General features: G+C 41.3%; 1 protein-coding gene across 1 annotated transcript; it reads right to left on the bottom strand.

The window, feature by feature from the left end:
- Positions 1-43,257: 43,257 nt before the first annotated feature.
- On the bottom strand, positions 43,258-64,882 carry TXLNG (taxilin gamma). The gene is given in 11 exon segments (XM_058825227.1): positions 43,258-43,782; positions 44,782-44,877; positions 45,393-45,485; positions 48,018-48,092; positions 49,099-49,218; positions 50,618-50,812; positions 51,562-51,732; positions 54,916-55,007; positions 55,715-56,027; positions 64,579-64,809; positions 64,811-64,882. Coding segments are annotated over 11 exon segments (1,779 nt in total). The 3' UTR covers positions 43,258-43,461.
- Positions 64,883-65,616: the final 734 nt, after the last annotated feature.

The following is a 65,616-nucleotide window of genomic DNA, read 5'->3' as shown; positions in this document are numbered from 1 at the left end:
GAAGGGCAAAGAGCCCCTTGTTCATGGAGACGAGATTCCTCCTTATTACTCCTTTGTCAGCAGTGGCACTGTAAATGTTCCGTTTACAAGTCGAGCAACACCTCAAAAGTCAGGCAGGTCACCAGCGAGGTGGGAGGGCTGGGGAGATTGTTCCTCAGCCAGGAGGTTGGTTGTGTATCTCATACTGGTTTTTGCAGCCTTTCTTCCCAGCAGTTCTTTAGGGAATTTCAAGGCATAAGCTAATCACAGATATTTACAAGGTGATCCTTATAAATATCTCTGACTGATCCTTGTAAATATCTGTGACCCACAGAGGAGTCAACAAATTCTTTTCACAGCAGCTTTGGTGCATCGACGTGGCCTGGTCCAGGAGAAATCAGACTACCTCTTGTTTGTTTCCATCCTGTACCATTAGCAATGTCAGGCCAACATTGTTACCTGTGTTCCTGAATGCAAAACATTTGGGAAGTCAATGTGGCTTAATTTTTATATGCTTCTTTACTATTAATTCAGAAAAAAAAAAATCAAAATTTAATTATCTTACAGAACAATTTTACTAAAAAATAGTTCAATTTATGATCTGTAAAGTCAAAAATAAAATTACTAGCTCATCACTTCTGTTCTTGTAAACCAAACATTGTTACTTCTTTTTAAAATCTTTTTTAAGCTACTTCTATCGTCTTCACACCACATATGTGTGCCTCCTTCTCACTTGCACAAAACATGCAAACTCTTAATTCCTCTAATCCAAACTGAAGATCTGTTCCTGCCTTCTCGACGTGTGGAAAGCTGAATGGGTTGTTAGATACAGCTGTTAGCAGGTGAATAATTGATACATGTGTTTAAGGATAGAGTTTTATGGAGAAATCTTTTTTCTTTTAGGGACAGAGATTGTCATGGTATTTTCTCATTTTAAAACATATTGTTATGCAGGAGGGCAAGATTATTTCAGCAATTGAATCTTGTAGCCCAACTTAAAGTGGCAAATATCTGTAGTAGCACAAAAAAAAAAAAAAAAAAAAAGCAAGTCCTCTTGAGAAGGCTCTGCAGAGCAGAGAGTGAATGACCCCCTGACTGCAAGAAACATCACCTGGAGAGTCCTGAGATGTCACTGGCCTTTTCCTGTATCTCTAGCCAGGTACAAGGTGCTGCTCTGAGGAAATGGTGCCAGCCATGTGGAGAGGATGTAGGACCATACCTAGCTATTGCCATATTTAACTGTATGACTCATGATAAAATATCTTTCAACCCAGCTTATGGAAGAACAGCTGGCTTCCACGTGAACTTGAACAGGAGAGATGTTATCCTGAGAAGCAAAAGAAAACACTGTCAATAGTTTGTACTAATTGTGCAATTTTCTGTGCCTGAAAATGCTCCTTTGTAACTGACCAGCTCAATACTTGTGATGTCTCATCACAACGAGCACACCCTTTGCCAACACTCCAGCAGACACCATTTGATCTTGGTTGATGTATTAGCCAATTCTTCAAAGTTTTTCTAAGGTGGAACCTGGCAGGAGGATTTTGGAAACACACACTGTCCAGAACACAATAGTCTGTTTCACCAACCACACCTCTTACTGCCAACACACACAGCTGCTTTTTTTTTTTCTCCTTTGGACATTTTTCTCTTCTTCCTTGACCTTTAAAACTTGCATTCCTCTCTTCACACAGCCCACTCTCATCAGAAGTTACACAGTGGCTGTGTTCACAACCAGCCTGCCCCAGTGTTGTTATCTCCAACATGTTGTGTCCAGGACACGAAAGAGGTGAACCACCCTAAGCTGAGGGGGGAGGCAGGGAGCTCCATGCACACACACACCATGCAAGGTGTGTGTGAGCCGAGAGGTGCCCCTGGTGTGTGAGCTGACCACCCCTGTTCTCCTTTGGGGAATACAGGGGATGGGTGCTCAGGTGTCTGCCTGCTCCCTGCAGGTGTCCTGCACTCAGCAGTGCCAACCACACCGATTTACTCACTGCACCCACTGCTTATGGGGAGTTCCAACCCACCCCATGTGCCAGAGCCACTTTCTGTACAGTCCAGTGAGCCCTGTGCAATGACATTTGTGGCCTTTGTGTGCCTTAAAGTTCTTGTGAGGGTACGTTAGCTCAGACTAAGAGGCACTTAATGATAACAAAAGCCATACAAATATCATAGGAAGAGATACTCAGCCTTCCTGTTTACATGGAAATTGTGACATCACTACAGGTTACAAAGCTTCCCTACAACTAAGAAATGCTGCATGTCAGTATCAGACTCCAAACAATCCAAGTATTTCTTTTTTGCTGGAAAAAATAGTAATATAAACTGAATTGAAATCTGATTTATCAAACTATGGCTTAGATCTGTGTGTGGTCCTCCTTCCCTCCCTCCCCACCCAACTAGTAATGCAATTACTTACTCTGAAGTCAGCCAGCAGCAGTCCTGCAGACAATTCTGTGATCACATGTGGGAGGGAGACAGAGGTTGCAGTAAAAAAAAAACCAACCTAAACAAATACTACTTCCAAGGATGTGCTAATGGAAATAACAGTAATATGGATGATAGGTATATTTTTGTTCAGGATATAAATTGGTATAAATTGCCATGACATAAAACACAACCTCCATTAAATAATTCTCTCAATATTTTAGTATTTAGGAGATTCTGGGAATTTTTATGTGAGCAGTATAACCAAACACTAGTCACTCAAATTAATGTGTTATTTCACAAGTCTTAGGATTGAGATCATGTCAGACTTGTCCTGGCCCAAAAGGCACGAGATCTGCATTCCAGCTGACAATGGAAACACTCCATATGTCGCCAAGTAAAGCTTTGGAAACTCATGCAAATGGTTGGCTGGAAAACTGTGATTTAGCGTTTCCCAAACCAGCTCAAGTGAATCTCACCCACTATTCCTCATAACAATTCTTTTTATTTACTTTATTTGCAAAATCAAAGAAGACTTTGATGGCAAGCAACTGGTGGGGCATGTTTCCTGACCTTGGTATCAGACATGCTTGGAATATACTTGACAGGCCTGCTGTTTAGTGTATAGATTCAGCATGCAAATGCTCATATTCTTCTTTGTATTGTTGCTTACATGAAGAGATCCTGTTTCTAAGAAAAACAGGAGAAATGCTTAATGAACTGTACAATTTGATTCCCTATTCTCCAGCTTGTTAACACCTTTAATGCATGAAAAAGACTAAGAAATAGTAACTGTTTTCTACTCTGACCAATTCACTGTTTTCAAAAATTAGATAGCATCATAATTTTCACATTGTGGAAGATGCAATTCCTGGCAGGTTGTTTGTTTTGTGTAAGCAACTGAGTACATAATGGAGAATTAGGGTTTGTGTCACAAAATATTTTATAAATATCCATATATTAATTAGCTGGGAGGAGAGGAGGGAAGGAGGGGAGGAGGACCACACACAGATCTAAGCCATACTTTCATAAGTCAAATTTCAATCCAGTTTACATAACTGACATAATTTTTTCTAGCAAACAATAAATACTTGAATTGTTTTGATTTACTGGTTGTAAAGTTTCTTGGTTCCAGGAAAATTTTGTAGCTTAAAATGATATTACAACTAGTTGTGTTTAGAGAGTCTTTTTATAAAGTCCTTTTATGAAGATTAATGCATATGGTATGAGCTTTAGTTGCAGAAGGCAAAGCCCATGCACACATCTTTGTAAGAGCAAGGAAAAAAAAGTACAGTGCTTTTCAGGAAAGCACAGCTATATTTCCATTGATTTCCACCACAGTGCCTCCATTTTACTTCTTTTAAAATAATGGCTTCATGTGAAATTGAAAAACAATTAAGGTGCATGTTTGTTTTTAGTTTAGTTTAAGTTTTGAAATATCCACTTACTTTTGTATTCTGCAGAAGCAAAAGGTCACTCAACAAACCAAGCACTAAAACATGTTGTTCCTCTATCATTTGTCCTTCAGCTTAGGAAATTCACAAAGCCTTCAGCCACGATTCAAACACCAGGTTTAACCAAGAACACACCAAACCTTACTTTGCAGGGAGATCATCCCCAAAGGTCCTATCATCAGACACTTGAATGCCTGAACCAAGAAATGCTGCCAGGGGAAAGTCTATGTAATCTCAGAAGTCCCATGCAGAAAAAAAAAAAAAAAAAAAAAGAAAAAAAAAAAAAAAGAAAAAAAAAAGTAAATAAATAAAGTAAAATAACTTATTAATGTCTTCTCCCGTACAGCTTGCAATATATTCTGAAAGTTAACTCTATTTTCATGGACAAGGAGAGCAACACATGTTAGGCAGAAGGGGCTATTATAAGAACACAGGTGATAATTAAAGAAAATCTCTTAGTGCTTTGTGTGGCAGCTCATGTACCATTGCTTGTTTCTTTTAACTACCTGTTACTGGTAACCACACTCCTAAGTGAAAAATAATCACAGAAATGAACAGAGACATTAATCAATGCAATGTCATTAATCAATGCAATGAAGCCATGAAGCCATTAATGCAAAGCAAAATGCATATTTTCCATTTGAAGAAATAGCAAGTAAAAAAAAAAAGTCACTGTACATTTACTCATCTGTGTGTCCTACAGCTACCCAAATTTCACCTTCAGACTTGGAAACAAACTCTAGTAATTGTTCCGTTGTCAAATCACCTATTGACCCTAAAGGGTTTTCAGTGCTGCTACTGCAGTCTCAAGTTTCCTATGTAGTTTTGACCTAAATATGTTCCCTTTTGGGCAAATAATATATGCCCTTATGCCATTTTCCTGGTTACATTTTAGCATAGCAAGTGGTCCACCTTGTCCTTCGGTTAATTCATGAACTCAATATAAACCACAAACAAATCAGCTGCAATTCACCCTGGCTTCTGCTGTTAGTACAGACAGTGGAGATAAACCAACAATAAATTCTATTTATGACTAATTTTGCCAGACCAAAACCAGCTACAACAGACCCGTTGCAGCTGCAGAAAGTATCCAGGGAGGCCCTTTCAGCAGGAGTGTGCACTGTGCTGCAGAGCTTGTAACCTGCACATGGCAAAGCTTTTCATTCAGCATCAGCCTGGGAAGGGCTGCACTGTCACTGCATGGCCCTTCACGCCAAAGGCACGGTGACAGCAGCCAGTGCTGCAATGTGATAGCAGCTCCAGCTCCCAGATCCCACGTGCCAAGATGGAGAAAGCCGCAGTGGCTCATGTTCCCTAGCAGCCAGAGCTGCATCTCCCTCACCCACAGCACCGTGGCCCGGCCTCACTCCTCCTCAGAAGCACTCACAAGTGGGGTTTGTGGGAGCTGGGCAGCTGTGCCTGGTGCAGGGCAGTGGGCAGGGCTCAGGGGCATGGATGGGATGGTGGAACAGCTCTGAGACGTGCCAGCCACAGCCCAGCTGCAGAACCACTCTGACACCGTCATGTAGGAACCTCCTTTCCCTTCTCCCTCCCCTCTAAGTTCACAACAGATACTTGGGATATTGTTTTCAAAGATAAGAAACCTGAGAGACCTGAGTGGTGCTAGTTTGGATCAGGCTTTTTTTCTCAGCAGCACAGGAGAAGATCTTGTTTTCTAGTAAAGCCCTCCCATAGCAGGGACAGTCAGAGCCCCTGAGGCCTGGGAGTTACAAAGGAAAAATAGCACAGAGCATAGCTCAGTGTCACTGCCAGCCCAAACACCACCAGCCCGGTCATGGTCAGCAGCCAGCCAGCAGGGGAAGGTAGCACACAGGAACTCAGTGCCTCTCTCCCATGTGGAAGGCTGCGCTGCAGAGTTGAACACAAGAGGTCCCACATGGGTTACACAGCTTGGCCTGGGCCACAATGAAGAGAGAACACAAATGGTTTATGGCAGGGTCACAGGAACAGCTTTCCCCTGGGATTCACTGGCAGAATAAAGCATGATGGTCTCCCCAAATCCCTCTTCAAACTGTGTCTCCTGCTCACAGACTCCAGGAAGGAGTAAGGGTGGCTGACCCACTCTTCACAGGGTACTGCCAGCTTGCTTCTTAGCTCTGGACCAACTTCACTGAAGGTATTCTTAATTTCCAGCAATGTGAGAAAAGAAATGTCTTCTATTCTTTGCAATATATATAAAGTCTTTCATAGATTTGATATTGAGGCATCTAAAGCCACAATTTAAAATAGGAATAGAATCAGGCCTGAAATAAAGGCTAGTCTGTGCATATACACTTTTTGTGCTATTGAGCCAATATCATGTCAGCTATTATAAAAATCATATATTTTTCGGTACATGTGTTCATACTGCCAGTATTTGATTGGCAAAGACTAAATATTGTTAGAGTACTATTTGCTTTGTCACACATCATTTTTTCAGTGTAAAAATTCCAGGCAGTTGACAGCTGACATATTATTATTCAGTACAGAGATGAGATATTGAATCTCATCATGGTAACGAAAGGTGTGTGCAAGAAAGAGAAATTAGTCTTGTGACTGAGGAGTGTATCTCAGTAGTAGTAAAAGGAAACATTCTCCAATCATATTGCAGTCTTGTGAGGTACAGGCAATCTCCTGTGAGATATAGGCAATCTCTTGTGAGATTATTGGGCATTGAGATGTTCTGAGAGGGTGAAGGGGATCAAATATATAAAAAAAAAAAAAAAAAAAAAAAAAAAAAAAAAAAGAAAAAAAAAGATATCTCTGCATAGGCAGAGTTTAAGCTCTATTCACTGGTTCAACCTGCCTCCTGCTGCCTCCTGTCTGAGCATTGGCACTGAAGAGCTCAGATTTGCATGCATGGATTCTCCTGGACATATCCTGTGTCTCCCTTTGTCATGAAGTGCTGCAGGACAAAGCAATAGATGCAGCCTTTCCTGTTTACTACTCTGGGTGTGGTACATCAACTGCTCCTGGCCCTAATATTAGAAAAACAATTGGAATTGGGCCACAGGATGTGTAGCTACCCTCTCGTGCTTGGTCAGTTAGATGTTTACAAATATTTCCTACAATACCATTCCAATTCTGCCCATAACTAATATTTCAATCCCTTCTGTTCAGGTGCAGGAACAGTGCAGTGAAATTCAGGATTAGTTCTGTCCTGAAAAAGCACAGCAAGAGACAAAAGGTTTTACAAAAGATTGCCATTCTACATGAAAACTTCCACAGATGCCTGGTGGTTTTGCTTTATCAGGCTATTAAAAATGTCCATGTCTTGTAGCCTTGCAGAAACCTCAAAGGGATCTGCTGAAGCCACAGGTGAAGCATTTCCAACTAGGATGGCTCAAAAGCAAAGCCCTTGCTCCTGGAATCCCTGGGTTTGTAGTGAATACGTACTAGCAAGCAGACAAGCATTTTTGAACAGTTGTATTTCCGAACACTGTTGTACTTTGCACTTAGTTTAAAGAATAAACATTTGGCAAGACTTGCCTTCTCTGTGCATATTTAAAGGGAGGAATATTTCTCATGTGTTGGTTATAATTTAATGAACATGCCATGTAGTTAATTTGAGGGAGTAAGAATTGTTCAGATATCCTAATTTGAGTTTTTTGGGTTTTGGGTTTTGGGGGTTTGGTTTTTTGATTGGTTGGTATTTTGGTGGGAGAGTTGCGGGGGGTTTTTGCTAAGTTTTGGTTTTGGGGCTTTTTTGTGGGGTGTTTTTTGTTTGTTTGTTTGGGGTTTTTTTGTCTTTCAAGGTAAATAAAATACAGTTTTATTAAATGTATGTTCTTATATAGTTAAAGAAGAGTCTACTTATTTCTAGAAAAGAGTAGCTGTCAATGTTATATTTACACTGTCAGTATTATACTTATTAACTAGCAATATTGGAATAAACCAATATGAATAATTTCATAAAGTATGAATATTTACAGTCAAAACAGAATATGGGATGGGGGGAATTGAAGGGGAGGGAAATTTTACTGTGCTTTGTAGCATAACTGAGTGTTTCTGGTGCTAACTCTTGGTGTCTAAACACAGTCAGGTAATCCTGTACCCTGAGAGCAAGATCTTTTTTGTACATGCTTACCTCTAAAATCCGTGAAAGAATACTGAATTTGCACAGGACTGGACACAGCTGCTAAATTAAGCATGTGCTGGTTAATGGCCTAAAAATTTACTGTAAGATAGATATCACTGCAATAGATTTGTAATAAATGACCATGCCAGATGAGGCCTGACCTCAGTAGGATTTTCTATTTTAGTGAATTGTCATCGAGGCTTTCATGGGACAGTGCATCCTGAGCAGGCACATAAATTAAAGTCATCATCTAAAAAGTCAAACAACTTTTCCAGTTAAAAGAAATGCCATGGAAAGAAAATTAAATACAAACAAAATGGAAAGCTAAAAGGAATAGCTAAGCAGAGTTCTGCAAACCCTTCAATATTTAAAAAATGTGTAGGAATTAAAAAAACATATAGGCAATTATCAGCTTTCAGACAAGTATATTTCTTCTAAAATATCCACATTTAAAGCATTTCAGCAAGGAGAGAAAAGATTATGGTATTGCAGGGTAATATCAGAGATGCTTGAAATTCGCAATAGAAAAAAGTCCTTCTGGGACATTCAGTGAACAGATGTTCAGAGAGTCTGCTGCTTGCAGTAGTTACAAATCAAAACCCTGTGACAAATATTATAGATGCTGAAGTCTGCAAGAAGGACAGATTCTCCTTTCTGGATTTTTTTTATGTCAGCTCTAGTAATCTTTGATCCTATAGATTCAGAAAAATCCAATTATCATGAGAAAACGTTTCAGAGATATGAAAATGGAAGTAATCTAATTATCAGCATTCCTGATGTAAAAAAAAAAAAAAAATCAAGCCAAACCAACCAACTTTTTTAGTTAAAAAGTTCTTCTCTTCTGAAGGCTTGATGATGTCAGCATTACGTTTTATTTGCAGCAGTCACTCAAGCCAGTGCATGGTAATCTCACACCATTATTGAAATATTTTCTAATTCCTTAGTAGAACTTCCAGTGTTTTTTTTTTTTTTCTTGCTTTCTGCAGTTCAGTGGTTACTGATGGCAAAGAATCAGCTTGCTGATCCCTCTTGCCTTTCTTCTCTCCTGGCTAGATGTGTATTGCTCAAATTCCAAAAGCACTTGCTTGTAGCCTCTCTGGATCATCTGTGAAATTCAGCTTTCCATGCTACCTGGAGAGAAAGCATTGTAGCTGCTACAGCAGCTGTTAGCCAAACCCTATATTATCTGCTAAATGAATACTGAGAAAAATCTTCATGCTCAGGAGGAAGAAAGTAGCATACACTTGGCAAGGCAGCTATATTAAACCAGATACCAATCTCAGCAGAACCAAAATTAATTAAGAGTAATTGAAATCTACTTCCACACTGAAGAGAGTAATTTTTAAATGAATATATATATTCTTATCTTTATGTTCAAACCTTTAAGATTATGATCACATTTTTAAATGTTACTTTGGTATGATAACTGAAAATTATATCTGATGATAGATGTCATTGTATTAGGACTGTTCTAGATAAAACATCTTACCAAAAAAAAATTTGAGTTTAAGAAATAAAGTGGCCCATAATTAGGAAATACCACAAGCAAGAAGCCTACACAATGTTATTTTTAGCCTTTTATGGGCACAGAGGCTGAAAAGTAAAAGGTAAAATAAGTTACTTAATTTTCTCCCATACTTGCTAAATAGTGATGGCATTTACCAGATTATCTGCAATGTGGTAGATGTGCCTTACTCTGTACAAATATTCACAGGCACAGATATATGCAGATATATATTACCAAGGAAAAAAAATTATCTTTTCTTTTGCAACACTTTTACACATCTGTGCAAATTTAAGTAACTATGTAGCCAATGAGGCAAGAGTAAGGCCCATGGCTGCTGTAAGGAATTCTACTCTGTAATTGAATGAGCCCGTGTGGATCTCAGCTCTGAAATCAGATGAAATGCAGACTGTTGTGTTTACCTATGGCCCTGCTGACTGTATTGGTTTCCTCAGGAGTAAAGATCCCTATCAGCATACTGCACTAATGACAGGGCTGGTCTGTAACAAAATTCTTCACGGTAAGGAACAGTCATATGTTAAGAGAAAAGGGAACACAGAGGGGGAAAAAAAGCTCAGCTCCTTCCTTTTTTTTCAATACTGCTCAAGATATTAATTGCTGAACATGAAGCACCTAAAATATCTGAATATTGATTTCCTCACAGTGCTGATATTATCAGTTGTGCTCATTTCTCTCCAGTGTCATCTGTTTGCCCAATTCTGTTGGTCTTTTACTTCTGCTACTTAACAGCAAAAGCTGAGGATGTTTCTGCCTCCCAGTAATAGTTGGTAAACAGATGCTTTTCAAAGCAACAGCTGCACTTTCACAAAAAAAACTTTAATTTTCTTTTACAATTTTACAATGAGATGAAGCAGCCGGAATGCTTTGGAGACAAAGGAGCTCATGAATAATTCACTTGACACCTTTATACTGAAGTATGGGTGTCTTCATTAAATAAAATTTGCCTCCTGTCAAGGGCAGTGAGAGGGTCTGGGGAGGAAGGCAATGTTGTTTCCATTTGAGACCCCAGAGAATGATGATTGACAGCAAGGTGGAATTTATTGTCAGTATAATTTTTTTAACTTTTTGTTTATTTTTTACCGTTTAAATAATTTCAATATAAAAATCACTGAGTTCAGTACTCTGGAAAATACTGCAAAGTAAAAAAAATCAGCAGGTTTATAGATTACAAATGCTTGTGGCCAGTGAAAAAGAGCAGATTATGCCTATTTACACATATGGCTCAAATTGCATACTGCAGCATACAAGGTGTTTTTTGCATTTTTTAGCATGAGGCGGTGCTGGACACCCTCCTAAGTGCTCCTGAGAGGTGCCTGAAGTTCCCCCCAGAGCTGGCTCAGCAGGGCCAGTGCCCTGGGGTAGTTCTGCTCCTTATCTGTGGGTTGCAAGCACCTGCTGGAGCATGGTTTTGTTAGGATCTAGCCAGATCCTTGGCATTCTTCCCCCACACACACACGAGGCAGAGAATAAGCTGCAGGCACTTAGCATCCTTGTGCTGTCTCACTGGCAGCATCACAAGAGATGCCACTTTGGTTAATTGCTGCAGAGCAGGAGTGCCAAGCTGGCTCTGGATGTGGATGGAAGCATGGAGTTTTTCTCTGTTGGTAGAGAAGGCTGCAGGGGTCTGAAGCAAGGCTAGAGCCCGCAGCTCTCCTCCAAAATACCTGCCTGCTCAGATCCAGTAACTTCTCAGCTTTCAAGCAAGCCCCTAAACTCACACAGCATGTAAATGTTACTGTTGGCAGGTGTCAGGGAGCAGGCAAATGTCTTAATCAGGTACTAAACATTGCATTTAATAAATTGCACAGACAGAAAAGCTGGGACAGGGCTTACAGCAAAGAAGATCCTGAATTACCAACAGAAGAGGCACAGGCCTTCAGTCAGAGTGTCTCAAGAGAGAGACATGTGGAGGAAGCCATATCAAGGTATTTAAAATGTTTTGGGGAGCTGCTCTAGAAATAACAGTGAACTACCCCCTTCTAACCAGGGAACCTGCAAACAAGACTGGAGTAAAAAAGAGGGAGAATTTACAGGCTAGTTCTGCAGAGGGATTCCATGTGTCCACAACTACTACTACAGAATTAGGAATGTTTGTTCATGTTAGTGTATTACTCACTAGAAAAGTTGAATATACTAATGCAGAAAGAAGCACTGTTATTCCACACATATTTGAGAATAATCTTGTGTCAGTAGAGTGCCTTGGGCAGAGATGTAAAATCCATGTTAAGAAATACTTTCTGATTTCCAGTCACCCCTATGTAGAGAGCTTGACCACTAGAAGTACTGAGGATGTGTCCATACTGCCATCAGTGTGTGACTGCAGCCTGCAGAGACACTCCAGAGTGAACTTATGGGCAGGTGGTTTGGAGAAAGATGCTGCAGCATCTCAGGGTGGCCAGCACACCAAATGTTTACCTGAATTTTTAAATGGGCTTTGGGGCCTTTACTGACCTATGTGTATCATGTCCTATTGTCTCTTTAGCTAGTTCAAGCTACTTTCAGTACATCTACTTAGGTCATACCTCTGTCTTTGCCTTAGGGAAGAGATGCCATGAGATCTGTGACCTGACCATGATCTCACAGCTGGTGAAGGAAAGGTGAATACTCTGAGTATAGCATCACTAAAAATCTCCCAGTAATGTTTTTTTCACATTTCCAAGCTCAACTGTGTGTATTTGTGAACACTGCAAATAGCTGCTGCCTTCTGACAAAACTACTGTATTAAAAAGATAAATTTACTGTCTACCCCAGCTAGATAAAAGAAGCAGAGCTGATCCCACTGGGAAGGTTTTGACCAGCTTTAATGAGAGCTCTTCTACTTGCAGGTACTTTTTGATGACAGTGCATCACTGCTATTTTGAGTCAGCCTGAGTTTGGTGCACTGTGAAGAATTCTGTTCTCAGTGATTCAGCTGCAGTACTGTTAGCAGCATTAGCATGGCCAGTGCTGCCAGCAGAAACCTCAGGAGCAAGGATAACTGGCATGATGCTGAGAGCAATACAAAGCTGTTGACAAATACAGCTCTTAGTACCACTGACTGTGCTAAGCAAGGATGGAAAGCCTCCTGCAGCTTGCTTGGTACAAGCACAAGTGCAAAGTCATTCCTTGGGCTTTCAGATTGTCTGGCTGAAGCAAGGAACACCATGGGAGGCTGCTGAGTGATGCTGTCTGGCTATGATCCCATGCTAAAAATACAGTGAATGATAACTGCTGGTCTTTTCAGAGTTTTCCTCCTCAGTTTTCTGTGGTTTTTATGCTGTGCATAAACAGTGCTGTATGGGAAACAGAGCACCTCATTTTTTCACTGAGCCTCCAAGCTTCTTTAGTCTGGTACCCTTTTTGCTCCTAGCTGCATTTCTGTGAAGATGTTTCATAGTCCTAGCATGCTAGCAATTACAATTTACTAAATTCTAGTGAGAACTTTACACATTCTTTTACCTCTCATTGAGGACAACTGACAATTTAGGGACAAAAACATAACACCTGTTAAATTTTAGAATCAGTGAACTTCTAGCCTTTCATTCTTCATGCAGAATTTCCAATTCAGTATTTTGAAAGCTGCATTTCAAGGCAAAAATCAAATAATATCTCCTTTTTCATATGGTGGAAAAGAGAAACTTTTTAGTAAATTATCTCCTGAGTAACTAATGGCCATACTTCTGGAACTGATGTGAGCATCATCTCTATTCTGAACATCCTTACACCATTTCCAAGGGGTTTGTAAAGGATGGCAGAAAGCTGTGGTACAGAAATTACTGGGATGGAAGATTAGAATTCCAAGGCTTGTGTGCTTTTTCATTTCAGAAGCAGTTGCAGTGATTTAAGAGGCTGCCAATCCTTACTCTCCTCACTGCCCAGACCTGGTTACATTTTCCAAATCTCTTACAAGTAACATTTATGTGATTCTAAGCCAATATCATATGAAATCTAGCAGCTCAGGATCAGCTGCCTCACAGTAATTTGGGTTCTGTTACTAAACTACTAGATTTCACAGTAAAGTGGCTAAAGGATCATTTTGCTCTCCTAATTCCAAAAGGGAGGACATTGAAAATGTGGCTGTGTTCACCTCTGGCAGGAGAACAACAAAGAGTTGGTCAATAACAATTTATATTATTGCAGCTATTTCTTCACTGAATGTGTTTCCAAGACCTAAGCTACAATTCTGCAAAACCAAAGGGAATAAATGCAGAGTTAAACTCTGCAGCTGATCACCAAGTTAGTTACTGCACAAACATTTTCTAAGTGCTGTGTAATTTTAGTGACTCCTAATTGCTTGCAAGCCACTTAAATAAATCTAGTCAAATAAACCAAACCTTTCTAAGAATCATAAAAGAAAAACTACTCTCTTTGGCTCCATAGTCCTCCATAGTCCAGATGCATTTGCTGAGACAGAGCTCCACTAGACTGATTCAAGCCAGGATAACAAATCCCATATTCCAGATGAAAAAATATTTTCCATCAGGTTATCTTTCAGAGGTAAATCTCTTATATTGGCAATTCCTGTCTTGTGACTAAAATTTATTGCAATTTGAACTGAATACTCTTTATTTTCAGAGACAATGAATGCCAGTTTGAAATAGTCAATAACCCATAATACTGAAAAATGTCAAACCCTAGTGTGCCTAATCTTAGGAGAAAATAATGAAGTATCGATTTTAAAAGGTTCTTATCAAAATTTTTTCACGTGCACTAAAAATGGAGAACTTGGGAAAATGTATGAAAGGCTCCATTTTATTCTGCAGCTGACCTGACACAGCACATCTGTACCCCTGAATGTATGCAGCAAGAAGAAACAGCTTGAAATATGTATTTGCAAGGCTTACATTAGTCATCATTAAAATGTTTTTGTACCCTGAGTGACCTGCTGAAAGAACTGAGTTTGAATGCTTGGTTTGAGGGGAGGGGGAGTTTCAGTTTTGACAATAAAAAGTTTAATTTCTTCATACAAGCTTTGCATTTTTATATAAGCTGTGAGACACTCACCCACCATTTTCTTTGGGATATTAGGAGGAATACTGGTTAGAAAGCAGGAGTAGTAGCCTGGGGTCAAAGGCAGGTATCCAGGCATGTAAAAAGATGTTCAGTTGACTTCACTGCAGAGTGATAATTAGTTACACTCAAATGATGTCCCTTGAGGTAATGCACTTGAGAGCAAATCTGGCATGCTGCTCAAAGTTTTCTGGGCCCATAGCCTCAGATACTCAGCCAAGTATGCTCAGATGTATTGCAAGTTTCTTAACAGCAAAAGGTGGAAAAGCTTTTTTTGCCATTACAGTGTATAAAGCTGGATAACAGAAATACTGGAATTGGTCTGGGTGGAAATCCACAACAGCACTGGAAGAACAACAGAGCAAAGCAGCAAAGCTGCAGCACAGTGGAAGAGCCATTCCTCTCCCTGTTATCTCAGCATTGAGACAGACCATAGTCATAAAGATACATGAAATGGAGAAGCAAACAGAACAGAGAGCAATCTTATTGAATATTTATGGGGGATAAAATAAACAAGGTTGTTCAGTGAAAATATTGTCCCATAATAACAGTTGACACCTAGAGAGTTTAAAAACCTGTTCAGACCCATTTGTTGTCACCCATAGAGAGGAACCCAAGAGATGTAGTGAGGACCTGAAAGCTATTTGCTGCTGCCTTCCATGGCATGCAGGTGATCCTGGCAAAACTGGTTGGGTGTGCACATATTGCAGTGCTTGTAAGTATGTGGGCATGAGAGTGTGAATGGGTAAAATCAACTTACTTAGGGAATTGTAAATTAAAATCATGTTCTATTCACCTATGGTCTTGTACTGTCTTTTGTTGCACTAACAAACTATGAGGATTATGTATCTCCAGTTATGTAATATTTTGCTGGGGACATGCTCTTGTCTTGAGCTGAATGAATCAGAAATTCTCATTCTGTTCTCACAACACTTCCTTGAGAAATTTCTGGTTTGGGAAATTGTGGGCAAATGGAATTCTCCAATATATATACAGCAAGTCAAACTCAGTTAATAGTTTTGAAAGTGAAATTGGACAAGTTTGGATGGAGTATATAGCATGGTTGCTTATGCAAAGAAAGAGCTGGCTCCGGTAACTCTGTAATTTCCAAATCAATATCCTGAATTGGTGTGGTCAGTGCAGATGCTATTATCATACAGCTGTGTAGAGCAAAATGGCCCAGAAATTCTCTCACAGTTCACCCTTCAGCAAACAAACAGGACATCACAAGAAACAGAATGTTTTAGCTATGAGAGTTGTGGTTTTTTCACATTCCTTTGCTTGTTCTTTCCATATCTGCTTTGTTTTGGGGAGAAAATGATAATTTTAGTGGAGAGCAATGTGCACATGCACACAAACCCAGATATTTCTTGCCATCAAAAAAGTCTAGAAATATAGCCAATAGCCCACTTGCACAGAACTCCACAGCACTTGCTGGTGTAAAACTTAGTTAGACATGCCTTCACCCAGCTGATGGCACAGATAGGTGGTGCTTCTAGCCCTCACTTACCCATGAGAAAATTAGTTTGCAGGATGCTGTAAACCATCTTCCTATTTCAGCATTACTCTATGCAATAAGCCAAATGTTAGTTGCTATGCAGTATATTCATTAATTTTCATGGAGTTTCTTATTTTGCTTTTCTCTTTGCTTGGCAGCAACACCTATGCTAAAAAAGGTTTGGTTTTTGTCCTCTTTTAATACAAGATCTCTATGCTAGTAAGAATTTCTGAACTGAACATGATCCTGTTAGCAGAAAGGGTCAAAGACCCACTGTAGTCTGTGTTTTATGCTGTAAGATCACTTAGTAGGCATTATCAAGGTCCTGCTGCACTCTAAACATAAATAAATGAGAATCCTGAATAAAACTTTGACCTCCTGTATGGCACCAACTCCCAAACCTGCTCTGTTGCCCAACATTTGCAAGATTTCAGTGGCAGCAGCTGATTTCTCACTTTCCTCTGAGACAGTAGCTACTTTGGCACTTCTTCAGGCTTCTTGTTAAGCTGCTGTTATCCCAGAAAGAAGAAGGGCAAGGTGATGTCTGAAAAAAACCAGTCATTATGGCTTATTATTACATGCTGTCTTACCCCACTCAGAACAGGTCTTTACACAGATCTGATTTTGCATTGTTATGTGAACAACACATAAATGCCATTATCAGTTACTTAGAAAAATGCTACTTAAATACAATGTATTTCAAGGATTCTATTATATTAAAATAGCTCTATTGTCTTCATGGCACTTTTGAGTCTTAAGAATGAATTACAAGTGTTACCTGACTTTTGTAACATGGAGTTTAGTATTCTATTATCCCTTCTTAGGAGGTGGGTTCTTGTGCTGTCAGTTTTGGCATTACCTTTTATTCCCCCTTGCTACTAAATGCCCATGTTGCTACTTATCTGTATTGTATTACAAAAGCCTTGTTAAATAAATGTGCCTGGGATTTGTGCTGAAAGGAGGGGAAATTTATTATCCTTAATTCTTGTAGCAGTTCAGTCCAAATGAAACTGGGATTCTTCTGTGTCCACACTCTCTGACCACCATCTCCTACATACTTAAGCCTTAAGAGACACAAATGCCTCACTACAGGAGAGGCTGTGGGTAGCTGTACCAGTCCAAGGAAAAGTCTGAGGGAAGAACCAGGTTTCACTTCCCTGGGGCCCTCCTTTTCCCTGTGGCTGATTGTGAGAATGTGCTACATTGCCCCTTAACAACCTGTGGTAAACTCTTCCCTTCCCCTTCTCTAAGTGTATGGAGACTTGGGAGTGTTTCCACATTTCAGCCCACTTCAATTTCTTGTGTTCCACATGTTACCAGAATATTTCTCTTCTGAACTCTTCTGTGGGATCTGAAAGCATGCTGGGCCTTAATAAAACACATATAAGATCAACAGTATACTGCCCCTAGATATTTCCACTGCTGAGCCAAGTAAGTGGAGAGAAGAGACTGATGAATCACTCCATGGCCACACATGGGAAAGAGGGAAAAGTGTTTCCAAATGTTCTCTTAAAACCTGTAACATATTTTTTAAAACTCTCACATTTCAAGTCAAAATCCCCTGAGACATAATTTCTGACCTTCAGTATCTTTAACTGTGTGTTTCCATATGTGCCACTGCCAAAATGCTGAGAAGGCATTTGAGATTTACCTTTAGTACATCATTTTAGCTTACAAGATGCTTACTGTGAATCCAGAAACTTTGATCTGAAATTGGTGCAATTTCACTGCAAATACTAAACAGCATATAATGCTACCTAAGCAAATGCCACTGAGGCGTTACAGATGATCAGATACTAACATGTTTAAGAAATATATGCAAATAGCACTTGAAAGTCTACCAAAAAGCTATATTCCTTTCAACAAAAAATATCAAAGAAACAAGGTACTTTATGTCTAACACTAGCAAATAGTACCATGAATAAAAGTGGATCTGTAGAGTAAAACAATTGTTTTTGAGGACCTTGACTCCATGCTAAATATATTTTATGGAGGTGTTAATAATTTTAGATTTTCTTTTGTCTGGTTCTGTACATCTGACCCCCCTTACTGGCAGATGGAAAATATTTCTGATTTAGTTTCTCTCAAGAAGGATTCAGTGAGCAGTGCTCTGTCTGCAGTGTGAACTGAAATGCACTAAGTGAAGGCAATCACAAGATTTGCTTCCAAGTTCACACCTGGTCCAAACGAAAATGTTAATATTAACTCCACAAGACTTGCAGTGAGGGTTCTAAAACAACTCCTTTGAGAGGTAACCAAATTAAAAACAAAAAAACCCCCAACCTGGTTTTATCTGAAAAGTTATCTATCCCTTTTTCTTACTTGTTTATTTCATCCAGACACAGCTCTTCCCTAAGTATTCACAAAGCCACACTGTGTCTCTTTCAATTTCAAATTTCAATTCTCTTTCTATATTTCCTTTGCATCCAGGGAGGTTGCAACCATGAGAACTGCTTATTTTGCTCACCAATAATTGCCACCTTGCACTGCCCTGTCTTCCTGTATCCAACTGTCCTGTTCTCAGAATCCAAGAGAAGGACTGATCTTCAGGTCAGTGACTGGCATCTCCCCTCAGTGTCTGCAGAGCTCTGACAGAATGAGGTGCTGCCCTGTGCCTGTGGCATGGAGATGTTGCAGCAACACATCACTAATAACAGAGCCATTCTGCCATCCAACCTGCTGCATCTGCGTCACTCCTCCACCAAGAAATGAGGTTATTCACGCCCTCCTTAACCTCCCATGTGCAGTGGTTTTTAAAGTAAGACAGAGCCAAAAATGACTTTTCACACAGAAATATGTTGTCATGTAATCTATACTTGTCTCCCTAAGCTTCAGCAAGAAAACAGGTCCTTCCTAAGAAACAGGGCAGAGATGTTATCTTAACAGTTATCATTGCTCTACTCTTCCCCCACTGCACCTCACAGCAGAGAATCATGGAAAAACAAACCAATAAAGCTAAACATTAGCATTCTGGGCATGAGGCTAGAAACCTGAGCTAGGACTAGCAGTCAGCAGTTCTGATTTCCTAAATTACTTTGGCCAAGTTGCTTAGGCCCTGTTTACATTAGATTTCCAGATGTATGGAGTAATAGTTAAAATATGAAAGAGTAGATTTTTCTAAAGCCCCTAGTGCTAGGGATTTCCTCAGTTGATGGATGCTTAGTCTCAGATACCTTTTAAAGTGGCTCTCTGCAGTATCTCAAATCACAAGATGCTTTTAAAATTCAGGTTTTATTTAATTTGATCCAGTTGTGCTGCCTCTCAGCAAAGCAGCAATTTTGTTAAACCCTTTTCCTTTAAAGAAACCTCTTTGAAGAATATTTTAAATGTATGTCAAATAAGGTCTCAATGGTGTCCCATGACAATGTGAGTTCCTGTACTCTTATTTAGCTCAGCTGTCTCCCACCAAAGTCCTAATTATATATCCCGCTTATACCAGTAACTAAATAGGAATTTTAAAGCTTTCCTCCCATGTCAGCAAATGAAAGCGTGTGAATGGAGTTTTCACCTTCTGTCTCAGGTTTTTCATCTGCAGAAGACAGACAAGTGGCACAGAGACAATACTCTTAGCTGGGTGGTTCACAGACCTGAACACTCCAGACTTGGCACTGAACCAGCACTAGAGTGCTACAGTTATTGACTTTCATAGCCCATGGTGTAGTCTCACAACTGGTGCAAACTAATCTGAAACCAGAGCCTGAATGAACCAGCCCTGCTCTTGCCCATGGCCATGACCTCCCCTTGGTGCCAAGCTTAAAACCAGGAAGACATGCAATGAGTATCCTCAGCCTGATCATCTGGCTGAAAATCAACTCTGCAAAGAAACCAAAAGTCAGCTACCCCGGGGATCTGATTCAGCTCCCCACTGACCTCATGAATGTTAGCACTGGGGAGAGCAGAAGAGTGGTGAGCAAGAGGGGAGACCATAATATTATTATGGTATTACATTGGCTTAAACTGTTCATAAAAATATCCTCTGAAATGTTTAGCAAGATGGCTTTAGCAGCATTGAACTGGTCACAGGGAATATAAGAATGTGTTAAGTATTGGCACAATGGGGCTGTGCCACTATCCCTGTTTCTCTCATTTCTGAACCTGCAGCCAAACCACTTCAGCCGAGTCACCAGTGAGCAACTAGCAGAAACAACAGCAAAGTTTATTTGCTTGGGTAGCCACCAATTTTAGAAGTGACTGCAGAAATGCAAACAGGCACCAACCTGGTCTCAGCAGATGTGTCTGCCTGTTCCTTCTTCCCTTACATGATGCCCATGCTGTGAGTCCACAGTTCCTCTGGCCCCAGCCTCTGACTCCCGAAGCAAAAAGCTGCACAGATGTCTGATGTGACACCTGTCCATTAATGCACACTCTGTGCAGGACTGTGGTTCTTGGTATTTCAAACCTTGGAAAGAAGGCAATATAAAAATCAAGATCTCTAGACCTTTCTAAGACTGCATGTGAGGGTGTTCTGCCATAATGACTGAGTAAATCAAACAGCACAAACAAAAACCTTCATTACCACAAAAACAGGATCAGTGAGCTGAAACAGCTTGGCATGGTTCCTGTGATATATACCTCTGAGATATCCCAAACCTTGAAGATAATGCCATTATTAATTGCTTCAAATCTCAAAAGAGTATGAGTTAAGAATACAAAGAGAAACCATATGGTGACCTCAGAGAAGCCTCTGAAAAAGAAGGGCAGGCAGCTGAGGTGGGGAGAGGCATTCCTGAAGATTAGAAGGCAAGAGCAGAGATCGCTTTCCTTCACTGAATACTCACAGAGGCTTTTAAGCCCTAGAGTGGAAGCTGAAGAGGAAATGGATTATAATAAACAACTCCCTTTCACCTTCTTTGGCATGAAAGGCTGAGACTTTCCTGTGCTTCAGCACATCATCGAGAGCAGCAGTTTGCCTCGACTCCTTTCATATAACTGAAAACAGCAGTGTCTGGATTACAGTCTCCTCTGATTCCCGTGACCCAGACACAAACTTGGAACTCCCAATTCATGCTCCCCAAGTTCCTCCAAGATCACAAAGAGGGAGGTCAAGGCAACAAGCAGCAAGGAACTCCATTAAGCCAAGTGCTGGAAGCTTCAGAAGTCAGAATTCTCCTTCCATTTTATTGAAAATCTCCCTGATGGCATTAATTTGAGCATTTTTACTTCTAGGAAAATAGGCTGTTGTAAAAATTTGCCTATCTGCTACATCTATCAAAAAGCCAGAGTATTTTCTGTGGAGCAAAATATTCTCTGCCATTTCTTTTAATATCTCTGCAGGTCTGCAACTCCACATATGGGCAATAACGTGTCCAGGCCAGAGGCTGCAGAGCTACAGCAGATTAAACAATGAAAACACATATTGGAAATATAAAGCATGCAAAACAGCACATATTGCAGCACTGTTTCATAAGATGACATGTTAAAAACTACTATTCCCCTGCTCTTCTGTAATTCAACCAGTTTCAGTACTCTGTGCAAAATTAATAAAAGTGTACCAAGCCAGTTATTTAAACATTGATATCTATTTCTCAAATAATCTACCTGCTATTCTACATGGAATTATTAAAAAAAAGTATAGAAAATGCTAAATAAATGTCACAGAGCACAGAAATAGCCCAGCAAGCCCAGTCGAGGGAATATTACCATGTCCATGCAAGCAACAAAAAAAGTGTTTAGCAGGGTTGGATTAGTCTTAGCTCAGTGCAGTGCTACTTTGGGAGGTGAAGGAGAGACTTGTTATATGAGAACAAGCTTGGTTGGTTTCTTACAGAATAAACATATTCCACTTCAAAGGTAAAACACTCTATATTCCTGAATACTGAAAGAGTTCACAAGACTGCTATAGGATTTCCTCTCATTTGCAGTTTGAAATTCAATACAATCTACAGCAGTCAGCTGAAAGTGTGACAAACAGTGCTAGTTACCCAAACCCTGCAGCTCATGAGTTCCCACTGCAGCATCCCAGTGGTGGTAGCAATGCCACCTAGAAGGTGCAAGAGGAGTTTTTGTCCACAATGCTGGATATAATCCAGTGAGCCATGCTTTCCCCTAAGCACTGACATTGCCATAAATGCTCTTTATTCAATGCAAAGCAAGAGCTGCCAATTGCACATGGCTGTGCAGCACACAGATGTTGCACATCAGGATAAAATACAGTCACAGATATTTAGAAGTGCTGTCAGAGTGCTGTCATTAGACAAATCCCAACCTGCATCACAGAGAACATGTCCAAGACACAGCTACAGCTCCAGATCTTTTGTGACATCAGGATATTGGTTAGGTGTGATTGATACTGGAGAGATGATAATTGCTGGATAAATAAAAAGAAATATTGGATGAGCAGTGGGGAAAATAAACATGGTCACATTTCAAGAAATTCTGAGTGAATTAAAATGAAGTGTGCTTTTCTTATTAACATGTTTTAATAAAGTTGTGCATTATTCCAAACAGGCTACTGTGACTATGCAATGACAGCAAATATGTTAGATTACAATAACTGCTGAGGCTGCTATTTTACTTTTCCAATGGCAAATTTTGAGGTTTTGTGCAAATTTGTTTTACCCTACACAGTTTTCTGACTGAGATGGTCATTCACAGTAATACCTACACCTACTTGCTGAGTTATGCTAAGAACATCCCTCCCTTCTGCATAATGTATAAGAGAAAGAAGCAACAGCAAGCCAGCTAATTCTTTGCAGAATAATATATCAGCATACCTGTCTTCAAGCTAAAATTAACAAGTGAATATAATTCTTTATAAATATATCTGCAATTTGAAGCATGATGCAGCACATACAGTTGAGGATGCACAAGATGGCTTTTTACTGAAATGAAGATGCAGTATTTGATTCTTAGGTTTGAAAGAAGTATTAGCTTAATAAAATAAAAGCTTATGATTCAAGTCAGTCTTTCACTTTAGAACTAATTTATGGTGCATTTTACACATCTTGCAAACGATGAACAACAGCCTTGCATAATTGCTTTCCTTACAAAGTGTGGGGATCAAAGGATACGTTTTAGATGTGTGGCCACAGATATGACCAGGCCAATGAATTGCAAATAACCAACATAAGAGTTGATGATGTGCTATCTTTGATAGATGTAGTGTTATAAATTGTCTCTTCCATGATAAATCTCAACAGGAGAAGAGCACTTAATAGCAGGATTTTTGGTGCACAGATTTAAATAAAGAGAAAATGTGGTTGTGTGCAAGTGTAATTGTTAACAAGGAGAACTGTGCTGGTCACTTACCAACCATTTTGACATCTAGATGTAACAGGTTTTGTTCACCAAAGCTAGTTCTAGTTCTGGAATCTATTACAATCCAACTTGATTTCCAGATCCTAAACAGAGTCAACAAAAACTTGTGGGGGGTTGGGGAGCAATTCTTCACTTATAGTTTAGCCAAGCCCTACATGATATCATTGAAAAACAATTTTGTCCATCGTTTTTCAAAACCAATTCACATTTTCCCTATCATATTCCAGGTGAGCTGTGGCCACAAATACTGCTGTTTACAGCAAAATCACAAAGAGCATCATAGCCAAATGCTTATACATGCTTCATCTGTCAAGGGGCCACATAATCACCCCTCTGGGAGAGCTAACAGAGGTCACTTGAAGCCAGGAAGCCTGACAGAGATTTCCTTTATCCATTATCTGAAGTTTAAGTGATCAACGCTCTGTAACAACACACAGGCTCTGAAAGGTTCAGTCCTCACTCTGAAAATGTTTTAGGAAGGCCTCAGCACTTCCTAGGAGTAGACACATTCCTGGCAGCAAACACCAAAGCATGGAGTAAGCAGTGCCAAAGGGAAGCTGGTGCCACATCTGGCAGGACAAGGCCCTGTGTCTGTGTTAACTCGTGCACTCCTATGGAGCTGACTGCTGTACAGCTTCCTGCAATTCAACAGGATTCTCTTTTTAAATAAGTAAGCCATGCACAGGTATAATTCCAGTCTGTGTGGGTTAAGGCAAAGGTTAATCTATACTTATTTAACATCACCAATAGATTTCTGGTTTTTAACACTCTGGTCAGAAAAGCAATGGTTTATTAGGGAAAGCTCCCAGTTGGAGGAGCTGGCAGCCTTCCTCAATCTTATTCCCTGATTCCCATGCTGTAGCCTTTGGCTGCTGTTGAGAACTTCGGAGTCTCCTGCCTTTGCTAGACATAAACATTTTCCAGAACTGGATTCCTTATTTGAAAAACTGGTGTCCAGACCCTAGAAGGCTCAGTCCATGAAGAGTGTCCTCACAGAGGGGAAATTAAAATGAAATGCCAGCTATTATTTGGCTGTTTCCCTCTCTCTCCTGCCACCATCCATCGCTAAGCACAGTGAGCTCCACTTCAGAGTTGATTTCCTTCCCTTCTGGGACTCCATGCATATGAGCCTTGGTGACACAGGATTCATCTCTGTGAATTTAACACTGAAGCAAGGATTCATCTTAAGACTGTAATTTACAACATGGCAAGAAAACACATGCTATTTGGAGACAAAAAGTTCCTTTGAATCTTTAAGGGCATTTGGGAGAATCTAACTTGATTCTTAACTGCCTCTATTTCCATTATTGTTCTGGAAAGTGTTATTAGCTGCCAGAAAGATCTACCCTGGTTAAGGCAAGTGTTCATTTAAGTTGAATTGAAAGCAGTGAAATTAAATCATAGAGTCATAAAATGGTTTGAGTTGGAAGGGACCTTAAAGATCATGTGTTACAATGCCCCTGGCCAGGGCAGGGACACCTTCCACTAGACCAGGTTGCTCAGAGCTCCATCCAGCTGGCCTTAAACAATCTTTTGTGCACTGACAGCTGAAAGGAGAGATCATCAAGGCTGGGCAGGCACGGTGGTAAGGCTGTATGTTTGATTTGTATGGTGGTAAGGCTGTATGTTTGATTTGTACATGGCTGCTTAAAGAAAGCCATGCCACTTGCCAGGGTATGAGACATCACCACTGACCCCATTAGGGAGCGATAGAAACTAAAACTCTGTAACAGTGACTGATCCTGTGTGTCTAACAGTTCAGTAATGAAGTTCAGTGCCTTCCATGCCAAAGCTCCAACTAAAAATCGTTAAAACATACATTTCTTCTAGAAAATAAAGCAATATTCAGCACCATTGCTGAAAAAACAGTAACGATTCATTTGCGGCCACTGTAACCATTTTTCCTTACAGATTTATTTGCCTGGTCTCGTGAAGGGCAGTTCTGCCCAACAGGGTAGTTGGAATGAGCTGATCTTTAAGGTCCTTTCCAGCCGAAACCAGTCTACGACTCAATAATTCTATCATTTCTAGTTGCGAAGGGGGATCAATATCCACGTTTCTAGTGCGATTTAGGCTCATTAGGTTAAGACTGACTTAATAGAGGTGTCCTCAGCGGCGCTGCTTTAGCTACAGTCCCACCTCGCGGCCGCAGCGCGGCACAGCGGCTACAGCGCGGCACAGCGGCCTCCGCCTTGGCCCGGGCCCGCCTCGCCTTCCCCCGGCCTCGCCTTCCCCCGGCCCAGCCCCTCCTCCGCCTTCCCCCGGCCCCGCCTTCCCCCGGCCCCGCCTTCCCCCGGCCCCGCCTTCCCCCGGCCCCGCCTTCCCCCGGCCCCGCCTTCCCCCGGCCCCGCCTTCCCCCGGCCCCGCCTTCCCCCGGCCCCGCCTTCCCCCGGCCCCGCCTTCCCCCGGCCCCGCCTTCCCCCGGCCCCGCCTTCCCCCGACCCCGCCTTCCCCCGGCCCAGCCTTCCCCCGGCCCCGCCTTCCTCAGGGCCCGCCTTCCCCCGGCCCCGCCTCCGCCTTCCCTGGCCCCTCGTTCGCCATCCCCCGGCCCCTCCTCCGCCTTCCCCGGCCCCGCCTTCCCCCGGCCCTTCCTCGACCTTCCTCCGGCCACTCGTTCGCCATCCCCCGGCCCCGCCTCCGCCTTCCCCCGGCTACGCCTTCCTCCGGCCCCTCCTCTGCCTTCCTCCGGCCCCTCCTCCCCTTCCCCCGGCCACGCCTTCCTCCGGCCCAGCCCCTCCTCCTCCTTCTCCCGGCCCCGCCTTCGCCTGGCCCCGCCTCCCCTTCCCCCGGCCTCCGCCTTTCCCCGGCCCAGCCCCTCCTCCGCCTTCCCCGGCCCCTCGTCCGCCATCCCCCGGCCCCTCCTCCGCCTTCCTCCGGCCCCTCGTCCGCCATCCCCCGGCCCCGCCTCCGCCTTCCCCCAGACCCAGCCCCTCTTCCGCCTTCCCCCGGCCCGGCCTCCGCCTTCCCCCGGCCCCTCGTCCGCCATCCCCCGGCCCCTCGTCCGCCATCCCCCGGCCCCTCCTCCGCCTTCCCCCGGCCCGGCCTCCGCCTTCCCCCGGCCCCTCCTCCGCCTTCCCCCGGCCCGGCCTCCGCCTTCCCCCGGCCCCTCCTCCGCCTTCCCCCGGCCCGGCCTCCGCCTTCCCCCGGCCCCTCCTCCGCCTTCCCCGGGCCCGCCTCCGCCTTCCCCAGGCCTACCTCCGCCTTCCCCGGCCTCTCCTCCGCCTTCCCCCCGGCCCAGCCCCTTCTCCGCCTTCCCCCGGCCCCTCCTCCGCCATCCCCCGGGCCCACCTCCGCCTTCCCCCGGCTCAGCCCCTCCTCCGCCTTCCCCCGGCCCAGCCCCTCCTCCGCCTTCCCCCGGCCCAGCCCCTCCTCCGCCTTCCCCCGGCCCAGCCCCTCCTCCGCCTTCCCCCGGCCCAGCCCCTCCTCCGCCTTCCCCCGGCCCAGCCCCTCCTCCGCCTTCCCCCGGCCCGCCTCCGCCTTCCCTCGGGTCCGCCTTCCCCCGGCCCCTCCTCGCCTTCCCCCGGCCCAGCCCCTCCTCCGCCTTCCCCCGGGTCCGCCTTCCCCCGGCCTCGGGCCCGCCTCCGCCTTCCCCCGGCCCCTCCTCCTCCTTCTTCCCCCGGACCCGCCTCCGCCTTCCCCCGGCCCCGGCCCCTTCTCCGCCTTCCCCCGACCCCTCCTCCGCCATCCCCCGGCCCCTTCCCGCCCGCCCCACCCCTCCCCGCCCTAGCCCAGCAGCCCTTCAGGGCCGGGGGTCCTGCTCGCGGCCTCCTCGCCCCTGTGCACCGTCGCCTCTTCTCCCTCCCTCCCGCCCGCCTTTCCAGGGGCTCCTGAGCGCCCTCCCTCCCTCCTTCCCCGCCTCCTCCGTTTCTCCCTGCCCCTCCGCTCCCTCCCGCCGCGTCTCCCCCGCCATGGCGAGCACGGACGGTAGGAGCCCCCGTCCCTCGCCCTCTGCCCTGCCGGGCTGTGGCGTGTGGGGGTGCGTGTGCCCGGGCATGGCGGAGCGGGGCTGCGGCGCTTCGGGATTCCTCCCGCGGGCGGTGGGAGCGGGGATGGCCGGCTGCAGTTCTCGTCCCGCCGGCCGCCCCCGAGGTCCTGCGGGACCCCCGCTCTGTCCCATCCCCGGTAGAATCCCGGCCGGGGCTGCGGCCCCATTCAGCCCCTCCACCCTGGGTTCATCCCTTCCCTTCCTGCAGTGCTGGAGGAGCGTGTCATCAGCGAGGAGTACAAGATCTGAAAGAAAAACAGCCCCTTCTTGTACGACCTGGTGCTGACACACGCCCTGGAGTGGCCCAGCCTCACGGTGCAGTGGCTGCCTGATGCCAGCAGGTGAGGGAGGCAAGGTGCCGGAGAGGCGCTCGGCTCCTTTCCTGTTAACCGTGAGTGCTGAGTACCTTGAGGATAAAAACCGTGCGAGACGAGAGCAATTTGGGTTAGACTTCTTTTTGTTATCTTGTAGCTCTTTCTTTTGCTTACATTAAAAAGGTCACAAGTTGATACTTCACCGACGTCTATATTAGCCTAGCAGAAGGTGGTGTGAGGTGTGAACACAGAAATCTTTCTCAGTTCATTTCTAAATAAAAAACTCTGGTGCTCATCTATAGTTAATTCTGATCGAGAAATCTATTTACTAAATTAGCTCATTCATAAAGAATGTTTTTCCTGGTGTGCACTGTATATATTGTTCCATCCAAGCTATAGTATCTATAGTATAGTATAAACTTGTTATCTTTTAAGCCTGGACTTCAGAGAATATTCTAAAACTGGTTCTTTGCATCCTGGTTTTGTACCTGGTTCATTGTTGAATTAACGTGTTTAAATTTCCCATTCTTCCACATCCCCCTGAAAAAAAAAACAACAACAAAAAACTGTGGGTTCAGTTTAATTTCTTAAAGAATTATGAAGATGGGGATAGATTCTGTTCATGTGCCAACTACTACAGAACTTAAAATGTTGCAGTAACAACTCAGGGCTCCACTGAGGTAGTGGACAAGGACTGGTGTAATGGGGATTTTAGGTAGATTTTAAAATACCCTGTGTGTGAGCTTCATGCAGTTATCAGAGGATGGTCTCTTTCTTCTATTAAGTTCCACTTTACATATGGGATGTTTTACATGTTGGTTAGGTGATCACTTCATTTGGGGTACCAGAATGTTTGGGGTTGATATTAAGAGATACGAGCTAGTCATGGCATGGAGAAAATGCAGTGGGGATTTGAGGGTGTGGAGCTCTTATGAGGAACACTTCTGCTTGCCTCGTATTTTGCAGATTGACTTAATATTCAGTTTAAAACCTGGTATTTCCAATTATCCAGTGTCAAAATATGATAGCCATTTAAGGCAAGGACTGCCTCTTTGTATGGCATCTGACATGATGGGACAGCCGTTCCTGATGCAAGTAAGTGCATGTGCATTGTGTTTCTTGTTTGGCTTTGTATTTTTCCCCCCCTCTACATTTGGAAGTGTACCTCTGGTAGTTTATGATTGCCCAAACAGTTCTGGATTGCTTGGATTCAGGAAACATAATTAGTTTGTTGCATTCAAGAATGCAGAGGTTGCTTGGTTTTTACTGCTCACATTTGTCCTTTCAGAGATGAATGGCACCATTCCATCCAGCTGTTCACTTTTAACTAAATGTTGCATTCAACCACCAGAAGAGAAATTTGATTCTAGTTCAGATAACTGGTAAAAGCTGCTAAGAGAAGTAACTAAAATAGGTTGCCATTTGTTTCCTCAGGATTTATGTTTTATGGAAAGGAGTATTGATTGTTTCCTAAATCAATACTGTGAGACTCTAGGGAAATTAGACCAAAGTAGGTACTGGTGTCTCCTTTAACTGCTGTGCAAACTGTAACTGCCCCTTTCAAGCCCCAGTGGCAATGTTTACTGCCTTGTATTGTCACTTGAGCCTTGCTGGTTGTGTCTTTGGTTTGCCATGGCAGAGTCCAGTTTGCTTTATTACACAGGCTTTGCACCAAAGGGGAGGATTTCTTAGGGAGTGTCTCTTTTCTGGCTCCCTGAAGAGGTTTGCACCTTCAGGGTTATTGATGCAAGCTATGGAACTTCTGGAACTGAGCACATAATTTTATTCCAACATTTATTATTCTAAACAGGGCAGAAGGAAAGGATTATGCTCTGCACTGGCTGCTTTTGGGAACACACACGTCTGATGAACAGAATCACCTGGTTGTTGCCAGAGTCCAGATTCCCAACAATTATCAGTTTGATTCTTTGAAGTCTGGCAGTGAGAAAGGAGGTGGGTATGCAGCATTCTTAGGTTCTGTTTGAGCAGTATCATTACTGCTTTTAGTTGTTCTGATAATGATATTCTAACTTTCTATTAAATACAAAAGTGGACAAATATGTACCAGTCCACACTAATTCTTGACAACTAAAGAGAAGAAACTGTTTGTTTCAGAAGAGCTTATGTAACACTGATAGGCAATCCCTACTAGAATGTCTACCAACTCTCAGTTGTGGTGAAAACTGAGAATAAAATAAAACCTGTATAAACACCTCAAATAAAAACTAAAGCTCTGAAAGAGGATTCTAAATATCAGAAATGTTAATGCTATTATGTCACATGGTGTGAGTCTTTCCTAGTCTTTAGGTTTAATAAGGTGCTACCACTGTTTCTTGGAGTAGGAAAGACGCTCTGAAATCCTGTTTCAGTAGTCTAAAATAATGGATGGAATAAACTAACATTTTTCTGACAACTGTAGAACTTGGTGGCTTTGGATCTGTGACTGGCAAAGTTGAGATGGAGATTAAAATTAACCATGAGGGTGAAGTGAACCGTGCCCGTTACATGCCGCAGAATCCCCGCATCGTCGCGACAAAAACACCCTCTGCTGATGTGCTGGTGTTTGACTGCACTAAACATCCTTCAGAACCAGGTGGGTCAGGCTCCTTGGAGCTAAGCAAATGCCTCTTGTCACAGAGGGGTAAACTTGTGTTTAACTGTGACTGGGACAGAGTTGCTGGGCTCTGAAACCCAAAGGGGAATGCCCATTTCTTCAGTGACTTTAATTTCCTGGTTATGCTCACTTTCATAAAAGAATCTTGGTAGAAATGGCACTCTCTGAAGAGGTTTATGTATGAAATATAATTATTACAACAGAAATTGGGTGATAATGATGCTTCTATGAATTGATGTGTTAGCACATGCTAAATGAAAGGAATTTTCTATCTTTCAGATCCAAGTGGAGAGTGTAATCCTGAACTTAGATTAAGAGGCCACCAGAAGGAAGGCTATGGCTTATCATGGAACTCAAATTTGAGTGGACATCTTCTCAGTGCATCAGATGATCATGTAAAAAACCACAACTTTTCCCCTGTAAAAAGAGCCCAACTCCTTATGCTGTAGTAGAAAATTGGAGAAAATCTGTCCCAGAGCAGCTGTGTATTGTTATGTGGGGAAGCTCTCACATCTTGTAATTATATTTCTAAAGGCTGTCAGTTGGTTTGAGGCTGTCATCAACCACAAGTTCTTTTTAAGGTTCTTGATGTAAGAACAGAATGTTTTTATAGTTGTCTACTGGAAAAAACCCTTTAAACTGGATTAGATCAAGACCATAAATTAGTAAGACTCTCAAAGATCAATAACTAATAGCTTATAAATTTCTTTGTGAGCTTTAAAAGTGTAAATTGCTTTTGTGACCTTCTAAATAATCTTTGGCCCTTGAACTTGCAGAAGGCTGATTGATAACTTAGCTCTCATTTATGGCATAATAAGTGTTCTTTTGCAAAAGCAAGGAACTTCTTCAGGAGTGTTGTCTCTTAATATATAGAGTGTGATTGATTATTTATTTGAAAGATGATACAATCAGAGTCTGAATTTCAATAGAATGTGGCTTATTTACAGACAGTGTGTTTATGGGATGTAAATGCTGGATCCAAAGAGGGCAAGATTGTTGATGCCAAAGCCATCTTCACTGGGCACTCTGCAGTAGTGGAAGATGTGGCATGGCACCTGCTCCATGAGTCTCTCTTTGGATCTGTGGCAGATGATCAGAAGCTTATGATGTAAGTTAGGAGATTTTTGAGTAGGGCCTGCTGTGTCCTGCTGATGCCTTTTTTCAACAAACAAAACACACTTTTGGGATGATATTAGTATGGGAGGTAATATAAAAGTGGATCTTTATTGGAGGACTTTAGGGCAGTTATGGAAGAATGTCCACAAAAGCCCACCCCCCATGAGGATGCATATTGTTTTATAAGTTTTTCAATTTTGGTCATTTATTAAAAAAACACCAATTAGGAGGACAAGTGCTGGTGCAATTACCCCCAGGTCAAGCTCCTTTTCTGGAGCACCCCCCTTGGTACTGGCTGTACTTTGTTTATGAAAATGTGTCTCCATGAGCTGTTTTCAACCTTGGTAGCCAGGGAGAACCAAGATAGGATAGGGGCCCTTGGAATATGTTTTGTCTTTCTGCCTAGGGAAAGGGCTTGGAAAACTTCTAGGAAAACTAACCACTAATAGGCTAATACTAACCACTAATACAATAGGCTACAAATGTATGTGTAAAGAATACAGAGAATATATTAAAGAAAAAAAGGTAAAACCAAAACAGCATCACTGCCACTGGACCTAGTCTACAGCACTTGGATAAACGAAAGGTCTGAATTTTGGAGTGAATTCATGTAGTTCTTTATGGCAATCAGCTACAGTGATGGTGCAGATTCACTGAAATCTACATGCCACTTAGTGTGTTCACATCACTTGATAAGAAGATGTGACTAATATATGTGTCATCTTCATGGTGCAAGCTGTTCATGAACAAAAGACACAAAATACGGGAAATATTGGCATGAATGCTGTAGCTTCAGAGTTGAGTTTAGTAGTAAAAGCTGTAGTGTAAAAGAACTTCTCAAAAACTTAAGTTTGTTTGCTTTCCCTCTTTCCTCCCTTCCCCAAACCCTTCACTGCCACAGCTGGGACACAAGATCTAATGCCACGTCCAAGCCGAGTCACTCAGCAGATGCTCACACAGCCGAGGTGAACTGTCTGTCCTTCAATCCCTACAGCGAGTTCATTCTGGCAACTGGCTCTGCTGACAAGGTTTTCACTTGTGTGTACTTTACATTCCTGAGCAGTGCAGATGAAAGCCTTTATAGTAAAACCAATTTCTTGTTGCTTGTGTCTCCCAGACGGTGGCTCTGTGGGATCTTTGAAACTTAAAGCTGAAACTCCATTCTTTTGAGTCTCATAAGGATGAGATTTTTCAGGTGGGTAAACTACTTACAACCTGTAGGAAAAACCCAAGAGGAGTAATGACTTGGACAAGAACATGTAGATTTGTGTTCTTGCAACACAAATAAATCTGTTTAATCAAAATTCACTATGTTGAGTTTGACAATTACAAACAGTACCATGTAATTTATTTCTGCCCTTCCCCACTTGAAGCAAATAGTCAACAACTTAATGCTAAAAAGATACTGGGTGTCACAAGTACCTTAAATACAAGAATGTTTCTTTAAAATAATGTGCTGTTGAGAGGACTTGGATTCAAACCTAATTTTGTGAAATTTGCCTATTTAATTAAGTGCAAGTAACAGGGATTTTTAGACAAATTGCATGAAATATTGTAAATCTGTAATAGTAAAATATGTTGTCTGTTCAGTATGAGAAATCTTAAAGACTAAAGCAGTTTGTTTGAGCTGGTGAATATCCTCTGTGCTGGAAGAAACTGATTTACAGAGTATAGTTAAAAATTAGTGGCCAGGGTGCTGGTTATTCAGGACATGCTTTAGGAATCAGTAACTGCTCTCTGAAGTTGTTTCCTTTCAATAGGTTTACTGGTCTCCTCATAATGAAACCATTCTTGCTTCAAGTGGTACTGATCGTCGCCTGCACGTGTGGGATCTGAGGTGAGGAACAATTCCTGTCTCTTAGTGTATGTGAACAGATGGTTAAAAAAGGCTGCAGGCCTGCATTATTTGGCAGGTTTCATTTGTGCTGTTCTCCAGCTTTCCTTGCCTACCTCAGGTCTGGTCTTCTGAGTATAAATAGAAACAGCACAGTATATCTAAAGTTACTTCTCCATCAGGGTTTCTTGCTAATAGCATTGTTTTCTGTTGTCCACTTGTTGCCTAGATTCAAAAGACAAAACTTGCAACAGTGTTAAAGTGGTAGGATAAAAAGCAGTTCTTTAATGAAAGCTTTCATGTGCACAAATATGGCTATAAGTGTATGTGTGAAAAAATAATTTTCTGCAATTTTAAAAAGGGTAATTAATTAGTTTATCTAGCAGGTACATCCAGTAGGAGATCAATTGGCCCAGTACAACACCCTTGGGTCTGCCCCTTTGGTATTTGTCCAGGGGTTTCTTTGCCCTATTTCTTGTTATGTCTCTCAGCTTCTGATGGAAAACAAGAGGTCCTTGTCAGAAATTCTGTTCTTAAGAATAAGACTAAACAGAATTTCAGGGGTGTGTTAGAAAGGTTTAACTAATCATTCTAAAATGTGAGTGAGGGCAGGAAAAAGTACTAGAAATCATACAACTCTATATTAAAAATCTACAAAGTTACAAATATGAAAAAGGCTAAAAATCTTTGGGCATCACATCAGTAAGTGATTTTTGCCTCCATGTGCTTCACAAGTTAAGATTCCATTTCAGTAATGACAGTGCCAGACAGTTGATGTTTTATACCTGGTGCTTATAGATATTTTACAGTGAGAAACACAAATTGCAAATATGGGAAACAAAGGCCAGGAACTGTTCAGTTAAGCTGACAGAGAATGCAACTGTCATTTTAATAAAAAGTATAAACTACTTTCTTGCAGTAAAATTGGAGAAGAGCAGTCAGCAGAGGATGCAGAAGATGGGCCTCCTGAGCTGCTGGTACCCTTCTGTTCAGGTTTCAGTGTGCTGACATGCTGTGTGGCAGTGGGATGTCACAGTCTTGTCACTGTGCTGCTAAAACTGCAGCTGTTCATAAATCTTTTCACCTCCCTGGTTTCCAGTCCAGTGCTTTAATTTGCTGTAGGCTTCCTCTCTTCAGTTCTGAAGGTTTCCCCATGTCTTGTGTGACTCTGTAAGTGCTCTTAGAGATAATCAGAATGAAATATGGCTGGATTTCACAGCCCAGCCCTGTGTGAAGAGAGACCATTTTGAGGATGTCAGTTGTTGTTGTCATAGTAGGAACTGTTATCTCAAATGCTGTCCCAGCAACTGCATCTGTGGCCATAATCAGCAAATGGAAGCACTTGAACACCTTCCTTATGTCTGTTGTGAATCTCTAGCAGCAGGGTTTTCTTTGGGTAGTCTTTAGCATGATGAATTTAACTTAAGAATCCTGGGTTTAAACAGATTTATCTAAAGTTGAAATGACTTACTGAAGCTTGTGGGTTTTTTTTAACAGTTTATTCATGGAGGACACACTGCCAAAATTTCAGACTTCAGTTGGAATCCTAATGAGCCTTGGGTAATCTGTTCTGTATCAGAGGACAACATAATGCAGATATGGCAGATGGTGAGTGTCACAACAGCTCTTGAGTTACTCTAAAGCTTGTTGTACAAACGAAACTGAAAAGGCTTGTTCTTCTTGGGGCAGCCTGTGCCTTCAAGGACTGAAAGTTGTCTGTGCCATATACTTCTTGATCTAATCAAAAAGTGTAAGACTTTAAAAAGAAAACCAAGACTAAAACAACTTGAATAAAAGCAACTGCTACGTAATTCTTGATTCCAAGTCCTAGGTACTAATTAACATTAAGATTTATTCTTAACAAAGCAGTTGCAAACTTATATCCAGTATTAGCCAAGACTTACTCTTGCCCAACTCCCTCCCCATTATGTTGCCTCTAAAGCAGGATGCCTTTTAAATCCCCAGTTATTTCATGTTACTTTACATCACAGGAAATTGATCTGCTACCTTAGAAATGTGGAATAAAGTAATTTGGGAATAAATTGAGTTTAAAAACTCTTAACAGACTAAAATGTGTGCCACCGGTGAGGCTTCTTTTTTAGTACCTGCTCTTGTTTTGTGTATTTAGACTGTGGTTGAAATAATTCCAAATAAAATGTTCATAATAGGGCTAGTGGTTAAGTGGCTAGTGCTTTTGCTGTTGAGATGGAGCAGTGTAAGAAGGCAGCTGCCAAAATGTAGCCATTGTGTACACATTTCTAAATTTGGCAACCCTTTAAGAAGGGACAGGGAGAAAATCCCTTCAAGAAGGGGATGATGGCTGTGCCACCGTGGTGTTATTGAGGGCTTTTTCTGTATGAAGTGTAGAAGATAGTTTTAAAACAATTGTGTGTATCATTTGTAATGTTTTGTGTCTTCAGGCAGAAAACATTTACAGTGATGAAGAACCAGATATAACAGCAGCTGAACTGGAAGCTCAAGGAATGTAACTTTTCTTCTTTAAGGAACTAGAGGGAATGACATAGTAATGTAATTTCAGTACTGTATACATAAAATAAAGTCCTGAAAAAAACACAGAAAACCAAATACCAAACCAAAGAACCCCAGAATCACTGGGGAGAAGCCTTGCATCAAAACAGGAATACTCCTAATTGGATTAAGCAAAAAGCTTGTATAATCAAATTGTCATGGGATACTCTTGGTTCTGTGGGCACTTTGAGCTGTTGTATACTGTACAGCAGTTAGCTTTAGAGAAACTGACAATGAATTAATACCTATGTCTATATTTTTAAATAAACTTTGTGTGTTCTGGAAATAAAATGGTGAAATCCTCACTTTTCACACATAGAAACTGTATAAAAAACACCTTTTCTATTCATATGTAAAAAGAGCTTTTCACTTTCCCACACCACTTTTGGATTGGTTTTGCATAAATAAAATCTATTAAAAAAAGTGTTTGGTGTATTTAATGTCCACTGGCATAAGTTGAATGCCTTCTTGCATTCAATAATAGAATAGAATTTAATTGCTACCTGGTGACAAAGTTACATATTTTTTAGTTTATAACTTAGACCAGTTAATAATCTGGGATGATTTGAGTTGTTTTCATGCAAAAAACCATTGGAGTACAGAACTTGACTTCTTCACAAAGGGCATGGGTTTAGGAGGAGGTTTAGGGAATTCATGAGGAGAGCCAGTAGATCTCCTGTCACGTTGAAGTACAAATCTTGAGCAGAGTTAAGTAACTTCTTTGTGTATGGGTGATTAGTGTTTGGATTTTGTCTGTGTTAGTGTGTTGTGGGGCTTTTTTGGGTGGTGATAAAAGCACTGTCCTTTATTCTTAGTGCCAAGGTGCCAGTGCCCTCCCAGTGAATTGGTGTCACCTGTGTCTGGTTAGAGCCTTCCTGTTGCATTTTTTACTTAAGTGAGGCAATTGGGTAGTTGTCTAAAATACATCAGTGTCTGAACAAATAATAGACAAACACACAGTTTGCTTCTAAACCTTAGATTGACTGAAAAGCTCAAGAATTTTGCCTATATAGAAGCAAAATGTGTTCATATTTATCATTGATCTACACATAGACGATGGGTTACGTTGGGAGCTGTCAGAGAAGTGTAAATGAATTTCATAGCTCTTAGCTACTTAAGACCTTACTAAATTAATTGCTGGCTATCCTGATCTTTCTGCTCAAGCTGAAAAAAAAAATTACAGTGGTGACTGATACTGACAGGGTGATACCTTGCTCTCCTCTCCACTGGAGCTGTAAGAAGTCAGCAGACAACTGGGCTCAAGCAGTGTATCTGAATCTGCCCGTGCTGGCCTGGCTGGGATGGAGAGCTTGTCCATCTGAGCAGGGCTGGGCTGCTGGGGACTGTGGTTTGGTTTTATGGCTGGAATGCTGCAAAGGCAGTTGTGCTTTGGTGCTTGCTGGGCAGTGCTTGCACACTGGGGGTAGGGGCTGGGGAGGAGACACAGCTGGGACAGCTGACCCCAATGGCCAAAGGGATATCCTTACTTTAGGCCATGCTCAGCAATAAAATGGGTGAGGAAGGTGAAGAGGGCCTTTCCTGGTGGCCATTGCTTGGATGGTGGCAGGGCAGTGACCTGTGTCAGGGAGGAGGTAAGTGATTTTATTCTCCCTCACCCACTTCTGGAACTCCTCCAGCTGTACCCAGGAGCTTTTCTTCCTGTTCTCTCCCCCACCCTGCTGGGGAAGTGCAAGTGACAGCACATGATAAGCATTTAACACTGCATTCAGAGGTGGTTTTTGGTCAGGCCCTACATTCTTTTGGGCAATCATTCTGACACACACAGCTCTTGAAAAGCAGGAAATGAAGATGTCAATGGCCCAGCTTTCTGGAAAAACAGAAATATTTCCCTGAGAGCATGATGGTGGCTCCTCTTTGTACAGAACATAAATACTTCCCTGAGAGCATGGTGGTGGCTGCTCTTGGTATGGATAGAGCAGTACTCTGTGCCATGACCCCTCCCTGCTGCTGGTCCTCTTCAGTGCTCACTTCAAGGAGACCTCTTGGCTGCTTGGCACCAACATGTAGAGCACAGCTCATCCATAGAATTGGTGATTCCAGCTTTGTGTGTTCAACCAGCACTGTGGCAGAGTGGTCTTTTATTGCTAATTAAGCCAAGGACCACTACTGTTGTGCATCACACATTTTTGCTCCCACTCTTCCCCAAGAATGGGATGGTTTGCATCACCAACTCCTCTGAAGATATACTTGACAGAAGTATTTGTGAGGAGCTGCAAGGCATTAAGTGTAACTGATGCTGAAATATTTTGGAAGACTGATATCTATATAACAACAAACCCGAGAGTGTGTGTAGCATTCCTGTATTTTGCTTCAGTGTGGCAAAAAGCAGGTTTGGGGTTTTCCTTTACTGTGTAAGAAGAACTGTATTTGCTTTTATTGTAAAATGCAAGACCCTTGAGAGCCTTAACAGGTAATTTTTTTTATGTAGCCACACAGTTTATGCCATTATCCATAGTATACTTTATTGTCTTCCATGTGTATGTGATGCCTCTTCAGCACTGAAACAGCTGAAGAAAGCCATGTAAACTCTGTACAGAGAGCAAGTATTTAAGTCAAACACCCAGTTTGACCTGCTGCTTTATGGCCACTGAGATGGTTGGTGGGGTAGAGTCTTCATAATTCTTTCAACATCAACTTTTGTCTTGTGAATTTCAAACCCAAAGCTTTCCCCAATTTAAGCAGAATCAAACATGGATAACAGAATGTTTTGAGAGTTCAACTATTCTTCCCCTTTAAAAGGGAATGAATAAAACATCAACAGTGCATAAAATCCATATTTTGGAGAAAAGGGTTAGGAAAAGAGTCAGTAACCACCCAGCAGGAAACACCAGATTCACAAAGCCAGCAAAAGCTTTGATGAAAAGGATTTATAAAACAGGCAGCATGACCAAGATCAAATGGTTTTATACGAATACAGGCATAAAGGGTAGAAACCAACCAACCAACTCCAACAGATTACATGGATTAAATAGCAGTATCATCATGGACTTGGCAGAACTGAGGTAGTTATTTTGATGCTTAATACCAGGACATAAACCGGGTAGAGGTGATACTGAACTACGTCAATATGGACTATTTGTCACATGGCTGTATTCAGATACATTTTAAAAATGAGTGACTTAAATTCATTTTCTCAGCTTGAAATATCACAAGATATAACAGAGTATTTAAATTTGTAAAGGCTCTAAGAGGTTATTTTCTTGAAGAAGAGCAGTGTCCTTGGCATAGTCAGGAATTACACAAAGGCCTGCTTCAAGTGTCCCAGTCCATGAGACAAGTACAGCCCAGATCCCTGTTTGAACAAGAAATCCAAAACAACATGCAGCCCCAAAGCTAAAACATAACAAACAGTTCTAAAGGAAATTAAAATAAAGTCTTCAGGCACCACAGTATTCTTAAATTACTTAAAAGTTCAGGCTCGATGGGTGCCAGAGTCAGCAAGGTCTGTAAAAGCTAGCACAGTTAGATGAGGCTGAGTTAGGCTGTAAGAAGGAAATACAGCATTCCTTCAAGAAATAGCTAAACAAGAAGGGTGGAATTAGCAAAATTTAAATGTAAAACTTAACCCCCAACCAAACCAGAAAGGAACAAAAAGTATCTGTGAGGAGTAACTTTGTAAAGGCCTAAACCCAAATATCTCTGCTACATCAAACACAGGTACCTGAAGGGCTCAGAATGCAGCTGGTGAAAAAGGTTCTCCCCTCAGACCCACTCTTCACTAGACAAGTACAGCTCAGTGTGTGTGCACGTCTGCATGTGCATTAGCAGGAGAGACTTAGCACTTGACTGAAAAAAGGAAAAAGCCAAAATCCCCAGCTATTAACTGCAACCAAACTTCCCTCCAGCAAAAGCTTGCAAATCTGACCAGTTTTGTAAAGAACTTAGGAAGATTGGGAAGATCCAAAGAAATAAATAATACCAGATTTGACCTCTGTACCAGCATGCACTGGAAGAAAGGAGGAGGAGATGTGTTTACACAGCAGCAGAGGCAGCACCTTTGAGGAGACTGAGATACAAAGTCTGAGATACAAAGGAATACTTTGAAGTACAAGGAGAACAACTAAGATCAGACAGTGTGGTTGGATTTCAAAATACTTTGCACAGCTCTAGAAAAGGCTCAGGGCTAGGACCCATGCTGCTCACTTCTTATACAATGGTATTGGCAAACAAGTTAAATGTTTTTAAATTAATAAAATTAATGCTATCTGCAAAGAGTCAGAGAGCACAGAGTATGGTATTGTAGAGCAATTCCAAATGCTACCTAGAAAAAATAGACACAAAGGAAAACTGAACTCAAAACCAACTCCAAAACAAAACTCAGTTTAGGGAAGTTGCCAAATGTTAGAGTATATACCAAAAAAGGCAAACAGAACACTTTTCAGTATTAGGAAACTGGGAGCGAGCGTACATTAGGAACAAATGACCCCACAGAGTATGACAGAATGTGAAGCACTTGATGAACTTACTAGGAAACCTTATTTTTTAGCATAAATCCTCACATTTCTTACAGTACACCCAATTGAACTATGGTGGGTAAATTTTTGGAGAAAAGGCATGAGTAGAATTTGAAGCAGGCAGGGGCAGGTTCAGCCAGAGCTCCTGCCCTTCATGGTCCAAGTGACCCTCACCTTAAGACACCCCAGGTGAGGTGAGCAGAGTGCAGCACCTCTCACCCCCTGCCCCGGGCTGCTCCCACCACACAGCACCAGGAATGTGCAAGGCACTGCCACGACCCCAGAGCAGCCCCCTCCCAGGGCAGCTCCTCCAACAATATGCTTGAAATCAAATGTCACATCTTTTCGTTTTCACTCTTGACTTTCCAAATAAATACAGTTTCAGCAGATTCAGTTACAAGACACGAGTATGATGTTAAAGAAAAACTCAGAGTCCAATATATTAAGCATACTTATTTACTTAATCTATACAGAATTGGGTAGATAAAATTTCAGATTCACATTAGTGAAAAATCTCTACAAAATGTTTTTGAAAAGCAAAACAAAGACTGCCTGTTCATTTATCACTTTTCCTCATGAAAGCAGACATGGGTTGTAAAAATAAAGCAGTGTGTTTAGCACAAACTAGATTTCTGCATCACTTTTTTCACAGTTATTTCCATCTACAGTCCAAAGAGGTAGATTTTCTGCAACACCTGAGAATTGAACTGTAACATAACCAGGTGTAATGAAAGGAAGGACAAAACAATACAGATACAGCCCTAACTTACGTGTGTGTGTATACACGTACTTGGGTCTTGAATCACATACAATTCAGCTTTTTGCAGCTTAATCATGGTGAAACTGTCCATCAGGCCCCAGTTTTGACAATTAGACACACTCACCTCAGGCTACATCAGTTCACATCCAGGTTAAATGGTTTGTAGTAGTGGGAGAAAGGCAGTAATAGAAATTTACTTAAAAACCCTACTGGAGCCCCTTTGGCTGCAGCCTGGCAGTGCAATAGCCTGCAATATGGCAGATCAGTGACAGTGCTGAGCTTATCCCTAACATCAGTCTGTATTTTTAAAACAACACTTTTTAATCAATGTATGAAACTTTGCTGACTGGTTTCAGGAAGCAAAATACAGTTTGCCTTGGCCAGATAAGTTGCTATGATAAGGGTATGTTGAGGGTAGAAAATAGAGAAAATATCCCCATTCTAAAAGCCTTTCACTTGGGGCATTCAGCTTCATTTACATATTTAGCCAGTGTCAAAGATACTTGTATTGCTGTTGCATACATCTGTTGTGTCTCTAAAAGCCCTTTAATTTATTCCTGCAGCAGGGTCCAAAAACTCACTCTTGCCTCCATGTAAAACAAGCACTACAGAAAGAATTGTTCAGAATACAAATGTCCAAATAACAAATTGTAAAAATTGAAAACTGCATGTCCTACCTTGCCAAGGGTATGATGCACCAGATACAAAGGTTTTTGCTTTTCCTCAGGAAAATTACATCACACTTTGTGTTAGCTGAAAACCAGTTCTCACAACACCTGTTTTCTCAAGCTTGATTCTATAAAGCAAGTAATTTGAACAGCAAATCTGAAATATTTCTTTCCAGTTATTCTTATGCCACATGGTTTGCATGATCAGCATTTCAAAGCTCTGAATCTAATCTGACTGCTCACTGCTACCTTCTTTTCATTCCTGCATTGTGCTTGGACCACAAACACCAAACCCACACAATCTAGGATGGCCAGCTTCCCATTTGCTCTATTTCAGAAATGTATGTTTTGCACAGTTCCTTTTAGTGGTATGAGCTAAAACACATGTATTAGGCCTTACAGAACCTTTCTCTCTGAGACAGCTAAGATATTTCAACATACATTGCTACAGGAAAAGGACTGGGAGCTCAGTGCAGCCTGAACATTCAAGTAATTTAGCCACTGAACTGCCAAGGGCTATGGGGGTAGGAAGCTCATTGAGATGTGCTTGACTGAGAAATCCCCTCCCAAGTAAGTGCAAAAAACTTTTAAGTACCAGAAAAGGCTACACATGTTCATATTTCTTAAAATGACAGCAACCAAAACTAGAAAGTAAATGCATGGGAACTAAAGTTAGGGGTAGCATGTAGTTAGATCACATTGCCTTGCCAAAAAATAAGTGTTGGTCCTAGTTATTTTCAAGAAAAGAAGTCACAATGTGGATATCAAATTTTCTAGGAAAATACACTATGGTTTAAGGTTAACAAGGGGGCTGTGCTTGTGGTATGTTAGTGTGAGAATGTGAAGTACCATCTTTACCAGATAACCTGCCTGGGAAGGCACTCAGCCAACTGGTACAGCTTTGAGGTTGAATGTGCAGGAAATTCCACATTGTTCTTCAGGAGACATATCTGAATCTTCATGTTCAATCATAACCTGTACAGCCTTAACTAACATTTAAATACATTGCATACCTGGCTATTAGAGGAAGTCTATATGCCAGACTCCTGTGTTCCACACCTCCAGCAGGAAGTGTCTTATTTTCCAGCTCTTCAGATAATCCGAAGTTTGCTCAGACATGAATGGACTTCTCTAGTTAGGATAACCATGTGGTGGACACACTGCAGCTAAGAGGGAAGAATGTGACCAAGACCTGTGCAATAGGCTCCACAGCTGCAAAATCCCACTTGGTAGCATCACTGTACATTTTCCCACGTATTTATATTTAACATGTTCACAGGTAGGGCAAATAGTCCAAACTAACCTTTACAACACAGCCCTGAGACATCTGCAAAAAGCTGTACACCCTGTTTCACCAGCTGCAAGTTAATGTATTTCAAAGTTGTTTCTTCATACCACAAAGTACATAAAACCCTTTAAACATACTTTTAACTATATTCTGGACCTTTGCTTTTTCATTCATATATATGAAAACATATATAGGGGGAAAGTTGACTTTTTTACTGGCCATTAGACATCCTTATGTAGATAAATTTACTGAAAAATTGATAATCTTTAGTATATCGAGTGGCAAATCAATGAACAAAACTAGAGTGCTGTTCTTTAAAACAAAAGAGTGACCTGCTGTCACCATTTTCCCCAAACGATATCAGGTCTGTACAGTCTTCCATGACAGTGATTTGTGTTGTGGGGAGGAAACGCACATGCATCCTTTTATGGAAAAATATTTTCTTCTAAAAAATGAGGCAGATGTGCAACACAGTTGTGGAAAATTTATAGTTTAAGCTATTTAAAGCTGCTATGCAGCTTCCTGTACCACATAAGTCCAGTAGTTCTAAGAAAATACAGATATGGTAGAAAAAGTAAGAAAATTTTCACCACAAAACCAAATAGTTACCACCAACAGAGAAAGTTATACACAAAATATATCTCTCAATACAGTGTTTACACTTCATTTTAGTCTACAGATTCAGTGCCAGGAACAGGACTTGTTGAGACAGTCTTTTCTGAGCTACTTCCCGCACGTGATTCCGCATCGGGTTGGATTCCTGGTTCCGTGTCAATGGGAGTTCCCAGCTCCTCATGGGAATTGAGGGTGCAGGACTGCAACACCTGCACTGCCAGATCCACATCTGCTTCTCTAAGAGAAACCTGCTCCTTGAGCACTTCCACCTTCTCATTCAGCTCGTTCCTTTCCGTCTGAAGCGCCCTGCAGAGCTTCTCCAAACGCTCCAGTTTTATTTGAAAGCCTTTGTATTCTTTATCTCTTACTGTTTTCTGAAGGACAAAGGAAATAAAAACTCTGTGATACAACCATTTTTCCCCTTAAATTAATTAAAAGAATCACCACTATTTAATCCTGAATATTAAGTCTTAATTAATCCAGCAGGCCAAATTCCAGCTGAACTAGAACCAATTTGTTCAGAATACTTCACTTAGCCAGGAGCTGGAGTGGCAATGGATGCCTTTCAAAACAAGCACAGGGAAATACATATCCACTTAATGCTAGCTACAAGAAAGGGCTGGGCATCAACCAGGACCCTGATATGAACTCCCATAACACTATCAACTACAACCCAAATAGTGGCAAGTGTAGGGAGGAGAAGGGCACAGAAATAAGAAATCCACAATCCATCTGCAGAATCCAGGCCAGAATGCACCACACTTGGGGCTCTCCTAAACTAGCTCCTTATAAGAAGGGAGGGAAAGATAAACAGCACTAGAGCAGATCCTACTCAACCAAGCACTGTTTGCCAAGGCCAGACCTCACATACCTGAACCAGGCCCTGGACAGAGCAGGCACAGCTGCACTGTGCAGCTCCTGCCAGCCTGCAAGTCAGAAATGGCCTTTTGTGACCTCAAAAGCAGCAGCAATGCAAGAAAGCAATCAATCTGTTGCATGGGGCTTACTCCCTTCATGTCAGTCTTGTGCATTTCAAACAGATTTCTATCACAGCATTGGCTGAACTTTGCTCAGCATATTGAAATGCAGTCAATTCCTTCAGCTTGTATGATTTCATACACATCTCATCAATTAAACAGTAAGTAATAACCAAGCTCAGTTTCTTCTTGTGCCATCAGCTTAGATTTACATAGCAGCCTTTCATTTTCCATGCCTGAGGAGGACAATAACTCACATAACATGAAACATAATGCAGACAGTCCAAGAAGAGGCTGCAGTGTATTACTTCCAGTTCTCTAAAACTGAAAAACTGCTGGAAGTTCTCTAGGGCTCAAGCTCCAGCTGAACTACACTGCTGCTTAAAAGATGGTTACCTCTTCAGCCATTTGCAGAAGAGCCTTGTTGTTGTTTTCCCATTTTGTACGCCACAAAATGGTTTCCTTTTCCAGTTTCTTAATCTTCTTTGTCATCTACAAAAGATAAATAAAAGATTTAATTTTGTGGCTTGTGCTGCAACATAGGTGGTTTTACATGACTTTGTATTACTTTCCAAGTCCAGTTTGAACAAGTTATTTTGGGAAAGTGTTTCTGCACAGAATCAACCCTACAACTACAGATTCTGGATTCAAAGAAAACAATATTGAGTCTAAAAAAGAAACAGACTATCAACTTTCAAGTACAAGTAATAAAAACCTTCAGGAAAACAAGTTTTAAAACATAAGCACAGCCAAAGAGAATGAGAACCAATACTTGGTAGAACACTGAAATTCCAATTTAAGTATTACTTAAGTATGTTAAAATACAAAAAAAAATTAATTACATTACTCTTCCATAATTCTTATACCCTATCTTATGATCCACATTAAATTGTCGAAATACTCTTTATATTTTCAGAAGGCCAATGTTTATAAAATCTAAAACACAACCCACTAACAGCATGCATTTCCATATTACTTTTTATGAAACTAGGTAATCCTTTAAATACCTTCTCCATTTCTTGCCTGAAAGTTGTAAAGAGCTCATTACTTTTTGCCATGGTGGTCTGGAATTCTTCAAACTTATCCATGTAAAGAGAAAGCTATTGGAAAAAAGGCAGGAACATTAATCTGAGCAGTGTATACAAATACAAAAACATGTAGGTACGTGGCAAAATGAAACTAGAAATGGTAAAACATTAACTTCCTTATATTTTTTTAAACTATGCTACAATTTCCACTTGAGGAACACAGAGACCTGCTATTCAAATTATATGTGAAGTAGAGTTCTGTGTTTATAGAACAGCAATATATTCTGAAGTAAAAAGAATATTGTGTTTATTAAAGTGCTGGAAGACATCACAGTTCATCACTACCTCATTTTTACTTCCCCACTGGAAAAAAAAATTCTGTGGACATATACAAATATAGGAAATTTAGCACCTGGTTGGTGGAATTAAAACTTAAGCATTACCTACCTTTCCACCATAACCAGCCAAAGCTAATAACCAAGGCTGGGACAAAATAAACAGGACAGATTTCAGAAATCAAAATACTCATTCACAACCAATGTAATCTGCCCCGTGAACAAAAATCAAAGAAAGTGAATATTGAAAAGAAATTCACAGAACAGTGAAGAGAATTACACCTTTAAAAGTCAAGAGCATTAACATTCAATTACAGAAAATTTTCTTGCCCTGCACCACAAGGTAAATCACCAAGAAAAAACTGCAAAATCTGTTTAATAACACAGTTTTAAAAAAATTATTCCTAATCAGTGTGTGATTTAATGTTCTAGGAATACATTTCAGAATAACTTCTTACTCTCAGTAAAGAGTAGTAGGTTCTCTTAATTCTTACACTGGGGGTTGCAGGACAATACAGTTAAGAGCATAGAAATATTGTGGTTTGCTCTATTAGTAAAGGGAATTTCATAACAGGAATTAGCCTAGCTTGTCAGCAGTACATTATGACTCTTTGCCATTATTGCCACTGAATGTTCTAATTCATCTTATTCTACAAAAAAATCTGTTGTCCCCAAGAAACCACTAACTATACCCATTGTAACTATTAAAAACAACAAAAGAGGCAGTTAGATTTTAAATAAAGGGTAACCAACTTGGAAAAAAGTAATAGAAGACTAAGCCTGGTAAATAACCTACTTGGAAGTATCTGGATATTCCTCTGGAGATGTGTATGATTACATCTAACTACACACATACACACACACTTTAAACCTAACTCCTGGAAAGGCTAGAAAAGAATTGGGTACAGTATGTGTGAAAAAAGGGCATGGAATAGCTTTCAAAGACACTGTCATGGTTTAAACCCAGGAGACAACTTGGGCACCACACAGCTGCCCACTCACCCCCACTACCTACCACAGTGGGATGGGGAGGAGAATCAAAACTGTAGTTTGAGGTAAGAACAGTTTAGTAATTGAAAAAAGGTAAAACACAATAATAGTAGATTATGTTGACAATAATAGAATAGAAAAAACAAGTGATGCACACCATAGCTGCTCACCACCTACTGCCCAATGCCAGATCCCATTCCCAAGCCCACATCAGCCTGCATGTTGTTTTCTGGTCTGGAACATCCCTTTGGACTTTTGGCCAGGGTTACCTGTCCCAGCTGTGCTCCCAGTTTTTTGGGGGTTTTTTGTATACCTCCTCATTAGCAGAGCATGAGACATAAAATAGCCCTTGACTTAAAAGTAAGCACAATTTAGCAACAGCCAATAGCTGTGTGCTATCAATGTTATAGTGAATCTGAAACACAGAATAGAGACACATTTACTCTAGTCCAGCTGAAACCAGGACACAGACTTCATACAAAACCCCAAATGAAGCAGTAACAGACACACAGTGAAGAGAACAGCTACTGCTTCCCACTGCTCTGTGTTGGCTGGAACTGCCATTTCCCTGTGCCTCGTGCTGAGCTCAGGTGCAGTCAATGACTGAAGGTGATCCAAAGCACAAAACCAGAGAGCATTTCTCCTCTCTCTGAGGGGATTTTGCTGTAGCATTTACATTACAACAAGAAAAATAATTTGAAGACAGTAGGGTCTGTGGACAGAGATAGTCAGGTTACTACATCTGAATAACTACAGGGATAAACAGGACATTGCTTGCTCCCAATCCTCCACAACAAGTAGTGATGGAAACAGTAAGAAACAGATTCTAAAATCTGCCTGAGTAAAAACCCCCACACAACTCTTCACAGTCACAAAAGAACAGTATTTTCAGAGAAGTCACACTTTCCTAAACTTTTCTTCTTAAGCTTTCCACATTCTAGTCTTTGTAATATTAACACTATTAATTCACAGGAGCACTAACTCCAGAAATTCAATGTTGAGCACTTTCCTGGAACAGTACTCTCCAGACGTATATAACAGCAAGTAACTATTATAAAGAACATCAGTTCTTTACAATTTATGTTTCATGCTTCACTACAGAAGAGTTACCTACTGGAAATTAAATTTAAAACTTATTAAAAAAAATACCAAGTACTCTTCACAAGCATCTGAATATTAAGTTTTTTCAGATGTTGCTTGATGTTCAGTACAGTCAAAAATCTCTTGGTATTTTCTTTTTGGAACTGCTACTGAAGATCTCTCCATCAAAAAAAGATACCTGCTGCTTCAGCTGAGCTTCCTGTTGCTTCATCTGTTCACATTTGTGTCTGGATTCTGTAGCTTCTTTTAGCAGCTGAAAAACAATGCAGAAAGCCATATAATGAAAAAAGTACTCCCAAAAATGGCTTAATTCAATCTATGATTAAAAATGAACAAACATTATCACCACCTAAGGGCTATTCAACCACAGGGCTATTTTCTCACACAGGCTTTATTACTACACTGCATTTTTATATATACAATTTAAAACATGTGATGTCATGCACAGAATTTTATTGAAACATTTCTCTAACTGGCAACATGAGGCAATATTTCTATTTCTCTAGCAAGTTTGAACTGCTAAATGATGAATAGCTAATTAACAAACTGCATGTAATCTGTAACTGATTTGTAACCTGATTTATTTTCCACCTTCATTTCTCCAGTCACCATATTATCTTTGAAGACTAGTTCAAACCAATTTTACTTCAACTTGACACCATTTTGTACGTCCATGTTTGAGGAGATTTTCACCAGCTAATGACTCAGAAATTATGTTCCAAAAAACCAGAAGAACCCAACACTAGATGGTCATTTTAAGACTATACAGAAAAAAACAAGGCTTTTTTTTTCCTAGAATTTACAGATTCATAGAAAGAAAACTTCTCAGAAGACTGCAAGTATATTGCTGATTATCAACATACAAATAAAATATCAACACATTTTGGGGGGCAAACAGCGCACAAAAAAAAGTGCTTTATTCTGTATTTGTTATCTCTTCTAGCATAACACCAGAGGTTACAATTCTTGACTGCAGAAAGCACCTTTGGTGTTTCACAGTATGTTCCCCAGTCTAAGAGAAATTTAAATTATATTTAGCATATTTGCTGAGAAAATGCAAACAAGTAACATTATTTGGCTGTCAGCATGGATATCAATAACCTAGGCATCATATACAAAACTTAAATCTCAAATGTCCTTGTTGAAATCTACCCTAACTTTCAAAAGATGGTCCTCTCTATTTGTTGTATTTGCTTTAAATCAGGAAAAGTTTGGTTTGGTGGGTTTTATTTCTGTTAACATCTATAGAGTTCACTTACAAACTCCCGTTCTCGCTGATGTTTTTCCTCTGCTTCTTTAATAAGTTGGGTAGTTTGCTGAAGTTTGGCATCCACAAGTTGCTGCTGCAGTTCCTTATGTTTGAACACTTGATCAATGTGCTGAAGGGAAAAAGAAAACCATAATAGCCAAACATAGTCTGCTGGTCAATGAAGGCAATGTACTGTCTGGGGAGATGCACACTGTTTAAAAGTTTCATGCAAAAGATAAAGTGGTGAAAGATCATGTTTTACATGTCTTTTTTTTTTTTTTTTTCTCTTTATCTCCATAAACTGTAATTACCCTTTTTAGTCTTTCACGGACACCAGGTGCCTGTCTCATTAAGTTGGCACAATACCATCAGTCACATCACACCAGACATGTCAAAAATCCTGTAAAAAGCAGTCTACATCCTTGCTTCTAAAGCTGGTTTATCTACCTCTAATCCTTATTGTGTTACTTCTAAAAGCTCTAGTTTTCATCATTACAAAAGCTCAAAAGGAGCAAAGTTTGCAACAACAGTTAATTTAGCTCATGAAATCCCACAAATAATTGCATTTTGCAGTCTTACTTCCATCCATAAAGTAGCACAAGGCAACTTCCTGTCTTTTCTACTATAGTCTCAAGGTAGATACAAATATTTCACAATTACAAAAGGTAGGGAATTACCTTACAGAGAGGTTTTTAACCAACTGATCCAGATCAAAAACAAAACCAAAAAATAATCTTTCAGAAACAGTTGAGAAATTATACTCCAAACCTCCTGTGCCAACTAAGAACCAGCCAACTAATCTTAGCTGTAGAACTCCATGCAGCTCAGTTCTTTCTTGGACAAGGAGAATTGGCTGTATTCCATCACTGTAGCTTAGAGCAGCTAGCTCACAAACTGGTGCCAATTAAAGACAGCTCAGTTAGCCCTACAGTAGAGACATTTCCATGACACCAGGCCAAATATGTTCTTAAAGCATGATAGCTTATTTCAACTCTGTGCCAAGAGCAGCTATGTACACAAAGCTTCCCCCAAAGACCCCAACCTTAATGAAATGGAAGAAATAAGACAGAATAACTCTTACATCCCTTTCCATTATAATTCTGAAGAATTTCATCCATTAATACATATTTATGTTGGAAGTAACCTTTGGAGGCCATTTAATCCACTCAGACTAGGGTCAACTTCAAAGCCTGATCAGATTACTCACACCTTGCCCAGCTGAGCTCTGAATATGTCTAAAGGCAGAGGTTTGACAATCTCTGGACAAGTTATTTCTATTTGATTACTTTCATTGTGAAAAACTTTCTCCAATGCATCTTGAAATCAGATCATCAAAATCAGTCAGGAAGGGCAGACAGGGAGCCAAACAGTTACTAAGTTTCTCTCAGAAGTGAAGTAAAAAGAATATTTACAAAAACTATATATAAAATGGCTGTAAGAAATGAGGGGTTTTCCTCCCTTTTCAATAATTATCTGACCCTTACAATCAAGGAACTAAGAAAATCCCATTACAAGTGTACTGTAAGCACCTCTTCTCGCAGTGCATACTGTTCAATGAGTTTCTTCAGTTTTTCCCCCAGTTCAATATTTTCCTGACGGAGCTTGGCATTGTGTATATCATGCTGTTCCAGTTGAGCCTGAATTTCATTCAGGGTGATCTGGAAGTGTGCAGTTGCTTCTTTCCGTCTTTCTTCTTCTTCACGTGCTTGTTGCATGTTTTCTTCCTTTTATGGATAAATATCAATAAAATATTTAAACACAAAATATTAAAAGTGTTCAGGTCAAACCATGCACTTTTTGAGTCAGAAACAATGGCAGTAATTCACTTCTGTACAGCTTCAATTTCTAGAGTGTTAGAACTAGCATAAGCCACAATCATAATATACCACGCTGACTATCCATGTGAAGCGTGTGGAAAAAATAATATAGATATTGCAAAACTTCTAGAGACTTTTGTCTTTACCACTCCCAACATTACTCAAAGGCTGGTACATTAAGATGCTAAGTACCTTTGCAAGTGTCAGCATTATCCAGATGTAACAACCAGCACTGATACTATAATGCAATTTTCTACAGCAATCACAGATTCTTATCTTGGCTCTCTTCCATTTCACTCCCATCAATTATATTCTGATAGAATTAAGCTTTTTGGTTACTCTGCCAATTCATGCTGCTATTATTTTACTTGTGCAATTTTTTCCAGCAGTTATCAGCACTGCTACCAGAAACAAATATGACAAGATCAAATATTTCAAGTAACAAGAATTGGTTTGGGGGGGAAAGGGACATCAGCAAGTCAACTATCCCTGTATTCCTTACCTTAAATCAGCTACACTTACACTACATGCCAATCATCTACACATACAGGTAATGGACAAAGAGACAAAGAAAAAAAGCAGCAGTCCTGATTTTAAGCAGTGATCTGTAAGATTTCCATCACCAGCAGCCCTGTAATTTTTGTAAATAAACTAACCTTCAAAGTTTTGTTATGACGCTGAAGCTCCCGACAGAGAGATTCCAGTTTGCTACGTGCCAAAATGGCCTTGCTATGCTCACTCTGCAAGTGGACCTTCTCCTTCACAACTTGTGCTTGCTTCTTCTGCAGGATCTTCATTTGCTTTTGAACATTTCGGCTCTCCTCCAACTATAGTTAGAGAGTAAATTTGTTAATAAACATAGGTGAAACATCTTTATGCATCTAGATGAGGACACTGAAGAAACTTTTGAACATTTTGGATGAAAGCAAGGAAATAAAATTTCATTAAAACCCCAAGTTGATCTTAAAGAGAAACTTAAAGAGAAACTGCCATCATCCATCCAGACAATTCCAATATACAAGGACAGAAAATGAAAATTTACAAATTCCATTTGCCAATTAACATCTGCATTTGAGGAACAGGCAGCATGTACCTCTTGTTGACTATGAGCTATCAGCCTGCTTTTATCTGCAGGATTAAGAACAGCCCTCTGAAAGGAAGATGTAGCAGATACAATTAAAAGCCAACTGAGACTAGCTTTTCAACAAGTCACAACTTTTCCCACTCTTATCTTGAAAGTACACACAACTGTTTATCCAACGGGTCTTGTTTTTGCTATCAAAAAGAAAAAACCACAGAACTGTGTAGAGCTCCTTGTCAGCAGGAGCTCCTACCAAGGGAAGCAGTAATTGATGCAAGTTTGTAGAATTCTGCAGTATTTCAGAAAAGAACAGACAAAACTAGCAGCCCTGACAAATCAAGTCAGTTACTATTACAACTATATAGTCCATATGTAGAGATCTGCAGTCTCAACCCTTTGAAGCAATTTTTTTTTCCTATTTCCTTTAGGCTGTTTACACAGGTAAACTCTATACATATTTAAAAATCTATTCTATGAATATCCAGTGAAGAGAATTTTCTTGCATTAATATCTCAGAGAGATATTCTATTATATCTGATTTTTGGCCTCCCTGAGACACCATATTATTTAGGGGCTGTTTCTTTGCAAAGAAGGCTACAATGTTAAGTGTTACATTGCTCCTTATAAGATAGTGCCTCAGCCTTGGGACACTTTAGGAAAAGAGGGTTGGCAATGCGGAACATCACATGACAGAAGAGTAATACAATCTGGTTTTCTAAAAGAGCTCAAAATAATGCTGAAGCACAAAAGAAAGAGTAAAGTTAAGGACCTCCATGACAACAATAAATTAAATGTGTTTTTAATGGAGTTTAGGAAAATGGAATGTTAAGGGCGTATTTTCATATCTAAATACAAAAAGCCCTTTTCCTGCATGGCCAGAAAACACTGCTTCAAGTGGTTGTGCTGTCTACACACCTATGAAACTTCAGGCCTGTAAAAGTGTGCCAGTGTGAGATGTATCACCAAGGATGCAAACCTTCCTGCATCACAGGCTGATCTCCTGATAGATTCCAAATTATGGAAAAAAAATTGTGGAAGATCTTTTGCCAGGAGAGAGGCATTCCTACCTTCATTGTACAGTCCTTTTCATGAGACACCACTGAAAAACCTGACAGTGAGCTTTAAAGATGATGAATCTTTAAAAAAAGAAAAAAAGCATTGTAGGTGCACTGTCATAAACAGTTCAAACCTCTGCTGGCATTAAAGCTGATACCTATGCCAGTGGTTCTCCATCACTATCATGAAGAAAAGAATGCATCTTAAAAGGAACACAATCAGATCCAACCTAAACATTCTAAGTGGAACAGAGGCATCCCTCAAACTCATTTAGCTGAAACAGAGCTACTCTTACACCCAGACAAGCCCTCACCCAGCTCCTCAGTCATTCTGAGCATAATGAGGAAAGCAGGTGATTTTCTAGGATGGCAACTGGGAATGCTTACTCTGCCTACAGTCTACTGATCTGCTCCTGGGAGGGCAAAAACCTTAAAGAGGACACATCTCATCTGACTACCAAGCTTCTCGAAGGAGATTACAATTTACTTGGTCCAGCTGCTCCCTAGTTTTGAGATCTTTCCAGTAATAATAAAACTCAAACTGAAACAGGGCAGGCTCTTTTCTTTCTTCAGAACTGAGGTATTCATACTGGCCTAGCTCCTCATGCAGGCCCTCACCATCACTGTGAGGTGACACATGAGCTGTTTGCTTAAATAGAAAAGGCATCACATGCACAAGCAATTGCTCATAAGGAACAACTAACCTACTTCATTCTTCTCTCACAATATCGAAGCTCATTTTCAGGTGGGTTCCCCATCCTTGAGTTACAATTCAGAACTATTTTTGTTTCTCATTTAAATAAAAGTGACTTCTTAGAGAAGCTGTTGGTTTTAAAGGAAATGCATTCACATGAACCAAGAGCATGTGAGAGAGAGCAAGGAAAACAAAGCAAAAATGTAACAGACCTCCATGGAGGACTCAGGATTTCCATAACAGAACTAATCTAAGTCTCTTCTTAAGTAATCAATATTGCCTCTGTGAGTAAAAAGACCACCTGCTAGATCATCCTCAAAGTTTTGGACACTATAAATCTCATAGGAAAAAAAATTCTTACAGAAGAGTAATGCCATGTTGTGCAGCCATTATGTAATTTTCAGAAATATCTGCATGATACACTTGACAGCTACAGAGAGAAATCTCTGTAATCTCTTTAGTTGGCATTCATTTTATAACTACAAATGCGGTGGGAAAACATATACACACAAGATTTCCAGTCTTTCCATTCCTGTCTGTCCCTGTCTAAAGAAAATGAGTCAAACGTTGTTACCTCTAGAAAAATTATGAAAAGTAAACTTATGAACGCCCCCAATTTTGTGATCAATTGTTTTAGAGAATTACCAGCTTGAGGTGGGAATGCACTTTATGAACTGCTTCTTTTTGGTTTGTTACTGAAGAAATGCAACCCTTTCTTTCCATTCCTTCACATCATCAGAAAGCAAAATTAAACCTAGATCTTTCCAACATCTTACATTTTCCAAAAATCACTAAACAGTTAAATATAACTGAACATTCTCCCTCCCACTCAAATCTCTGTATGATAGTATGTTCTTTCCCTTTATCCTAAAATGATAAAACACTAGCACAAAAGCATTATCAATTACTCCCAAAAAAACTCAACTTTTCTGTTAATCCTAATATTATGCTTCAACACCAAGTTATCAAAACCTGTTTTTTCTTTAGATTTGGGCAGTCATGTAGAAGTGAAATGACTACAAGAAAGTTTGGCTGAAGCAATATTCAGTCAGCCTGAGTGTCTTTTTTGCCAACACTGTAAAATACTCAAAATCATTAACTGTCCTTCATTAGTTGTTCTTGCATTCCATAGTTACTATTAACACATTAATAACTTCTGTTATCTTTATGAATTACTTACCAGATCAGCATATTTCTTGCACAAAGCTGCCAGCTTTTCTTCTGGAGTAGAAAGCGTGTTCAAGGCTTGCATTAATAACAACACTTCTTTTCCTATGGATGATAGGATAGACAATGTTACTGAGGAAGAAAAACCACATACCAGAAAAGCAGCCTGTCCTTAGAAGTAAAATATAGATCCATGAGAAATTAGCCTGATTTAAGCTGTTCCCTGGTTTGACAGCTGCATAATCCTAACAGAAGACAAATGGGAAGTCATCACAAGATGTCATCAGCAAGAAGAAATTCATCTTGCCCTATTTGCCTTGCTAGTCAACAACTAGGAGAGCAAAAATTATTTTAATATATAACACAAAAATATTTTTGTTTTAGAATTGCACAGATAATAAAAAATCTGAAAAAATGCAATCTAGAAGGTTAAGTATTGGCAGATACATTCTTAATAAGCATTTAGAATTTAATTATCAGCCGTGTTTGGCAGCACTGAACACTGCCATCCCAGATTTAAACCAGAAAGTTAAAAAAGTTGATTAGCAATTACCACATTATTATTAAAGTTCATGTAAAAATAGCACTGCCAGCTGAAGGAGTCTTACATATGCATTAAGAACTGTCTTTCCCAAGAAGAAGTGCACACACAGTTTCTCAAAATATCCTGTTACGGGTGACAAGTTTTTGGCTACAGAGTAAATTTGAGACAAGGAGCAAATCCATAGCTATTTTACAGAAATACTATAAATATTTTATAAATATTTTCTAAAAATACTATATTAAAAATCAGAACGCCAAAGAGAACACACCCAAGGTTTTCTCTTTGTGTTTTTCACTCTCTGGATCTTGCTGCCCATCAGGTGGGTCAGTTCGGGCTTCTTCTCTGCCAGGAGTCTCCTCGCGGCACTCTTGGGAGCAGCCCGTGGGCCCCGGGTGCTTTCTGCTCTTTGGGATGTACTCAGCCTCTTCCAAGCTGCCAGTGCTCTCCAGGCTGTAGCAATTGGGCTGGGGATACTGCAAGGCTGTATCAGACAGCTCAGGGCACCTGCTCTTCACCAGCTGATCCTGGTTATTCATCCCCATCTCTCCAGATCCAGCTTCTTCCATGGCACCACCAACCACCTTCAGAATGGAAAGAAAGAAGTGGATGTGAACAGTTAAGCAAATGTGTTTAAAATGACAACTTCCACCCTTCTTTTCCATGGACAAATAAGGGTAAAATGCAAAAAAGAAACCCTCATAGGAAGTCTATTGAATACATAAATAAATTGTTTCAATGGCACAGAGAAAGAGTTTGAACTACTTCAATCACAATGCCAAATGCAACTGTCAGCTCTTAACTGGAGAAGACTGGTTGTTACAACAAGAATGAGAAACAGGACCAGGAGCACTTCTGAAGTGGTAAAATTCAATGAAATGAAATTCACATCAATGAAATTATCCAAAAAAGTGAATATTAACTGACTTCAGGCCTGGACTCCTACTGCCTGTGACTTTTAAGAATATATTCTTTTGGCTCAATTAAACAGAATTTTCTCTAAAGATTTCCTAAAATGCTAAATGTTTAATCACTTAACCAAAAAGTTAACTACCACCAGTTGTTTTATAACACTGTTGTGACATGGTTATATTTTAGAGCAGAATACCCCACGTTCTCTATATAATACTGTGTACTTTACTAAGCACCTCCAGACTTCTCTCTCAATCACCTGAACAACATTCTCAATTTCTAGAAACATTTCAGGCTGATGAGAATTGTAAGGATGTTTGGTTGGGTGTGTTTTTGCTTTGTTCATTTCGTTACACGGCAGGGGCTGGGATTTAGGACAATCCTTGAAAGTTGCATGGTTTTTTTCTGTCCATTTGCAATCTCAATATACAACATACATGGATAGTTAAAAGCACGATAAGCAGAGCTGAACTCACTGCCAAAGAAAAATTCATGTTGATTTATTTTCAGTGGACTGAACGTAAATTTCCTTAAAATCCCAAGGAATTGTAAAAACAGAGCTTGTTTATACACAGTCATGCTGTTAAAGCACCAATTAATATCAGATTACCTTGCATTTTCTTAATAAAAATGTGTTAATTCTTAAAGCCAGGGGGTTGCACTGGGTTTTATATTCTGCACAGGACTGTTTTCCTCTTCAAAAGGAATTAGCCAACATCAAAGGAATGCAGCCAACACTCATAATATATTGTGAGATGTATTTCAACTCCAAATTTGTTCAGCATGCTTGAAAAGGTTATTTAAAAATCATTTAACAAATACATATTTTTTTTAAATATTCATGCATAACAGCTTTGTTGTTCTCTATTCTTAAAGCAAGTCACTTTCTTTAGACCTTATCTCAAGGTACATTCATTCTTGAGGAGATGGACTTCACACAGTGTCTTTCTCAAAGGACAATAAGCATTTTAACTGCAAATAATCTCTACAGACATTAAGAAGCAACTTTTGACTTTCCAAGGAAGATTCACTTTACAAATGTGGAAATGATGCACACGCTTTATGGACAAACATAAATGCACTGCAGTTTGATTCTCTAACCATGGCAGACAACTTACTGATAAATGCCTACAAAGGTCATGCAGTAATTGAACTGCTGGAACAAATAACCAATTACAACATTTTACACCTCTAAAAAGTCATCTGTAAAATGCCAATTTTTTTCCCCTTGGCTTGTCCTAAACTGTGGGTCTTTCAGGAAAGGCTTACTCCTCTAGGGTCAGTCAAATAAACACGAAAGAACAAGAAATGTGAAAACACAAGAATGTGAAAACAGCACAGCTCTCTTCACCTCTCTGTGTGTACCAATGGCTGAAGCCATGGCACAGATGTTGTGTAAAACCCAGGATTCACACAGAAGCTGAAGACACTGTGTCACATTAAGCTGACAAGACAAGAAAGGTCAGATTCTTCTAACACAACATGATACTAAGAGTACCTGCAGTACCAAGAGAACAGCTGAAACTTGCAGCGTTTTTATTTGCATAGAACATGAACTTCTGATTCAGACACTTGTACCCAAGTAGTCTTGCAAAACATACAGAAAGTTTGCTTTAAACTCAAAGTTTCGGGTTTGGCACCCAAAAGCATGAAGCATTTCCAGACTTTCTGATATCCATAAAGAGACTTGGGAGGTTTTTATTTTGAAAGCAGAGCAGAAAATTGCCAGCAACTCCAACAGAAGGTGAGAAAGCCTGACTGGCTGCAGTCACATACTGAACAGCAGCAATGCCCAAGCTCCTTTGGCCTAGCACTAACGTTTGTGCAACTCGTTCTAACACAGTTTACAGCCAAATCAGCTCCTCAGCCCAGTTCACTGCACAGCAATAGGCAATCCTGCCAACAGAAGGAGAAGCACGATGATTGGAAAGAAGCCAAAGCACGAGAGCCTCTAAAAAATAAAAGCCAATGTAACCGCAGTCAGAGCACAAGAACTAAACACACAATACCTTATTCTCACCACAGGTACACACCTTGGCTACTGAAGGACTGGGATGTCAACAAGACCACATTTGTGTGAGTTTGTGACTGCTTCAAACCTAGTCAACTGAAAAAAATCTCACAGGTTTTTATTGGAGAAAATTCTGTTGTTTCCAGTGAAAAAAAAGAACAACTGCTAGCAGGGGCATACATGTGACCAGTAAGTCATGAAATGCCCATGTCTTTCTGAGCAAACCATCACAGTAACCTAAATGTCAATTCAGAGCAAGCAATTCACATGCATATTCTAAAGCATCTGGAACTTTCAGGAAGTGAACACCACCACCTCATTAATTCAGTAGAGCTTTTTGTTGAAGTCAAATTAGGTGTCAGTTCAATTTTTTACTGACAATAATAATTTCTAAACTCTGAGTATTCTCTATTCTTTGTCAAAAAAAGCCACAAGGACTTTTAGAATTTCAGACTCACTCTCCAAAGTCTAACAGAAAAGGCAGAAATAACCTATCAGAATACTCAAATAAAGAAAAAGGTTTGCGTACAATTGTCCTGTACATCTCCAACACATTTGAAAATTATAAAGATGGTGAAAATATACAGAACTTGTCAACCCTCTTTTGGTTTTCCAAACATGAACATAGAACAAATCCAAGATTACTGACAAGCAAATAAGCTCCCTGCAAAACCAAAGCTCAGTGTAGCAGCAGACAGGCTTTGTAAAAATATCCAGTTTTCTTAAGTACAATTACAAATTGTTGACCACAGACTAGAATACTGTACTCAAAAAATGGTTCTATCAGCAGCTAGAACAATCTGACAGCATACACACACACAAAAAAACCCCACACAAAACCTCCTTCCTTCTAAGTTAAAACTCAATCTATCTGTCAAGTTGTAGCCCGTAAGTTTTAGCAAATCTGAGAGTAGTGGCACAACATACTAAAACTCTAAATTAGAAAGTGTTTTCATTGTAAAAAACACAAGTCTGATACTGCCTGACAGGGGCCACAAACACAAATATCTTGATGATTTCCTGATTATGACTAACAAAGAATTTTCTACATTAGCTGTAACTTTAGATATTAACACCATTAGCCAGAAGTCTCAACACCCCTCTTACACCCAATGCTATTCTTAAAACACTTTAACTGCAGGTAGTTTCATATTTGGTCTGTATCAAGCTTCAAGCTGGAGTATAGGAATAAGAAACAACACTTTGAGAATGTGAAGTATTAACCTGTATTAATCACTGAACTTGCTCCCTCCTTACTGAGGCAATGGTGAGAACAACCCTAACTCTTACCTCTCATCTTTTCAAATGTGTGCTCATCAGACTAGTGAACTTCTCAGCTGAACATTCCAGCCAGAACAGAGCACTTCCCACAGCACATTGTATAATAGTGCTGATTCAGTACTGACTGAATAAAACCAAAACAAAACTACCCCAGCAAAGACCTTCTACTGAAATCACCATTACCTTTTCTAACTGCTACCATTCCCTCTCAGCTTCCAGCCATCCTCAACCACAGGTGGCTCATGATCTGATAACCCAGAGTCAGACTAATAAATGCCTAGAAAGATTTACAGAGAGGCAAAAAGACTATGTTGCACAGGTAATGTGTAAATTCATAAGATCACATATTTATCAAAACTCTAAGATATGTGCAACCTACCTAGCTGTGAAACCAGCTATTACAAGATGCTGACATTTCTGAATAACCATGTCATCTTCAAGCTGCTCAAGAGTTACAGGACAAACCACCTAAAGATGACTGTAGGAAAATTACTGGCAACACTGCCCCTGCTCACTCCAGTTTTCAGTCAGTCTTCTGCTCTGCTCCTTCAACCTCGATCAAAAAAGATGCACATCAAGAAAACTCTACCTTATTTCATACCTAAAAGATCAGCAGACAAGACACATACCCCATATATGAAAACTGCTACGATCACACGAGTCTAAGCCAGCTTTTCTTCAAACAGCTCAGCTTCAGGAACATGCACTGCACATAAGGACAGAACAGACACTTGTCCTACAGAACTTGTCCTACCACCATGCCAAAATGTATCACAAACCCACTTATTTTTTTTGTTCTACACCTACACAAGTCTACAGCACACTATGCTACACATCATGCCTAAATATACTGTGCTATACTGTCAGTACCATGCTTACCTGTATTCCATATTCCTGTGCATACAAATACACAATCTTTCCCTAAACCACCTGAAAATACTTCTCTGTATTTTTAATAAAAACCCCCACGATTAGTAACTGCATCATAATCAATTTTATCCTGAATGTTAGCTAATTATCCTAAGAAACATAAGTACTAGCATTAATCTGTGAAAACAACTCCTACATACCCCAGTTGGACTGTGCTGTGAAAAGACTCTTCCACCCTTAGTCTGTAGAATAGCTAATACTTCAGGAAATATCCAGGAAGCTTTGGAACAAGCACATGTACATAAAACACATTTTCACAACTGTGATGACAACCTATGTAAATAAATATATAATCAATTCCTCAACATCAGACTCCAAAAGAGATAATCTGAATAACACTGTTCAGCTGACTACATTTCCAAACTCGCTTCACATGCAACTGGTCATAAAAGCCTTCTTATACCTCTTATCCTGACTGCAGTAAAAAAAAGTAAATAATTGCAGCAAAAAAGGTAAGTTGTATTTATCACAAATGTGTATGGTCATAACAAATATTAAGCTTCCTGCATCCCAGCAATTTACTTTTTCCTGCTAACACAGAAAAGCTTATTTTGAAAACATATATGTGATACACTTTTCCTCAAATCAATTTTTCAACAGTTATGTTAAATGAAGAATAATTTTATTTACAACTTCTGCATGAAAACCACCATTTTAGGACATCACAAAATTTGAGTTTGAATTTTATAGCAGGTGCATCTTCATCCACTGGTCTAGACACAATTATTCAGATGCTTCTGACCACAAGACTAGATTATTGAGGTTATTTCTCTATGCAATACTTCTCTATACTGTGCTCACTGACCTGAATGATCACACAGTTCTAATGATACCTTTCTCAAACCTAATGGCCTCTGAGGTGGTTTCCCCACTGAACAAGGATCTCAGCTGTGAGATCTGAAAGTCATTTCAAACAAACACTTCATCACATTCTGTCATTACACTAAAAACTATGTTCTGGGCACTCATTTATCTACTTTCAAAACACTGGACAGAGGAGCCAGCAGCATTGCTCATCACTGGTTTCAAAGGACTGCAAGGTTAGAAGTTCCAACACAGCAGGATGACTATTAAGAAACACATACTTCCTAAATTTGTATTTTACCTTCATAAAAGTCAAGACAGACTCTTTGTTAGCAGAATTCCACCATTAAGTTTCCTGGCCTTATAATTCAAGACCTGGTCTTCAATATTGGTTCAGAAACATTCTCACATGATCCCTGCTTCTAGCCCTCCCTTCTTCCTCTTACCCTTAACCACACTGGGTTTTTTTGCTCTTTCAGTGACCTCATGACACAGATGACATACCTGTTTTTAAGAAAAGCTTTTAAATTCACCTCAAACACAAACAGGAAAAAACCCAACCATCTCTTTCCTCACTTAGCTGAAGGCACTAAAACAGTGGTGGTGCATCTCTGACATCCCCACCCCTGGCCACAGTACGATCCCAAGGCCTTGGCCGTGACAAACAGCACCCAGGAATAAAGCTCATCCAGAGCTTATCAGAAACACTGTCTGCTCCCAGGAAATAGTGATGTCTAACAAGCTCATGGCTTTCAGCAAACATCCTTGAAAACCATTTTTTTTTACATGAATAACAACACAAGTGGAACAACATTTTTGTTACGGGGCTTTCAAGGGAAGTTACCAACCCGAATTTGAACCAGGATGAAAAATTCTTACAACTGAAGTCCTCTCTCTTGAGACCCTACAAACAGTGGTCTTAGTGAGATCCCTCGAGCTCCCCTGGACCATGGCAGGCTGTGGGCAGCATTTCCCCCTTGGGGGCAGCTCTCAGACCCAGCAACTCCCACGTTTGCCATTCCTGGAGGAGCACTGCCAGCTGCTGGTGATGGAGCCTGGGCTGATAGCACTCCTCAAGGCTCAGCTCTTTGTCCCTTGAGAACACAGAAAGGCACCAACCGTGAGTACTTCCCCAGATCTGAGGGGAATTTTTCACAAACAGACACCTGCTACGCACTCTTCAAGTCTGTGTCTGTGCAGTGTAAGTATATATTTGTAAATATATTTGCTATAGCAAATGTGCCGTGAATGCTGCTCTCTGAGATTCTTAAGCGCTTCACATTTGTGAGTGAGTGAGGTCTGGGACTTACTGTTGTAATGATAGTAAATTCTACAGAATATTTTGTTAAATTGGTTAACTGGAGGCATTGATTAATTGCTGTTAAGTTCAAGTGCTTTTGTGCCTAAACTATCAGCCAAGCCTGGGGCTAAATTTGGCAGGTGGGAATTCACTCTGAACCGTGTGACTCAACAGGAGGGTCCCTTTATTTCTTTTCATCCTTACCTTTTTCCCATCCCTGGCATCCATGATGATCATTTTGGCTGGTTTTAGTTTTAGATCAACTGATTTTATTGAATTTTTTTCACTGCATACTTAAACCACAGAGTAAGTAGCAGAGTGAACCTTGCCAAGCAACTCTGTCATGCTTTTGCTTTTATATAAAATCTACTTTGGCCAGAGATTCTTAAAACAACCTAAAAAATTCATGACAAACACCTCCTATAACTCTAGCAAAAAATTCACTACAGGAACTCAAAGCTTACATGGATGCTTTCAGGGCATTTACCCACAGGACAAAGTGCTGCACATCTAACAAGACCTTTTTTAATATAAACATCTGAGACAGGTGCTAATTAAGAAAACATTTAATATAGTGTGAATCACTTCCACCAATGAGGCTTCACTTCCTCTTTACTATAAAGTTAATAGTTTTGTAGTTACCCACAGTATGATTCTGGAAAAAGCAGGGTAGACAAGTTCTGAATTCCCAATGCAAACAGGTCACAAGGAACCTAAAAATAATATCAAGGCAGGGGGAGGGAAATCTACAAGAGAATGTAGAATTTGCTTAACATTGTCTGCCATATTTCACCTCTTTAAAATAATTACATTCCTTTCCACTGTATTTGAAAAAATATGGAACACAGGGTTTTTTTTTAACATCATCATCATCTGCTTTCATAATAGACACCGAAGTTACTTACAAGTTACTTCTTAGTAAAGAACTAAAAAAACCACACTGCAGAGGACGGTGCTTTTCAGTGAAGAAAACTAGCTCTATCGCTTCCCAGACCTTTTTAACAGCAAAAATAAACCACCACTAAGAAGTTACTATTTCTGAGATGCTATCCTTTGTACCACGGAAAACAGTTACCACTAAAAAGCCACTTGAATTTATGTAAGAGCACAGGATGAGATACTTCAGCAGCACACGAGATTAGCAAGGCAGTTCTGTCACATTAAACACCGAGCCGATATTGCACACAGCAGCTGAATTACAGCATATTTTAAGTCTTTGCCGTTGGGTGACCAGGCACAGGTATTTTAAGCTCTTCCCTACACGGATCTGCAACCAGAAATTATTGTAACATCACCGGGAACAACCCTGCTCTCAGTGTGGTTTCGGCAGAAAACGAAAAAAGAAATAAAATGGCCTTTTGGTTTTTTTTACTATTTCTGAGGTTAAGAGAACGCTGCCGCCACCCCCACGGGCAGAGCCGCCGTCCGCTCCCGCCGCGCACCCCGGCCGAGCCCCGAGGGTCCGGAGGGCAGCGGCGGGACCCCGGCGGGGGGGGCATCCCTGCATCCCTTCCTCCCCCGGCCCGCAGCTCCCGCCCCCCGCGCACCGGGCCCGCCACGTGCTGCCGCCCCCGGCGGCCCGCGCTCGGCAGGGACCGCCCCGCGCCGCCCGGGCAGCGCCGAGGGGCCGCTCCCGACCCCGCAGGGCGAGCGCGGCTCCCCGGGGGCCACGCCGGGACCTCAGGGCCGCGGGTGCCTCGGCGCGTCCGGCCTCGGGGGCAGCCCGAGATTCCGGCTCCGCGGAGCGGCGGAGGCGGCGCGGGCACTGCCCGCCCCTGTCCCGTGCGCCCGGGCCGGGCGGCCGCGTGGGGACGGGGCAGGCGGGGAACGCGAGCCGGCGGGGCGGGGAAGGTGGAGCTCCCTCCCGCCGGGCCCGACCGGGCCGCCGCCGCCTCACCTCGGGGCTGCCACTCGGGGCCGCCGCCGCCGCCGCCGCCTGGTCCCCGCCGCCGCTGAGGCTCGAGCTCCGCTGGGTCGGTCCCGCCGCGCCGCCGCCCCCGCGCGTCGCCATGATGTGACGGCAGCATCCAAACAAGTGCCGAGCGCGGGGCACCGGAAGTGCTCCCCGGGGGCCCGCCTCCCTGCCGGCCACAGCCAATCGCCGCGCAGCTCTACGGCTCACGTGGGGGGGCTTGCGCCCTCCCTGCCGCGGGGTGTGCCGGGAGTTGTAGTCCTTCCGTCGAGGCGCGGGGACGCGGCATGGCCCCGGGCGGACAGCGTCAGTGGCGGCCGGTCCCTTCCCTGGGGAACCCCGACTGCCTCGTCCCTGTTCCTGCCTCGGTCACGGCTTTGAAGCTGGGGCCAACTCAGCGGCGTGTCCGTGACGGGGCAGCGGGCGGGGCGGCCGGGATCAGCAGAATCAAAGAGTGCGTCAGGTTGGAGGGGAGCACAGCGGGGCACCTGGTCCAACCTGCCCGAGCAGGGCATCCCAGAGCACTGCGGCTCTGGAATATCTCCAGCCAGGGAGGCTCACTGGAGATACTCAGTGACACTCGGCTGCTGCTTCTGCAGGAAAACTGGGGCGTGCGAGCGGGGAGAGCGAGTTGCGCAAGGAAGTTGTGCCGGGAATGGCAGCGCGGGGCAGCCGAGGCCGGGGCTGCCGGCAGTGCTTCCCTTGGGGCTGCCCTGGGAGCCATCGCCCGGCCCCGGCTCCTCCTGCTCGGGGGCACCGGGATGAAGGGTCCCGTCTGGGGAAACAGGGATTCAGCACAGGAGCGGAGAATGAAGCTGCCAAAGCGTTCCTGCGCTCCCGTGAGCCACCATCCGTGCCATGTGCACACGTGGGGCTCGGGTGTCGGGGCTGCAGGGGAATAACTTCAAATTGGTAGAAACAAACATCGTAGAAATACATTACATATGTTTCTGCTTTCCGGGAAAATAAGCTTACCCACTCCATATATGAGTTACTGAATAAAAATATCATTCTAAACCTCCC

This window comes from Ammospiza caudacuta, chromosome 2 (assembly GCF_027887145.1).
Source record: "Ammospiza caudacuta isolate bAmmCau1 chromosome 2, bAmmCau1.pri, whole genome shotgun sequence".
In the NCBI taxonomy this organism is placed as follows: Eukaryota; Metazoa; Chordata; class Aves; order Passeriformes; family Passerellidae; genus Ammospiza; species Ammospiza caudacuta.
Note: the sequence above shows the minus strand (reverse complement) of the source record. Positions and strands in the feature narration are given on the sequence as shown.